The 72,089-nt window shown below is 34.2% G+C and overlaps 2 protein-coding genes across 2 annotated transcripts; both read left to right on the top strand.

Moving 5' to 3' along the window:
- The first annotated feature begins 20,313 nt into the window (after positions 1 to 20,313).
- Positions 20,314 to 21,169, top strand: LOC142235867 (uncharacterized). The gene is made up of 2 exons (XM_075307121.1): positions 20,314 to 20,388; positions 20,432 to 21,169. Exons 1-2 carry the CDS (start codon positions 20,314 to 20,316, stop codon positions 21,167 to 21,169), a joined length of 813 nt encoding a protein of 270 aa, XP_075163236.1.
- A 21,985-nt stretch (positions 21,170 to 43,154) lies between these two features.
- Positions 43,155 to 44,214, top strand: LOC142234567 (uncharacterized). Its single transcript, XM_075305735.1, has 2 exons — positions 43,155 to 43,211; positions 43,284 to 44,214. Exons 1-2 carry the CDS (start codon positions 43,209 to 43,211, stop codon positions 44,085 to 44,087), a joined length of 807 nt encoding a protein of 268 aa, XP_075161850.1. The 5' UTR covers positions 43,155 to 43,208; the 3' UTR covers positions 44,088 to 44,214.
- The last annotated feature ends 27,875 nt before the right edge of the window (positions 44,215 to 72,089 follow it).

Genomic DNA, 72,089 nt, shown 5'->3' with positions numbered 1-72,089 from the left:
TTTCAACTTACAAATTATTTTCTCAAAATTTACATTTAAAGACTTATATTACTTATATCACAGTTTTTAAACATAAATTTTAAACAAACGATATGAATATAAAATTAATATAAAATGAAAACAAAACACAGCTTAGATTTAGTATCACAGTCAATTAAGATGTTGCAACTCTGTAAGTAACGCTTAAATTGTCAGTGTCCTCTTTAACATTCATTGTTCTGTCAATCTTTTGTTGTATTCGTAAACTTTCTAAGGTTAGTCTCTTTCTCTCTTTATTTTCTCTCTCTAGTATGCGTACGTTTTACTTCTACAGATTTAAGATTTCAAATCAAGACGTTATTTTATAATTTTCTTGCACACTCACAAGAGATGTTAATGATTCCTCTAAAACTCAAACAAAAGTGGTTCTTATAAATCCAGAATCTGATATAGTCCTCATAGGTGAAATCTTTAAATTTATCTTCGGGAAGTGTCCTGAAGTCCTCAAGCACTCCTGAAATTTCAGAGGAAACCCTAATATTTGGTTCAAGATTCGGCCCGGCCGAACTTACTGCTGTATATACTTGTTGCAATTTTATTTGTTTTTTGTAATCCAAGCCTTTTAAAACGTTTAGTGACTTTCCGAGTAAATTTATGTGTTTTTTTTATACCCACCACCATAGAGTGGTGACGGGGGTATAATAAGTTTGTCATTCCGTTTGTAACACATCGAAATATCGATTTCCGACTATATAAAGTATATATACTCTTGATCAGGGAGAAATTCTAAGACGATATAACGATGTCCGTCTGTCTGTCTGTTGTAATCACGCTACAGTCTTCAATAATGAAGCAATCGTGCTGAAATTTTGCACAAACTCGTCTTTTGTCTGCAGGCAGGTCAAGTTCGAAGATGGGCTATATCGGTCCAGGTTTTGATATAGTCCCCATATAAACCGACCTCCCGATTTGGGGTTTTGGGCTTATAGAAATCGTAGTTTTTATCCAATTTGCCTGAAATTGGAAATCTAGAGGTATTGTAGGACCACAAATACGTGTGCCAAAAATTGTGAGTATCGATCCATATTTTGGTATAGCCCCCATATAGACCGATCTCCCGATTTTACTTCTTGGGCTTATAGAAATCGTAGGTTTTATCCAATTGGCCTGAAATTTGAAATCTAGAGGTATTTTATGACCATAAAGAGGTGTGCCAAAAATGGTGAGTATCGGTCCATGTTTTGGTATAGCCCCCATATAGACCGATCTCCCGATTTTAGTTCTTGGGCTTATAGAAACCGCAGTTTTTATCCAATTTATCTGAATTTGGAAATCAAAAGGTACTTTAGAACCGTAAAGAGGTGTGCCAAAAATGGTGAGCATCGGTCCATGTTTTGGTATGGTGCCCATATAAACCGACCTCCCGATTTGGGGTCTTAGGCTTATAGAAACGGTAGTTTTTATCCAATTTGCCTGAAATTGGAAATCTAGATGTATTTTAGGACCATAAATAGGTGTGCCGAAAATGGTGAGTATCGGTCCATATTTTGATATAGCCCCCATATAGACCGATTTTCCGATTTTACTTCTTGGGCTTCTAGAATCCAAAGTTTTTATCCATTTTGCCTGAAATTGGAAATCTAGAGGTATTTTCGGGCCATAAAGAGGTGTGCCGAAAACGGTGAGTATCGGTCCATATTTTAGTATAGCCCCCATAAGAACGATTTCCAGATTTAACTCCTTGGGTTTCTAGAAACCGTAGTTTTTACCTGATTTGCCTGAAATTCTAAATATTCTAGTATTTGAGGCTCAGAAAAACGTGTATCGGATTAAGTTTTTATCGGTCCATTTGGTAATGCCTCCATAAAGACCGACTTCACTTCTTGAGGGTGTAGAAGGCCAACGGATCATAAAAATTGCTTGAAACTCAATGTAAAATTTCCAAATTTTACTTCCCAGGTGAAAATCTACAGATTTAAGATTTTAAATCAAGACGTTATTTTATAATTTTCTTGCACACTTACAAGAGATGTTAATAATTCCTCTAAAACTCAAACAAAAATTGTTCTTATAAATCCAGAACCTGATATAGTCCTCATAGGTGAAATCTTTAAATTTATCTTCCGGAAGTGTCCTCAAGCCCTCCTGAAATTTCAAAGGAAACCCTAATATTTGGTTCATGGTGGTGGGTATTTAAGATTCGGCCCGGCCGAACTTACTGCTGTATATACTTGTTTTTTTTTTTTTTTAATTATGGTATTTAACCAAGAAATATATGAACCAGAGCTGAGATGCATGTGAAGTATATTGTGCACTCTTGAATCCTTACGAGCGGTACCTACTCGATCTTTTTATAACACTTTTTTCGCACACCGAAAGAATTCTCTTCGTTAATTTTAAGAGGAATTCTTCATTAACTATTCTTCGTGAATTCTTCATTACAATAACGAAATTTTCATTCATTTTCGTAAATTTTACGAAGAACATTTTACGAATATACGAAACTGCTACGAAATATTCTACATTAACTTTTTTCGTAAAAAGTTCGTACTTTTAACGAAACTTTCTTCAAATTTCATGAATTTTGTGAAGAAGTTTTTACGAAACATTCTGCGTTAAAATTTCTTCATAAAAAGTACGAAACATTTTCTTAGAAATAACGAAGGAGTTTCATTGAAGTTGTAAAATTTCCGTTCGCGGCATTAAATTGTCTTTTATAATGTGCTTGAGTGTATTCCTTTATTCTATTTTTTTTATGCAAGTCTATGCTACTTCTCATTTGGGTGATAGCGCGCTATGAATAAAAGTGAAGCAATAAAACTAAAAATTATTCAAAAACTTAAGATGTAAAGTAGTGATGTAATTTTTCACACTTGTAACTAACTATAACCAAATGCACTTTCGACTATAAATTTTTTTCTAAAAGTTCACACATTTTTGAAAAAAAAGTACGAAAGTTTTTCATTAAAAGTACGAAAATTTTTCATAAAAACTACGAAATTTTTTCATAAATAGTACGAAACATTTTCATAAAAAGAACGAAATTGTTTCATAAAAAGTACGAAAATGGTTCCTAAAAATTACGAAGATTCTTCATAAAAAGTACGAATTTTTTTCGTACAAACTACGAAAATTTTGGAAGAACTTTTCTTCGTAGAAAGTATGAAATATTTCGTACTTTTAATGAAAGGTTTCTTTGGTTGTAAAACAATGAAAAATTTCGTACTTTTAACGAAATTTTTCGTTCTTTTAACGAAGAAAATTCTTTCGGTGCACCTCATATTAATTTTCTGCAAGGAAATCTACAATTACTACTGAAACCTCGTTTATTTGAGATAAATATACTAATATTTTGTATATTGTGGCAGACATCGGGGACCATTCATATGTTCGCTTGTTTTAATGTAATGATGACGAGACTTTTGAGTACCATTTTCAAATTCCGAGGAGAAAGCAATTAACATTGAGTGTAAATGTTTTAAACACCAATATTAATACCAGTAAAAGATGCTAAAAGGTCTTTGAAAGAAAATGCTCTTCTCTCTTTGGTGCGAAAAATGCTTTTTATCACCGTTTCCAGTGCCATTTGGTTTCGACTTTTCAAAATGAAGACCCATTTTTGTTAATTTTGTGTTTTTATTTGCTGCCAAGACTATGTATGCAAAGGTCTTATTCATATCTCAAACCGTCAGACTTCAATATGTAATTCCTATAATATAATTCGAATCATTTCTCTTAATTGCCTATATAAACTCTAAGATTTTAAAATTTTTAAACCTAAGTGTTTCTGAAAAAATATCATTCATTCATTAGCAGACACAAGCAGACAGTTTTGTCATGGCACAAGACTGGGGATTTCTACAAGCAATCACATATAAACATTTCTTATTGTACTTCAAAACATTTTTGGTTTTACTCTACGAAAAAACGATAAAACTCTTCAAAATTTCACAAAAATAGTACACAAAAAAAATTAAAATAACTACGAAATACAAACATTTCACAAATTCTATTTGTATATAGTTAAACTACTCACTTTCAGTATTAGAACTCATATTTACATATATTTTTTTTATAAAAATATTGATTTAAAAAACAGTTTTTGATTTTACAAAAATTGTGCTGCTTTACTCTTGTTACGACCATAAAGAGGTGTGCCAAAAATGGTGAGTATTGGTCCATGTTTTGGTATAGCCCCCATATAGACCGATCTCCCGATTTTACTTCTTGGGCTTATAGAAACCGCAGTTTTTATTCAATTTACCTGAAATTGGAAATCTAGAGGTATTGTAGGACCACAAATACGTGTGCCAAAAATTGTGAGTATCGGTCCATATTTTGGTATAGCACCCATATAGACCGATCTCCCGATTTAGGGTCTTGGGCTTATAGAAATCGTAGTTTTTATCCAATTTGCCTGAAATTTTAAATCTATAGGTATTTTATGACCATAAAGAGGTGTGCCAAAAATGGTGAGTATCGGTCCTTGGTTTGGTATAGCCCCCATATATACCGATCTCCAGATTTTACTTCTTGGGCTTATAGAAACCGCAGTTTTTATTCAATTTAACTGAAATTGGAAATCTGGAGGTATTGTAGAACCACAACTACGTGTGCCAAAAATTGTGAGTATCGGTCCATGTTTTGGTATGGTCCCCATATAAAACGACCTCCCGATTTGGGGTCTTGGGCTTGTAGAAACCGTAGTTTTTATCCAATTTGTCTGAAATTGGAAATCTAGAGGTATTTTAGGACCATAAAGAGGTGTGCCGAAAATGGTGAGTATCGGTCCATATATTGGTATAGCCCCCATATAGACCGATTTCCCGATTTTACTCCTTGGGCTTCTAGAATCCGAAGTTTTTATCCTATTTCCCTGAAATTGGAAATCTAGAGGTATTTTCGGGTCATAAAGAGGTGTGCCGAAAACGGTGAGTATCGGTCCATACTTTAGTATAGCCCCCATAAGAACGATCTCCCGATTTAACTCCTTGGGTTTCTAGAAACCGTAGTTTTTATCCGATTTGCCTGAAATTGAAAATATTCTAGTATTTTAGGCTCACAAAAACGTGTATCGGATTAAGTTTTTATCGGTCCATTTGGTAATGCCTCCATATAGACCGACTTCACTTCTTGAGGGTGTAGAAGGCGCACTGATCATGAAAATTGCTTGAAACTCAATGTAAAATTTCCAGATTTTACTTCTACAGATTTAAGATTTCAAATCAAGACGTTATTTTATAATTTTCTTGCACACTTACAAGAGATGTTAATGATTCCTCTAAAACTCAAACAAAAATGGTTCTTATAAATCCAGAATCTGATATAGTCCTCATAGGTGAAATCTTTAAATTTATCTCTGGGAAGTATCCTCAAGCCCTCCTGAAATTTCAAAGGAAACCCTAATATTTGGTTCATGGTGGTGGGTATTTAAGATTCGGCCCGGCCGAACTTAGTGTTGTATATACTTGTTTACTATCAATATGTTCGTTAGTAAACCCCATTTAGAAAATATTAAAAATTTAAAGTTGAAAATTTGACTTTTTGCCGCTAAAATCTCGATTTCAGCCATAGTGCAATGGTTGTATAAAAAAGCTTATGACTTGTGTTTAATGGAATCGCGAATCTCCCTTAAGATGATCTCAGGTTCAAGTTTCGACAAAGTTCTGAAGTGGAACTAAGGTTTCATTTGGGAAATTGATCAAATGGTGGGATTTCAAAATGTCATAAAATGGCAATAGCGAACTGAGGTTCCATTAAGAGTGAGAAGTAAGATTTAATATCCTCTATGCAGATTCTCGGAGCTACCATAAAAATATTTACATCATAGTTCAATTTTTGTCAGTTAGCCGATTCTAATAAATATCAAAAGGCGATTGGTCGAATTTATAAATTACCAAAAGTTAACTTCGATTTTATGACTTTTTCTGACAAAACGTCGATTTTCGAAAAAGCACGAGGTAATTTAATTTGTAAAAATTCATATCAAGCTGTTAAGATAGATTAATATTAAAATCTATGTTAATTTATGGTATGCCTAATAGCATGCTATAAACTTCAGTCTATTCAAAGGAATTTTACCAATTATAACAAACTGGAAAACTAAGCATACATTTGGGCGTGTATTTAAATTAAGATTTTAAATATTATATTGTGGATCTATTCAATCAAATTGTTCTTGTTAAAATTTGATTGTAACATTTACTAAGAAAAAATTAGAAATCACAAATTGAACCCCTGTGTTGTGGGTCAGAAATAGACTTTTGAATTCTAAGTTATTTGAGGTCCACAAAGAGATGAGTGGAGTTTATGTTGGTCGATTTCGACATAGCTCCCCCAAACTCCCCTTTTTATACACTCCACCATTAGATGGTGGTATACTAACTTTGTCATTCCGTTCGTAACACATCGAAATATTGCTCTAAGATCCCATAAAGTATATATATTCTGGGTCGTGGTGAAATTCTGAGTCGATCTGAGCAAGTCCGTCCGTCCGTCCGTCTGTTGAAATCACGCTAACTTCCGAACGAAACAAGCTATCGACTTGAAACTTGGCACAAGTAGTTGCTATTGATGTAGGTCGAATGGTATTGCAAATGGGCCATATCGGTCCACTTTTACGTATAGCCCCCATATAAACGGACCCCCAAATTTGGCTTACGGGGACTCTAAGAGAAGCAAATTTCACCCGATCCGGCTGAAATTTGGTACATGGTGTCAGCATATGATCTCTAACAACCATGCAAAAATTGATCCACATCGATCCATAATTATATATAGCCCCTATATAAACCGATCCCCCTATTTGGCTTGCGGAGCCTCTAAGAGAAGCAAATTTAATCCGATCCGGCTGAAATTTGGTACATGGTGTTAGTATATGGTCTCTAATGACCATGCAAAAAATGTTCCATATCGGTCTTTAATTATATATAGCCCCCATATAAACCGTTCACCAGATTTGACCTCCGGAGCCTATTGGAAGACCAAAATTCATCTGATTTAGTTGAAATTTGGTACGTGGTGTTATTATATGGCCTCAAACACCCATGCAAAAATTGGTCGAAATCGGTCCGTATTTATATATAGCCCCCATATAAACCGATCCCCAGATTTGACCTTCGGAGCCCCTTGGAAGAGCAAAATTCATCCAATTCGCTTGAAATTTGGTACGTGGTGGTGGTAGTATATGATATTTAACAGCCATGCCAAAAGTGGTCCATATCAGTCCATACATGTATAGCCCCCATATAAACCGATCCCGAGATTTGGTTTTGGAGCCTCTTGCAGGAGCAAATTTCATCCGAGCCAGTTGAAATTTGGTACAGTGTGCTAGTATATGGCCGTTAACAACCATGCCTAACTAGGTCCATATCGGTCTATAGTTATATATAGCCCTCAGATAAATCAATCCCCAATCACAAAAAATTGGTCCATATCATGTTCATAATTGTATATAGCCCCCATATAAGAGACCCCTATATTTCCATTCTGGCTCTCTACCAAGTATGGACTAACTCACAATTTAGAAGACGATGTTAAGAAGTTTTAAGATACCACAACCCAAGTAATTCGATTATGGATGACAGTCTTTCGTAGAAGTTTCTACGCAGTCCATGGTGGAGGGTACATAAGATTCGGCCCGACCGAACTTACGGCCGTATATACTTGTTTTGTTTAATATATACCCCGTATGGGCTATCTTACAATTGATAAGACGTTGTTAAGAAGTTTTAAGATATCTTCCATCGACAAGTGTTACCGCAACCCAAGTAATTCGATTGTGGATGACAGTCTTTAGTACAAGTTTCTATGCAATCCATGTTGGGTACAAAAGATTCGGCCTGGCTGTATATACTTGTTTGAGGGTGCAACCTCCCAGCAAAAAAATTTGAAAGTTCTTCCAAATTCACAACTTTAAAAGCACTTCCAGAGGATGCACTCCCAATGATGTTCTTTATTTTAACTACCCAGGAAGTTCTTTTCATTAAATTTTTTATAACGAGCTTTTCTCATACTTTTAATGAGTAATTTTAATATTTTTGTTTCAAATAGGTTAAAAACAGAGTAAGAATTCATAAAATGGTACAAATCATTTAAATTTTGTTGAAAAATATTCTAAATCCAATCTGAAAAAATTGTGAATTTTTGAAAATATTTGATGTCAAACGTTTCAGACAAGTGTTAGAATCCATTAAAAATTATAAAAAATTATAAAAATTATTTATTTGACAAAATATTATACACTGAAAAAACAGTGAACCCACCAGAAAGAAAAATTTCGGTTAATTTTAGAAAATTTGGAATATTTTTAGAAAATTTTAACTAAACAGTATAACAAACGCTGGTATCACGCCGATGTCATAAAAATAAGTAAATATTTTTCGACAAATTCAAGAAAATTTATTAAACATAATTAAGTTTTTTCACTTGTTAAAGAAAATTTTGTAGTTTGAAGGAAAAAATTGGAGTTCAAAATTGCAAGAATGTCTTTAGTGACATGGGAAGTTCATGATGGACACATTTGTAGTAAAATGTACACTAAAAAATAAAAAAGCATGCTCGGTTTCAAAGATTTTGTCTTTACTTTAACAATTTTGGTATTGGTTCCGAGCCAAAGAAGCGGAGAATACATAAAGGATTCTTTTGAGACACAATTCTCTTTTAAATTTAGGTTTTGTGTACTTGACTCTAGGAAGCAAATTTTAATTTTTCGTTTTTTTTTTAGCTTGTTTTCTTCATATGCTATTAAAGTCCTTTAAAATCGGGTTAACGATGACTTTATTTTCCAAATTAAGATTCGACTTCCAGGAGAAATTGTGCTATGTTTCAAGTAAAAAACACCTTTAAAATAAAGTGTTGAAAAACGTGTCCTATATTTGAAGGATTTTTTGCTTTGTAGTCAAGATGCAAAAAGACAACAAATTTAAAGACAATTTCATTAATTTTAAAGAATTTATCTGAATTAATGAAGTCAAGTTGGCCTTAGCTCAAAATTTTTTCCTTTCGTTTTATGATACCCATTTGTAAGTCAAATCTCTTAATTATAAGGACAATATGACTTCATTGAAAAGTTTATCGACTTTTGGACAAGGAAAAAAACTTTATATTAGAGAAATGCGTCTTCTATGCTAAGCAAAATTTGCATTCGTATTTTAAAGACATGAAATCTTTGACCTCACGACAATATTTTTTTCAGTGTACAAATTTAAAAAAATAATGAACTATTTTGTGGAAGACACGAATTTAGTTAATCTTTATCCTTCATTTGTGTATATTTTTATCCTTTCTCCAAACATAATAATTCCATGAACTAAACGAAAATTAAATTGGGTTTAGTGAAATAGAGAGTTCACTTTTTTTTGACTGCATAATTTTTTAATTTACATCCAAAACCTTGAATTCGGATCACACCTAAAGAAGTGATGCAAATTCAGTGCAACGGCTGTTGAAATGGAGGACTTCCGTCCTATGACTAGCCCATGTTAAATTCATCGCTTCTGCGTCCTTTTTTGCACCACTTCCGGATCCAAAAAGAACATTTTCATTACATTTTTGGCGACGCAAAAAGCTGGCCTTTCTTGTCTAAAATTTCTTTCCTCACAAAAGAAAACTCTTCTTTCAGTGTATGAACGGCCATAAAATTTTCATTTCAAATATGATTCGTGGAGGTTTTAGATTTTATTTAGAGCCAAAGTTAATTTCATTCTTTAGATTTAAGCAATTGCCCTAAGAATAGACTGATGTCACATTTTTACGTTTTTATACCCTGCTCCACACTGTGGAACAGGGTATTATAAGTTAGTGCATATGTTTGCAACACCCAGAAGGAGAGGAGATAGACACATGGTGTCTTTGGCAAAAATGCTCAGGGTGGGCTCCTGAGTCGATATAACCATGTCCGTCTGTCCGTGAACACATTTTTGTAATCAAAGTCTAGGTCGCAGTTTTAGTCCAATCGACTTCAAATTTGGCACAAGTTTGTGTTTTGGCTCAGAATAGATCCCCATTGATTTTGGAAGAAATCGGTTCAGATTTAGATATAGCTCCCATATATATATTTCGCCCGATATGGACTTATATGGCCCCAGAAGCCAGAGTTTTACCCTAATTTGCTTAAAATTTTGCACAAGAAGAACAATTAGTACTATAGTCTATGTGCCAAATTTTATTGAAATCGGTTCAGATTTAGATATAGCTCCCATATATATCTTTCGCCCGATATGGACTAATACGGTCCCAGAAGCCAGAGTTTTACCCCAATTTGGTTGAAATTTTGCACAGGGAGTAGAATTAGCATTGTAGCTATGCGTGCTAAATTTGGTTGAAATCGGTTCAGATTTAGATATAGCTCCCATATATAGCTTTCGCCCGACTTACACTCATATGACCACAGAGGCCAATTTTTTGCTCCGATTTAGTTGAAATTTTGCACAGGGAGTAGAATTAGCATTGTGGTTATGCGTGCCAAATTTGGTTGAAATCGGTTCAGATTTAGATATAGCTCCAATATATAGCTTTCGGTCGATTTACACTCATATGACCACAGAGGCCAATTTTTTGGTCCGATTTAGTTGAAATTTTGCACAGGGAGTAGAATTAGCATTGTAGCTATGCGTGCCAAATTTGGTTGAAATCGGTTCAGATTTAGATATATCTCCCATATATAGCTTTCGCCCGATTTACACTCATATGACCACAGAGGCCAATTTTAAACTCCGATTTAGTTGAAATTTTGCACGGGGAGTAGAATTAGCTTTGTTGCTATGCGTGCCAAATTTGGTTGACATCGGTTCAGATTTAGACATAGCTCCCATATATATGTTTTTCTAATTTCGACAAAAATGGTCCAAATACAAACATTTTCTTTGTAAAATCGCCACTGCTGAGTCGAAAAGTTGTAAAAATGACTCTAATTTTCCTAAACTTCTAATACATATATATCGAGCGATAAATCATAAATAAACGTTTGCGAAATTTCCTTAAAATTGCTTCAGATTTAAATGTTTCCCATATATTTTTTTTTTTACTAACATTGTGTTCCACCCTAGTGCATTAGCCAACTTAAAATTTGAGTCTATAGATTTTGTATACGTCTATCAAATTCTGTCCAGGTCGAGTGATATTTAAATGTATGTATTTGGGACAAACCTTTATATATATCCCCCAACACATTTAACGGGTGTGATATGGTATCGAAAATTTAGATCTACAAAGTGGTGCAGGGTATAATATAGTCGGCCCCGCCCGACTTTAGACTTTACTTACTTGCTTCATAATGATTCTGTGCACTGAAAGAACAGTGAACCCACCAGGAAGAAAACATTTGGTTAATTTTAGAAAATTTTTAATATTTTTAGAAAATTTTAACTAAACAGTATTACAAACGCTGACATCACGCCGATATCACAAAAATAAGTAAATATTTTTCGACATATTGAAGAAAATTTATTAGACATAATTATTTTTTTCCACTTGTTAAAGAAAATTTTGTAGTTTGAAAGAAAAAATTGGAGTTCAAAATTGCAAGAATGTCTTTAGTGACATACGAAGTTCATGATGGACGAATTTGTAGTAAAATTTACAAATTTGAAGAAATAATGAACTATTTGGTGAGAAGTTCGAATTTAGTAAAACTTTTTACTTCATTTGTGTATAATTTTTTCCCGTTTTTTAGTTCAATTAACTAACGTACGCAAAAAATTATTAGAGTAAACCAAACTTTCTCCATATATAATAATTCCATGAACTAAAACAAAGTTAAATTGGCTTTAGTGAAATAGAGAGTTCACTTTTTTTGAGTGTGCCGAAAATTGTTTAAACAAAGCCATTCTTCAACAATAGCCAAATGTCTCCCGTTTGTTTTCTGCTTTAATTCATGGCATCACATTTAACAACCGAACGTCGAACAAAACAAAGTGTGGTAAATATTTTGCATCACTTATATACTGGAATACTCGTATTCAGACAATCTATCATTTTTAAGTTTGTGTGTAAATGCCTTTTTTATTATTGCCTGCAGAGACATCTGTTACGATTTACTTCATATTAAAAGACAAACTATATTTTGTAGTTGTTGGCATTTCTCAAATCTCTTTTGTGACCTCGTTGACCCAGACAAGGCCAATGAAACACCTAAGATTTTGTTGGCAGTTCGACAAGTACTAAGTTTAACAAAACAAAACTGTTTCAGTAGAAACACCATATGGCTCCAATCCGCCTGATGAGATATTGAGAACCACCCGTAATTTGAAAAAAACGTCTATCGTATGTTGTGATTAATTTAACTTAATTTTCTAATATTCCGAGGAAAATCTATAAAAATTATAATGTCCTAATTTTTTTAATCATATTTTCATAGTTTCAATAAATAAAATTCATTAAAAAATATTTTTTAGTGATTAAATATGATAGAAATCGGATATATGTAAGCATCTTAAAAATTTTGGACTTATCGTTAAAAACGGAAAGTTGCTACACGGACTGAAATAACTCCGTTTATAAAATATTTATAGTGGACTCAAATTTTAACACATGATATACAAGTGGTAGCATATAATGTTCATAAGCAAGTGTAGAATGTTTGGGGAATATATATTAATATGACGGAACATATAATAAATGTTGATAAAAAAATTTCATTTGTGTATATATTTTTTAGTTCATTTAGCTAACGTGGACAAAAAATTATTAAGTCTCTATATTGGAGAAATTATAACTAAAACATAATAATTTCCATGATCTACAATAAAGTTAAATTGGCTTTAGTGGCCGGAAAGCTTCACTCTTTTTTGAGTGTAGAAATGGCGGAGAAAAGGATGCTTAGAGCAAACGAAAATTGAATGTATCCTTCAATGCAGCCAAGATATGTTATTGGTATCCACATGTAGTCAAATGAAAGTATATTTGGACAAACAATATGTTGCAGAAGCCATTTCTTAGGGTGTACTTATACGTCGAAAACTAATTTGTTTGGTACTAATTAGTATCTAAAAAAATTTTCAAGCCATTATTTCTGGTAGACATATGCTAAACTTAGTATTGTTGGGAATAAAATCAACCCGAAATCTTAAATGCTACCATATGAATAACATATCATAAAATTAATAAATAAAAAATTAACAAACAATCCCAATTATAACTATACCGATACAGCTACTGAATATTTTGATAAATATCCAAATAATGACCTTTTCTGAGGCGGACACTGTTTATCGAGTATAGCCATATGTGCTAACGATCACTGAATTGATGAGCCTCGTGTGGTATAGACAAAACAAGCATTAAAACAAATCAGTTATCGAAGGCTATGCTACCAGTTCATATGTATTTTGAGCTGCTGAATTCGAAAAAAAAATTTATGGAACAGTTTTTGAGATATGCCGATATTTTTAGATTTTCGCTCTTTTTTCACTAAACAAACTATATCTCGAGTTAGAAATGTCCTATTATATCGTTGTTTGGATCTGTGATAAGTTAAGTGGTTCAAAACATATCAATGCGAAAAGGCCAAATTTTCAAAAAAAAAAATTATTTTACAATGGACCTTTTCCGCCATTCGAATTCAGCAGCTCAAAATACATAAGAAAAGTTGACTTTCGTCAAGTGTACATGAATTTGTTTTGTAAACTACACCCTCAAAATATCGCTTCATCGTGTGTACATTTTGAGTGTAAACTAGTGTAATCATTAAAAAATAATACGTTACAAACAGAAAAAAGTACATCTTTATACTGATTTTTTAACATTTTGCCCTAAGCTCAACAATTTTTTGAACTGGTATAAAATTCAATGACCGTCCAAATAAATTTAGTACAAACTAAAGAAAAATAGAACCTTCCCAGTAATAATGAGAAACGGTTACAATGGTTATCATTTGGCGCCATTGATTTTTTTTCTTACGTTTTAGTTCATTTTTTTTATTTATGAGAACGTTGGGAGTCGTAGTTAAACAAATACCACGTCATTACATTTTCCCACGCGTAAGTCCCTACAGTTTCATAAAATATTGTGAATTATTCAAATTCATGAATATCAAATACAGTTTTTTTTCTGTGTTTATATACTCCGTGCACACGAAAAGAAACATGATCACCTCCTAGTAACTATGTTCTTTTCTCGGATTATGTTTCTGATTTCGATAACCATTTTATGTTAGCGAGAAAACAAAATTTTTAGGTCAAAACGTTTCCTCTTCCTCACTCAAAAATATCATTTTGCTTTTGGAAGCGATCATATTACTTCTCTGCGAATGCGCACGTGTTTGCTCATCACCTTTATGGCATTTGTGTTATTGTTTCTGCTTTCTTTCTCACTCACATGTTGTAAAGTTTGTGTCTTAAGTCTTTTGTTTGTATAAACTCTTCGAATGACTTTAGTCCTATTATATGGAGATATACCATAAAGAACAAAGATGTATGTACATAAGCCAACTCCATCCATTGCAACAGGAACGGACGAACATTGGTGGGTACTTCTAGAATCTTGAAAGAAGAAACACATATTCTGAAAAGATAATTGCATTCATTTGTTGTAATATCTTGAATTTTGGTATCAATATATAGATTATTATAGTTTTGCAACTGGAACAATATGGGACATATTTTTGATATGTTTGCCCAACTGTAACAGGCTGGCTGATAAGTCCCCGGTCTGACACATAGATGGCATCGCTAGTATTAAATGCATATAATTTTTATATAGTACCAACCTTCAAATGATTCGTGTCAAAATTTGACGTCTGTAAGTCAATTAGTTTGTGAGATAGAGCGTCTTTCTTGAATCAACTTTTGTTATTGTGAAAAAAATGGAAAAAAGGAATTTCTTGTTTTGATAAAATACTGTTTTCTGAAGGGAAAAAATACGGTGGAAGCAAAAACTTGACTTGAAATCAACAATAATTGATTGGTATGCCCAATTCAAGCGTGGTGAAATGAGCACGGAGGACGGTGAACGCAGTGGACGCCCGAAAGAGGTGGTTACCGACGAAAACATCAAGAATGACCGTAAAATTAAGTTGATCGAGATAGCAGAGGCCTCGGAATTTTCCATATGTTTGCTCCAACTTTCCCGAGAATTAAATGCGGAAATTCCAGGGAAGTTTTCATCACAATATTTTATATGAAATGTTACTATGAATATTATGAAAAATAATTTTGGGTTGATTTAATCCTAGTAGAGAGGAATATATAAAATACCCAGCAAAAAATTTGGAAGTTTTTCCAAAGGCACAACTTTAAATGCCCTTCCAGAAGATGCACACCCAATGATGTTCTTTATTTTAACTTCCCAGGAAGTTATTTTAATTAATTTTTTTAAAACTTTTTTTTTCATATTTTTAATGGGTAATTTTAACTTTTTTTGTTTCAAATAGGTAATAGTAAGAATTCATAAAATGGTACAAATCATTTAAATTTTGTCGAAAAAAGTGCTATAAATATTTGAGGTCAAACGTTTCCGACAAGCGTTAGAATCTATTAAAAATTATTTATTTGATAAAATATCACAGAATTTTTTAATTTACATCCAAAACATTGAATTCGGATCACACCAAATTCAGTGCAACGGTTATTGAAATGGAGGACTTCCGACCTATGACAAGCCCGTGTTCAATTCATCGTTTCTGCGTCAATCTTCCGGATCCAAAAAGGACACCATTTCCGGATCCAAAAAGAACATTTTCATTACTTTTTTGGCGACGCTTTTTTTGCTGGGAATATTGTGAATATTGTGCTGGGAATAGTGAATATTGGTTTTTGTTGTTGTAGTTCAGATAAAAGTAGTTTTCGGTAAAAGTTTTAATATTTCATTCGAAATTTAATTCTATTACTGGAATGAATCTTGTCCAACATATAAAGCCGTTGGTATTAGCCCAGATTCTGTCAGGCTCCCAATTTTTGGAGGAACGAGATATTTCCACGAAACGACATTTCGATGAACTAGTAAATTACGTAAGCCTTTGGTCATTTTATCTTACATAACCCACGTTTGCATTTGCATAACTTCAAAGTATTTTAAAAATATCGCAAGGAAGTTTCTATGGATATAAAAATCCCATGCTTTTTGATGGCATCTTTCATTTACTTTAAAATTAGGCGACTGCTTTGCCTTTTAAGTAACATTAACTGAATACGTATAAATCTATATGACTTCCAAACAGCGTGTAACAGAAAACCGAAAACAAAACCTTCGAAACAATAGTTAATAGTAGGTTAGGTTAGGTTAGGTTAGGTGGCAGCCCGATGTATCAGGCTCACTTAGACTATTCAGTCCATTGTGATACCACAATGACAAGGGACCTCCTTTTTATAGCCGAGTCCGAACGGCTTTCCACATTGCAGTGAAACCACTTAGAGAAGCTTTGAACCCCTCAGAAATGTCACCAGCATTACTGAGGTGGGTAATCCACCGCTGAAAAACTTTTTGGTTTTCGGTCGAAGCAGGAATCGAACCCACGACCTTATGTATGCAAGGCGGGCATGCTAACCATTGCACCACGGTGGCAATGTAATAGTACATTATATCCGAAACAACAGTCTTTAAATTCTTCTTGCACGATTTTTAGCAGATACAAGAAATTCCAATATAAATCACTGTAAGGTTTCAAAATATTGCCTTAAAAGCCCCATAGGCTATTCGCCCTTAGGCTATTTGCCCTTTTCCCTTATCACTGAGTGCTGCCCGATTCCATATTAAGCTCAATGACAAGGGATCTACTTTTATTAGCCGAGTCCGAACGGCCACTTAGAGAAGCTTTGAAACACTCAGAAATGTCACCAGCATTACTGAGGTGGGACAATCAACCGCTGATAAACTTTTTGGTTTTAGGTCGAAGCAGGAATCGAACCCACGACCTTGTGTATGCAAGGCGGGCATGCTAACCATTGCACCACGGTGGCTCCCTTGTAAGAAACATAGAAAAAGATAGAGAAAAAATCTATAGCCGTACATTTTTTATGAAATTGCCCATATGCTTATTTAAGCTATGCGAAAAAAAGATTTAATTTATATAATCATAAATATATAAACATAAACATAATTCATATATTAATATATTGATAACTTTAAATTTAATATAATCGATCATATATCATATAAAAAATAATAATAGTAGTATATTAATGAGTGTATTTTTAACTCAAAGATAACAAATAAAATCTTAAAAAAAAAACATCTGGCTTAACAAGACCATACTACTACTTGCAGTTGTATAATTATAGATGAACTTCAGAAAAGTAGTAAATCGAGTTAAATTTAGTTTTGGTTCATATCGATGTCGTTCGTTTCATTGAATATTTATGAAATTATATGCAAATGTGAAAATTTTAAACTATGAATTACGCGGAGATGAGAAATAAATATATCTTTATCGATTTTTAAATGCAAACGTAGCAAGCGATAATATGGAGGATGTGCCAATAATTCATTAAGGAACGTATTTAGTAGACCATTGCGAATAAAAAACAAACAAATTGATATAATGGAGTTAATTAATAGGCAATGCCGTTATCAAGCCAATTTATTCTTAATACCGTCGACTGTTTGGTTAAGCCGAATCTGATATACCCTTCCACGTGACTTGCTTTCAAAAAATTATCCTGAAGACTATACTTAACAGGCGGGTTGTGTGGTCCAATAAGTAAGCCTACAAAACTTTTGTTTTAAAAAAAGATCCTACCGGCGATCTGGCCGTAACTACGCAAGTAGTCGCTTGCGAAAAAAATGCAAAATAGTAAATTGAACTTGCATCAGATTGAGACATGCCAGTCTGATATAGACTTGAATCTTATGAATGACATGGTTACTTACTTAAAATATTTTATATTTCAGAAGTCTAAGACGACAAATTATAAAACTGATGACAATACTGTTTTTTTATTGGTACAAATTAATATTTAAAGAAAATGAGATATACACTGAAAGAAGAGATTTTTTTCTCAGGAACGAGAGTTTTCCCAGAGTTTTTGTTCATAAAATATATACTTGGCTCTCAAAGACAATACTTAAAAAAAAAAAATAAATTTCTAGAAACATTTGTACATGACTTAGGCAACCATGTTTATATTTGTTTGGTGGGAAAGTTATATTTTTGTCATGAAAATGTTCCATGTTACACGTCCAAATATAACAATATGCCCCTGTTTGTAGTAATCGCATTCCTTCTCTGTGTGTAGGAGTAAGGAATTAAACTTTAAAATGTTTTGATCATGCCGCACCCTCACGAAAAGCACGTCTAAACCTATGTTGGCTAAAACATCACGCACTTCCTTTTGTCCCTAATGATTATAAAATGAGTTTGTTTCAATTTATTTTGAAAAATTTGTAAAATCGTTCGCCATCCCAGTGAAATTTTGGAGGAGGAGCCACCAACACAACCTATATGTACGACTAAAATGGAATAACCGACTTTTTTCTGTGTATGTAAATACAAAATAAGAGTCACCGTGGTGCAATGGTTAGCATGCCCGCCTTGCATACATGGGGTCGTGGTTTCAGCTCCAGTTCCAACCGAACACTAAAGAGTTTTTCAGCGGTATATAGAACGCCGTTTGGACTCACCTATACAAAGGAATATAGAATCGGGCAGCACTCAGTGACAAGAGAGAAGTTCATAACTGTGGTATCACAATGGATTGAATAGTCCAAGTGAGTCTGAAATATCGGGCTGAACTATACATAACCTATGCCAATCTATATACAAAATATTTATGATAGACGAATCATTGTTAGTAAAAGAATTATATTGTAAATTCATAATTAAATATACACAAAATATATTAACTTAAAATTTCACACATTTTAGATAAAATGGGATGATCACTTCTTCAGCCCATTGTGTCATAAATTTATCGTGTGAAAACGGAAACAAAATTTTACATTTCAAAGCTAACCCAAGAACTGACAAATTACAACTTGAAAGACATAGATAACGTGTCCAGGGTAGTTCCAATAATCCACAAGTCACTTAATTAATAAATAATCACCCTCCATTCAGTTTTTTTTATTCAAACGCTAGTTTGCTGCAAGATGGACGATTTATTAAATATGCTTTTTTTTCTCATGAATATAATTTAAATTTTCTGGTCTTTTAAAATTCAGTGTATATTTTCAAAAATTTAGCCAGCCTTTACGCGTTAGGTCTCATCAGCTGGCTTGTTTGTGTAACATGATTTCTTGATCACGAGAAGAGCTTAATGAATTACACTATGTAACAACTAAAAACATGAATAAAAAAAATCATAATCAATGAAGAAGTAATATGCTGAAGTCGGAAATCTAATTGAAATTTCGTAGATTCGTCGTTTCAAATATTAATAAATTAAATAGATACATAGTTTACTATGCATACTTATCAATTTTCCAAAGTTTTATTTCCACATTAACTTAACCTACATTAGTCTGAACGGATAGTGCCCATTTTTTTGGATTATGATCTACACGTAAATGTTCCCAGCAGAAGTTTTATTCATATACCACAAATAATATAAACCTTATTAACTCACAATGAGTTTCGAATTTTGAACAGAGAAGTTGTTTTTAGAACAAGAACAATTCGACTGCTATTCCATTTGATTTCAATATCTTCTCCCAAAAAAGGGGGAATGCATCGTGTAAAACTAGGGAAGTTCACACCCTAGTATAATCAACAACAACAACCAATGCACCCTCTATTCTGGGCTGTTTCCTCTTTTTCAATAGATTTCTGGTTCTGATCGCATTTGGATTAGATTTATACATATGTCGAACTTCTGGGTTAGAGAGGGTATTGGTGGTACAGCTGTGGATGGGATATTCAATGGACACCAACTCCTGTGGTGTGTGTGGACTGTAGGTTTTCCAGCAGATATTGTAGCGACTGAAAGTATTCATCGACGGGGTTAGTCTCTGAGTTGTCAATTTCAACGAATGATTTTTGTTTCACTTTTTTTAGGATCCTTGGACTTTACTGCTTCGTAATTATGAATTGATATCACCAATCCTCAATGAACTCTAAAATTTGGAATTTCATACCAATCAAAGAAATGATGTCAGTAGTTGGACCTCCATTGTTGCATGGTGTACGAATTAAGAGTGTTAAATATTTTGTTGTTACATAGTGTATAAGATGAAAACGTACTTAATTTTGTGTTCTTCAGTCAAACAATTTTTTGTGTAGCCAACACAACTTCCGCCTATAGACTATGGTAGAGTCTTTGCTTTATTATATTCGATTCTATTGATCCGGTCGAATGTTGACCAACGATGGCAATTTAAAATTATCATATAAAATAAAGCTATTGTGTGAGAAACAACAGCATTAACTTGCAAACATTCGGAGTTAAAACATAACAATCGAAAATGGTAAGAACCTTCACCGAAACAAAAAGAGTAGAATTTGCAAGAAATTTGGAGTTTAATGACAACATCCATGCTGTAGAAGATAATGACACTTCTTAATTCTATTTTTGTTTTTTAGAAATTCTTCATTGTTGCTCTTGCCTTATGCGCCAGCGTATATGCTGATGTCTCAGAATTAGGCTATAACTATCAACAGCCTGCCGCTGCTGCTCCAGCTCCTTCTTACTCTGCACCTGCTCCATCTTACTCTGCCCCAGCTCCTTCTTACTCCGCACCTGCTCCATCCTATTCTGCCCCAGCTCCTTCTTACTCCGCACCTGCTCCATCCTATTCTGCCCCAGCTCCCTCTTACTCTGCCCCAGCTCCATCCTACTCCGCACCAGCTGCTGCTCCAGCTCCTTCATACTCTGCCCCAGCTCCAGCTCCATCCTACTCTGCTCCAGCCCCATCCTACTCTGCTCCAGCTGCTGCCCCAGCTCCTTCATACTCAGCCCCAGTTGCTGCTCCTTCTCACTTGTATGATGCTCCTGCTGCCGCCCCAGCTCCATCTTACTCCGCTCCAGCACCCTCCTACTCTGCCCCAGCTCCCTCATACTCTGCCCCAGCTCCCTCTTACTCTGCTCCAGCTCCCTCATACTCCGCACCAGCTCCTTCATACTCCGCACCAGCTCAATCATACTCCGCTCCAGCTGCTGCTCCAGCTCCCTCTTACTCTGCCCCAGCTCCCTCTTACTCCGCCCCAGCTCCATCTTACTCCGCTCCAGCTGCTGCTGCTGAATCTTATGCTTCTGCTTCCAGCCAAGGTGGTTACCGGTACAAGACTGTTCGCCGTGTTGTCACCAAACACCGTGCATAAACTGTGATCATCCGTTTCCAAGCAACGATTGTTATGTTTTGTTGTTAGTTATTTGGAACATAAATAAAAAAAAACTATTATAAAATATATTAAAGTATATTATTTAATCTTATGAAAGCCATTCATAGGGAATATTTAAACTACAATCGAATCAATGAAGTTTTTGATATACTGTGGGAAAAAATAGTACGACTTTATTCATTCAGGTAAGTCTTGTTTCTGCCATTTACGAAATTGCACTTTCTCAGAAAAACATGATAAAGAAAATGGTCTGACATAATCGTATTATTACATACAACTGTAGACCAAAATTGACAATTTTCTGTGATTTCTTAAGAAAGAATGACGGAACGTATGAGAACTATGCCTTCATGGCACTAAAGATGCCAAATATGGAGTTCATTCATAATAAGGGCTATTTCTAATTATATATCGATTTGAACCAATGAATACTGAAATCAGGTAAGGATTTGAACCAGTTTTAAGTGGTTATTTCGGTACATCAGGTACCGAATTTCTGGCTGATCGGGAGAAAAATAAGCCATCAGGACACTTAAAAAACCAAATATCGAGTTGCTTAAGGGTTACTACGCTCAAGAAGTAAAATCTGGGGATCGGTCTATATGGAATTTATAACTTTTTATGTCACACTTGGAATACCCGGTTACCTACAGCAATAGAACTCTAGAAGTCAGAACCCTTTGTGCTAGATTCAAGCAAATATCTCAATTTGTTCGAAGGTTAGTGTACTTTCAACAGAGGGACATATGGACGGTCAGCTAGATTTACTAAAAATTTCAACACAAGCAAATATACATGCTTTATGAGGTTTCAGACCAATATTGCTATGCGTTCCAAACAGAATGACAAAGTTAGTGCGAAATACATTTTAAAAATTTTAAATTCCAATTTTTCCTTCAAAATATGAAAAATATATCCCATTTAAGTAATTCTGATCCAAACTAAGCTTGTCAACTCTATGCATTTAAGTGAAATTCTACTTGCACTAATGATGCAAAATTAATAAATAAACTCACTACCAAACTTCAAATAATTTAGGATCACGATTTGTTAGATTTTTACAAAAAATATGTATTATTACTCCAAAGGAAGTATTAACATAACAAAATTCGACATGACTAGAGAGTCGCAAATTTAAATTTAGGCACGGTGTCTATGAACCACACGGCGGACTGTTTTGTAGACATAGCCTTGATCGGTGAGATCAGAACCTTCATTTGCAGAAACAGCAGAGGAAGCTGAAGCAGCTTGAGAGTAAGATTCAGCTGGAGCGGCAACAGAGTGGGATTGATCGGGGCCGGAATGAGAAACTGCAGCTGTAGCATCAACATGGGCTTGAGCAGGAGCACCATAAGACTGAGCAGGAGCATGAACAGCATGAATTTGAGTGGGAGCTGGGCCAGGAACACCATAAGTTTGAGTTGGATCATGGGCGGAACCAACATGAGCTTGTGTGGGTGGTCCATATGTCTGAGCTGGAGCATGAGCTACATGCGATTCAGCTGTCGAAGCTGAGTGTGAAATTGCAGGAGCTTCATACGATTGTGAATGAGCATGAGCAGCAGCTGCTGAAGCGGGAGCAGCATGGTTTTGGGCAGGAACACCATATGACTGAGCAGGAGCATGCGCTGTTTGGGATTGAGCAGGGGCAATATGCTCATGAGCTGATGCATGAACTGCTTCAGCGGAATTGACGTGGGAAACCGCTGGAACTGGAGCAGCATGGCTTTGTACAGGGGCTCCGTAAGTTTGAGCGGCATGAGAAACAGAGGGGGATGGAGCTGCTTGAGCTTGAATAGGGGTACCATATGACTGAACTGGAGCATGGGTGACATGAGCTTGAGAGGCAATTGGGGCTGGTGCAGCATGAGTTTGAGCAGCATATGATTGAGAAGAAGCTCCAGCATGCGATTGTACTGGAGCAGATCCGGCAGGTTGTTGATAATTATATCCTAATTCCGAAACATCAGCATAAACGCTGGCACACAAGGCTAGAGCAATAATGAAAAGTTTCTGTACAGAGGAATAATAAAATAAGATGAATATTTTAATAAAAATTATGTTATTGTTCTCAAAGTTAACTTGGTATCTTACCATTTTCGTTGGACTATGTTTTTGATGAAGATGAACGCTAGTAGGTTAATACTGATACCTTCCTTGGCATGACTCTATTTTATATGTTAAACCACTATAACTGCGACACCAATATATTTCGCCAAGGCACATTTGGAAGAAGCATTCAAATGATCATAGAGGAAGTTCTACAGATGGTATCAATTTCACAAAAAGACAAGATTTAAAAGCTTTGGGCTATTTTCTGGTTATTAATGATCACAAAGGTATTATATCATTACTACACCGGTCAACATAAATCATCATAGTTTGCAGAAATATTTATGAGTTTAAAGTTCGATACTATGATCTAAGAGCCACAGTAATCCACAATTTAACTGCTACATATATACATTTATCTCAAATACTATTTAGCTCGGTTTTAAAGTCTTATGAACAGATTTAAATATAAGGTAGTCGAAAAAGTTTTTTCGTATTTGGTTCGGCATGTGGTCATGGATTGCTGACAAATTGTTTTACTTGAATATTTCGATACATCGGTGGTGATCATCTACAGTTCAAAGCTCAGAAACGCAGGTTCAAATCTCACCAGAGGTAAACTTTTTAAAAATATTTTTCTATAAAACGATTTTTTATGTCACAAATCGTTTTTATTTTGTTATTTTCGGCATACATTTTTTGTATAAATATATATTTTCCATTCAAACTCAACAAAAATTAAATTTTTCGTAATTTTCAGAATCCGTCGGTCCATAATTATTTCTAACCTCCATATAAACCGATCCCCAGACTTGATATTCGTAGCTCCCTGGAAGTGCAATTTCATCGGATCCGGTTGAAATTGGTCGAAAGTAAACAGCAGTCGACTGTATTGGTCTTTTAAGATGAGACAAATCCAACAAAAGTGCAAATAAACGCCTGTTTTTTTAATTTAACCTACGAGTATATTAGTACTAAAACTTCAGTTTCACTACTAACCTATATATGTGTATACCTTCACTTGAACCTAAATTTTTTACTCACCTTTATCTCTGCTATGGCAATAACTACACGCCAACATTAAGACCACTCTATATTAAATTTAAGTATTTATAAAATTTATAAAAATATGATTAATTATGCTCCACTATCATGATAGTGTCGTTCATTAAGAATTTGTATAGTTTCCAACCTTGCTTAAATCGTGATGATATAATTGAGCGCCCCACCATCAATTTTTCGCCAGAACACCAAAAACTAATTTATGATAATTAACTATACACGAAGCGAAATATTTGCTTCAATGCAGAATTTAAAACAGGCAAAGGTATTATTTTAAATAAAATGTATTTGTAAATCATAGTGATCTAAGACATCATAGACAAACATACCCCTATATTCTGATATTCGGAAACACAAATGTATTTTTCTTATAATAAAAAAATCGGGATACTCCTAGTATTCCTAGTTCTGGAATCCATTTTAAATTTGAATTTCTCGTTAATTGAGATTGAACCATTTACCACAAAAAAAAAAATTATTTTCACTGAAAAAATATTGTCTTGGGACCAAAGATTTCATGTCCTTAAAATACGAATGCAAATTTTGCTTAGCATAGAAGACGCATTTTTCTAACATAAAGTTTTTTTCCTTGTCCAAAAGTCGATAAACTTTTCAATGAAGTCGTATTGTCCTTATAATTAAGTGATTTGACTTAAAAATGGGTATCATAACATGAAAGAAAAAACTTTTGGGCTAAAGTCAACTTGACTTTAATAATTAATAAAAATTCTTTAAAATTAATGAAATTGTCTTTAAATTTGTTTTCTTTTTACAGCTTGACTACAAAGCAAAAATCGTTCAAAAATAGGACATGTTTTCCAACACTTTATTTTAAAGACGATTTTCACTTGAATCATAGCATAATTTCTACTGAAAGTCGAGTCTATTTTTGGAAAATAAAGTAGTCGTTAATTCGCTTTTAAAGGACTTTGATATCTTATGAAGAAAAAAAGCTGAAAAACACGAAAAATTAAAATTTGTTTCCTAGAAGCAAGTACAAAAATCCCAAATTTAAAAGAGAATTGCGTCTTAGAAGTATCCTTACTTGTATTCTCCGCTTCTTGGCCCAGACTCAATACCAAAATTGTTAAAGTAAAGACAAAATCTTTGGAACAGGACATGTTAAAACATTTACCACCAAAAAAAAATTATTTTCACTGAAAAAAATATTGTTTTGGGGCCAAAGATTTCATGTCCTTAAAATACGAATGCAAATTTTGCTTAGCATAAAGACGCATTTTTCTAATATAAAGTTTTTTCCTTGTCCAAAAGTCGATAAACTTTTCAATGATGTCGTATTGTCCTTATAATTAAGTGATTTGACTTAAAAATGGGTATCATAACATGAAAGAAAAAACTTTTGGGCTAAAGTCAACTTGACTTTAATAATTCATAAAAATTCTTTAAAATTAATGAAATTGTCTTTAAATTTGTTTTCTTTTTACAGCTTGACTACAAAGCAAAAATCGTTCAAAAATAGGACATGTTTTCCAACACTTTATTTTAAAGACGATTTTCACTTGAATCATAGCATAATTTCTACTGAAAGTCGAGTCTATATTTGGAAAATAAAGTAGTCGTTAATTCGTTTTTAAAGGACTTTAGTATCTTATGAAGAAAAAAAGCTGAAAAAACGAAAATTTAAAATTTTCTTCCTAGAAGCAAGTACAAAAATCCCAAATTTAAAAGAGAATTGTGTCTTAGAAGTATCCGTACTTGTATTCTCCGCTTCTTCGGCCCGGAATCAATACCAAATTGTTAAAGTAAAGACAAAATCTTTGGAACAGGGCATGTTTTTTTTCAGTGTTCGCAATAACAAAAATAATTTTCTAAAATTCCAATCCATTTCGTTTATATATGTTCTTTTCTGACATTAAATCTTTAATAAGACACATTTTGAAGCTTCGTAGTAAAATTGTATATGGTAGTAACCCAGCAAAAAAATTTGTAAGTTCTTCTAAAGGCACAACTTTAGAAGCACTTCCACATATGTCCTCCTAAAGATGTTTATACCCTGCGCCACACTGTGGAACAGGGTATTATTATAAGTTAGTGCATATGTTTGTAACACCCAGAAGGAGACGAGATAGACACATGGTGTCTTTGGCAATAATGCTCAGGGTGGGTCCCTAAGTCGATATAATCATGTCCGTCTGTCCGTCCGTCCGTCTGTCTGTGAACACATTTTTGTGATCAAAGTCTAGGTCGCAATTTAAGTCCAATCGCCTTCAAATTTGGCACATGTTCCTAATTTGGGTCAGAATAGAACCCTATTGATTTTGGAAGAAATCAGTTCAGAGTCAGATATAGCTCCCATACATATCTTTCGCCCGATATGCACTAATATGGACCTAGCAGCCAGAGTTTTATACCGATTTGCTTGGAATTTTGCACAAACATACAACTTAGTCGTATTGTCAAGTGTGCAACATTTGATTGAAATCGGTTCAGATTTAGATATAGCTCCCATATATATCTTTCGCCCGATATGGACTTATATGGCCCCAGAAGCCAGATTTTTGGCCGAATTTGGTTGAAATTTTGCACTAGGAGTACAATTATTAGTATAGTCAAGTGTGCAAAATTTGGTTGGAATCGGTTCAGATTTAGAGATAGCTCCCATATATATCTTTCGCCCGATATGGACTAATATGGTCCTAAAAGCCAGAGTTTTGGCCCAATTTGGTTGAAATTTTGCACTAGGAGTACAATTAGTAGTGTAGTCAAGTGTGCCAAATTTTATTGAAATCGGTTCAGATTTAGATATAGCTCCCATATATATCGTTCGCCCAATTTACACTCATATAACCGCAGTAGCCAATCTTTTACTCCGATTTAATTGAAATTTTGCACAGGGAGTAGAATTACCATTGTAGCTATGCGTGCCAAATTTGGTTGAAATCGGTTCAGATTTAGATATATCTCCCATATATAGCTTTCGCCCGATTTACACTCATATGACCACAGAGGCCAATTTTTAACTCCGATTTAGTTGAAATTTTGCACAGGGAGTAGAATTAGCATTGTAACTATGTGTGCAAAATTTGGTTGAAATCGGTTCAGATTTAGATATAGCTCCCATATATATGTTTTTCTGATTTCGACAAAAATGGTCAAAATTTTCCTTTTAAAATCGCCACTGCTTAGGCGAAAAGTTGTAAAAATGACTCTAATTTTCCTAAACTTCTAATACATATATATCGAGCGATAAATCATAAATAAACTTTTGCAAAGTTTCCTTAAAATTGCTTCAGATTTAAATGTTTCCCACCCTAGTGCATTAGCCGACCTCCCTAGAGCATTAGCTGACTTAAATTTTCAGTCTATAGATTTTGTAGAAGTCTATCAAATTCTGTCCAGATCGAGTGATATTAAATGTATGTATTTGGGACAAACCTTTATATATAGCCCCCAACACATTTGACGGATGTGATATGGTATCGAAAATTTAGATCTACAAAGTGGTGCAGGGTATAATATAGTCGGCCCCGTCCGACTTTAGACTTTCCTTACTTGTTTTATTTTAAGTCGAATTTTTATAACTTGCGTTTTTATACCCACCACCATAGAATGGTGATGGGGGTATAATAAGTTTATCATTCCGTGTGTAACTCATCGAAATATCGATTTCCGACTATACAAAGTATATAGAATTTCTCCCTGATCAAGAATATGATCAGGGAGAAATTCTGGGACGATGTAAGCATGTCCGTCTGTCTGTCTGTTGTAATCACGCTACAGCCTTCAATAATGGCGCTATCGTCCTGAAATTTAGCACAGATTCGTTTTTTGTTTGCAGGCAGGTCAAGTTCGAAGATGGGCTATATAGGTCCAAGTTTTGATATAGTCCCCATATAAACCGACTTCCCGATTTGGGGTCTTGGGCTTATAAAAACCGTAGTTTTTATCCAATTTACCTGAAATTTAAAATCTAGAGGTACTTGAGGACCATAAAAAGGTGTGCCGAAAATGGTGCCCATCGGTCCATGTTATAGCCCCCATATAGACCGATCTCCCGATTTTGCTTCTTGGCCTTCTAGAAACTGTATTTATTATCCGATTTGCCTGAAATTGGGAATCTAGAGGTATTTTGGGAACATAAAGAGGTGTGTCAAAAATGGTACATATCGGTCCATGTTGTGGTATAGCCGCCATATAGGCCGATCTCCCGATTTTTATTCTTGAGATTCTTTAAGCTGTATTTTCTATTCGATTTGCCTGAAATTGAAAATCTGGAAGTATTTTTGGACCTTAAAGAGGTGTGTCGAAAATGGTGTCTATCGGTCAATTTTTTGGTATAGCCCCCATATAGTCCTATCACCCGACTTTATTCCTGGGGCTTCTAGTATCCGTAGTTTTTATCCACTTTGCCGGAAATTAGAAATCTAGAGGTATTTTAGGACCATAAAGAGGTGTGTCGAAAATGGTCCGTATCAATCCATCTTTTGGTATAGCCCCTATATAGACTTATCTCCCGATTTTACTTCTTGGGCTTCTAGAATTCATAGTTTTCACCCAATTCGTCTGAAAGTGGAATTCTAGAGGTATTTGAGGAACATTAAGAGGTGGTGAGTATTGGTCCATGTTTTGGTATAGCCCCCATATAGACCTAACTCCCGAAATTATTTCTAGGACTTCTGGAATCCGGCTGACCCGAAATAGGTCAGCCGAATATGGTGTGTGTCGACCCATGTTTTAGTATAGCCTCCTCTTAGACCTATCACCAGATTTAACTAGAAACCGTAGTTTTTATACGATTGGCACAAAAATGTATAAATATTGGAATTTTAGACCCTAAAAAATCTGTATCGCATTTATTTTTATCGGTCCGTTTGGTAAGGCATCGATATAGACCGATTTAACTTCATGAGGGTACACCCAAAGAAAAAAATATTTTCCTCCGCAATGAAATTTTAGGCAAACGAAATTTCCTTTTGTATAAAGTATTTTCGTTTAGAGCAAACTAATCCGAATTTCTGATAAGTAATTCAACGATTGTCTCTAAAATTTGTGTCAAAAGAAAACCATGCTTGTCTAAAATTTCATTCCTCAGAAAAGAAAACACTTCTTTCAGGGTATAACAGGCGCATTGATCATGAAAATTGCTTGAAACTGAAAGTAAAATGTCCAGATTTTACTCATTCTGGACATTTACGTATTCATTTAAATAATGGCGGTAAAAATCTACACATTTAAGATTTCAAATCAAGGCCTTATTTCATCATATACACGATATGTTTATGATTTCTTTAAAACTCAAACAAAATTGGTTCTCATAAATCCAGAATCGGAAAATGTGGGTATTTTGGCCATTTTTGCCCAAATCGGAAAAACATACATATGACAGCTATATAGAAACTGAACCGATTTCAACTAAAGTTAACATGCATACTTAGTATTTTAATACTACTCCCTGTGCAAAATTTCACGTAAATAGGACTACAACTTTAAGCTCTGTGGTCATATGACGGAAAATCGGGCGAAAGAAAGTTGCTTCCATGTAGCTCGAAATCTGAACCGATTTCAATAAAATTCAATAAAATTGAGCTAAAACTCTAGCTTCTGGGGCCATAGAAGTCTATATCGAGGGAAAGATATATATGAGAGCTATAACTCAATCTGAACCGATTTCAATTAAATTTGGCACACCTGACTATAGTACTTATTGTCCTCTTGGTGCAAAATTTCAAGCAAATTAAGGTAAAACTCTGGCTTCTGGGGCCATATAAGTCCATATCGAGCGAAAGATATATATGGGAGCTTTATCTAAGTCTGAACCGATTTCTTCCAAAATCAATACGGTCTATTCTGATCAGCAGAACATGTGTCAAATTTGAAGGCGATTGGACTTAAACTGCGACCTACACTTTTATCACAAAAATGTGTTCACAGACAGACGGACATGGCTAGATCGATTCAGGGACCCACCTGAGCATTATTGCCAAAGACACCATGTGTCTATCTCATCTCCTTCTGGTTGTTGCAAACATATTCACTAACTTATAATACCCTGTTCACAGTGTGGCACAGGGTATAAAAATTATTTTTAAACCAACAACACAGTCCATTTCGTTTATATCAAGCACTGTTCTTTTCTTTGTCTATTGATGACAATAACAGCTACGTAGCTCAGTGGATTGTGTGTTGGCTTACAAATTGCATGGTCCGCGGTTCGATTCTCCGTCCAGGCGAAAGGTAAAATTTAAAAAAATTTATAAAATCGAATTCTACATTGTTTGTATTACAGAAAAAGGTGCTAAGAAATAAAAACCTCATGGAAGTGAGAAGGATGTGAGGGAAAACGCAATTAGCCCGAAAAGATTGTTTTTTGAATTAGTCATTATGAAATTGTTTTTACATCCTGGAAAAGAATAAACGTTTATCACAAAAAGTATATAATTTTCTTCCAAATAAACCAAATGAGAAAATAACTTTGTTTGTCTAAAATTTCGTTTGGAAGGAAAGAATTTTTTTTGCGTGTATTTGAGATCAAACTTTCTGACAAGCGTTTGCATTAAAAATCATAAAAAATTATTAAAATTATTTATTTGACAAAATATGACAAGTTTTTAAATTTACATCCAAATTCGGATCAAAAGACATCCGTCTTAAATTCATCGCTTCTGCGCCCAGTTTGCACTACTTCAGGATCCAAAAAGAACATTTTCGCTACATTTCTGGCGACACTCTTTTCCCCGGGAAGTAATGCCAAACATCGTTTCTACATATTGCCAACTTTTGAGGAACATATATAAAAATATATTATTTTCGTGTCCATAAGTTTATTTTTAAGAAAAATGGCAAGTAAAGGTGTGTTTCTGCCAAATAAAGTTTATTTACATCGGCTCGTGGGCGCCCAAAAATATGCTCTATAAATATAACTGCTTGACTGTATACTTTTCTAGTGCATTTTGGTAATAACGATAATTGTCTGATGATGACAATAATAATAGCTACGTAGCCAAACAAAATAAACCTTGTGGAAGATGTGAGGGAAGATGCAATAAACCAGAAAAATAAAACCATTTTTTTGAGTTAGTCTTTATGAAATTGATTTTAAGCCCTGTAAAAGAATCAACGTTTATCACATAAAATTTCATTCCAGAGAAAGAAATATTTTTTTTTATGTGGTTTGAATATGATATCTAACAACCGCGAACAACCTGTCCATAGTATCCATTTTATCCTGTATACAGGTATGTATTCCTGAATTTACAAACAATGTACTTTTCTATGGAAAGTAAGATTTATACTTGGCTATGGACTTTTCCAACAAAATTGTCCCTATATTCTTTATATGAATAAAAATATGGCATCTAATTTCAGTTGTCCGTGAGTCTATACACGAAAAAAAAATAATACATTCCTCCCAAACGAAATTTTTGAAAAACGAACGTCGCTTGCACAAATATGTATATGACACATAAATGGTGCACACAAGTCTTAAGGCTTCGCACGAATTCAGCCAAATAATCTTTCGGTAATATTTAATTATCAACCTTTTCATTTTCTAGATATATACAACTGAACTTACTGCAAACTCCATCACAACTACAGATTACTATGGGAACTCTTATTGATTCAAAAATTCTTCCAATATCTTTCTTTTCATAGAAAAAAAAATATTTTTTGAGTGTGGTGTCTAAAGAAAGTAACAAGGGATGCAGCGCCACCTAGTGCAAAGTAGACAAATCAAAAAACAATTACAAGAGCATCTTATTTTTAAAAATCATTCCCTTGCAAGTTATCTTGAATAAAACATGACCGACAAAAATTTTGCACACTGACCACGACAAACAGTCGGGTTTGGCTTTGTTTTCAACCACAAAAAATCTCTTTTTAATTGTATTATTAATTACTTATTTATATTTCCGGTATTTTTTTTTTTTTTTGTTAAATTTACAAAATTGCAAATAATACATTTGAAGCAGCTGATACACAAAATAAAAAAAATCAGCAAAAAAAATAAAAACTACAACAACAATAATATATTTCGATACCCACCATGACGATGACTAAATATAAGGAGAAAAGAACTTAACAATAAGAAGAATATGACCAATATGACAAGCAATTTAATTATTGCCTTGGAAGTGTAAGCGTGTAATACCGCAAAATGACACAGAAATATTAACATAGCAAATTTTAAAGTGTTTTGGAAATTTAAAGCCGGTTGATGAAGACTCTAAAGTACTCTATTACTCGAAGTGAGGTACGATAGACGATCGTTGTTCCACAAACATTTTTTTCTAAAGCGCATCCGGGGATCCCCCATCGAGTTTTTTCCACTTCCGATGCAATTTTTTCTTAGAAAGTATGGAATTAGGTTAAGGGAAAATTTAAGTTTTGGACAATTACATTTCGCGAAAAAGAATAGAAAATCAATAAAAAAGTAAAAAACAATAATTAAAGTAAACAATTTCATCCCCGCAGGGATTTGAACCTGTGCTGTTTGAGTTTTTCACTTCTGTGAAAGTTCTTTTGAAAAGGTTTTCAAATTACAACGATATTTTTTGATGATTTTTAATGCAAAAAATATATTTATACAAAAATATACGTCGAAAAAACAAAATAAAAACGATGTATAACATAAAAAAAACAAGTAAGGAAAGTCTAAAGTCGGGCGGGGCCGATTATACCCTGCACCACTTTGTAGATCTAAATTTTCGATTCCATATCACATCCGTCAAATGTGTTGGGTGGTGCATATATAGAGGTTTGTCCCAAATACATACATACATAGATATCACTCGATCTGGACAGAATTTAATAGACTTCTACAAATTCTATAGACTCAAAATTTAAGTCGGCTAATGCACTAGGGTGAAACACAATGATAGTAAAAAACAAGTAAAGAAAGTCTAAAGTCGGGCTGGTCCATATAAATGCATATCGGGCGAAAGATATATATGGGAGCTATATCTAAATCTGAATCCATTTCAACCAAATTTGGCACGCATAGCTACCAATGCCAAATCTACTCCCTGTGCAAAATTTCAATCAAATTGGGCCAAAACTCTGGCTTTTAGGACCATATTAGTCGATATCGGGCGAAAGATATATATGGGAGCTATATCTAAATCTGAACCGATTTCAATCGAATTTTGCACACTTGACTATACTACTAATTGTACCCCTAGTGCAAAATTTCAACCAAATTCGGCCAAAAATCTGGTTTCTGGGGCCATATAAGTCCATATCGGGCGACATATATATATGGGAGCTATATCTAAATCTGAACCGATTTCAATCAAATTTTGCACACTTTATTATACGACTAAGTGTTATGTTTGTACAAAATTTCAAGTAAATCGGTATAAAACTCTGGCTGCTGGTCCATATTAGTCCATATCGGGCGAAATATATATATCGGAGCTATATCTAAATCTGAGCCGATTTCTTCCAAAATCAATAGGGTTCTATTCTGACCCAAATTAGGAAGATGTGCCAAATTTGAAGGCGATTGGACTTAAATTGCGACCTAGACTTTGATCACAAAAATGTGTTCACAGACAGATGGACAGACGGACAGACGGACATGGTTATATCGACTCAGGGACCCACCCTGAGCATTATTGCCATAGACACCATGTGTCTATATCGTCTCCTTCTGGGTGTTACAAACATATGCACTAACTTATAATACCCTGTTCCACAGTCAAACAAAAACATCAAATTAATCTGTAGTTCAGTTTTATTATTTTTGAGAAATATGCGAAAAATTTATTTCGTTATTTATTTGTAGGGTCATTGGAATTTATACCCACGTTTATTTCGCAAAATTTATGATGGGTTTCAAACGAAATGTCAAAGTTAGTATACCAACTTTCCTATCCCAGCAAAAAAATTTCGAAGTTCTTCTAAATGCACAACTTTAAAAGCACATCCCAAAGAAGTTTTTATTTTAGTTGCACAGAAAGTTCATTTGAGTCAATTTTTTTATAACTTGCTTTCTTCATATTTTTAACGGAAAATTTTAAATTTTTTGTTTCAAATAGGTTAAAAATAGATTAAGAATTCATAAAATGATAAAAATTATTTATATTTTGCCGAAAAAATTCTAAATCCATTCTAACAAAATTGCGATTTTTTGAAAATATTTGATGTCAAACGTTCCACATAAGCGTTAGAATGCATTAAAACTCTTAAAAAAATTTTAAAATTATTTATTTGTCAAAATATCACAAAATTTCTTAATTCACACTCAAAACACTGAATTCATATGACACCTTAAGAAGTGATGCAAAGTTTGTGCAACGGCTGTTAAAATGGTGGACATCCGTCCACCATGTTAAATTCATCGCTTCTGCGCCAATTTTGCACCGCTTCCGGATCCAAAAAGAACATTTTCACTACTTTTTTGGTGACGCTTTTTTGCGGGGTATGGTATATCCTCCACCATAGGACGGGGGGTATGACAGAGAACAGTGTAACACAATTGCTAAATTCATATATAAAAGTCTAGGATGGCGCCTATTTTGTCCATTTTTTAATCCTTAATGTTTTATTGTATAAGCAATGAATTTCAAATAATATAATACATACTACACTGCAATAGATATTTTGATGTGTAGATGTAGTGATTTATATGTCTTTAGGTCAATTTCCTTATATATCATCATAATTGGATTTGCCAAAAATATGCCAAATAAATCATATTGCTTTTATTGTGAGCTCGCACTTGTAAGTTATTCGCGCGAAAAACAATTAATTTGTTGACAGCTACATCACAACATTAAGCATTATACCGCAGTGATTTGTACAACGAGTTTTATTTGAGGTTGACGACTACCTTATTATATCATCGGTGGGATTACTTGTGAATGAATAAATTTAGGAAATTCTCACCTGTTTTCGATTTTGGTGAAATTCAAAAGCACACGATTGAGCTTTCGTTGTTGAAGAAAATGTAACATTTTGTTGAAGGTAATCAAAACATTAAAATATAAATATGTACAAGATGTAAGAGAGATAAATATGTACAATATGGTACTCGTACACTGAAAAAAAGCATGTCCGGTTCCAAAGATTTTGTTTTTACTTAACAATTGTGGTATTGATTCCGAGCCAAAGAAGCGGAGAATACAAGTAAGGATACTTTTAAGACACAATTCTCTTTTAAATTTGGGTTTTGTGTACTTGCTTCTAGGAAGCAAATTTTAGTTTTTCGTTTTTTCAACTTTTTTCTTTATAAACCATCAATGTCCCTTAAAAACGAGTTAACGACAACTTTGTTTTATAAATTCAGACTCTACTTCCAGTAGAATTTTTGCTATGTTTAAAGTAAAAAACGTCTTTAAAATAAAGTGTTGAAAAACATGCCCTATATTTGAACGATTTTTTGCTTTGTAGTGAAGATTTTTGCATCTGACAACAAATTTAAAGACAATTTAATTAATTTTAAAGAATTTTTCTGAATTATTAAAGTCAAGTTGACCTTAGCACAAATTTTTTTCTTTCATGTTCATTTTTAAGTCAAATCACTTAATTATAAGGACAATACGACTTCATTGAAAAGTTTATCGACTTTTGGACAAGGAAAAAAGCAAAATTTGCATTCGTATTTTTAAGACATGAAATCTTTGACTTCACGACAATATTTATTTTTGTGTAGTTTATGGAAGAGACTACACTGAAAGAGGAGGTTTCTTTCCAGAGGAACGACATTTTAAGCAAAATATTTTTGTACTGTAGTGCGGATAATTCAGTAATACGGACAAGGGTCGAAACTGTATCTGTCCAGATTAGGGAGGTTGTACAATAATCGAATTTTGATGTTGGCCACAAACAAGCAATAAAACCCAGCAAATAAATGGGAGTTCTTCTTAAATCATTACGACCCGAAATGCTCTTCTTACGTGATTTTTTGCTTACTCCACACTCAAAAACAAGTTTACTTGGACCCAAAGGTTTTAACCTCCCTTAACGATTTTGGTATTGATACTGAGCCAAAGATGCGACTTCTTTAAAATGAAGACATTTTTAGGGACTAATGTAGAAATCAAGGATGAATGAAATTAAAATTACGATACAGATCGCATTTATGTAATTTTCATTTTCTTGTTGCGATATATCAATAAAGCTATTCACGTACAAGCAAATGCCAGTTTAAAATTCCAAATTATAATAGATACTTCAAAGTAAATAAGTATATACGGCCGTAAGTTCGACCAGGCCGAATCTTATGTACCCTCCACCATGGATTGCAGAGAAACTTCTACTAAAGACGGTCATCCACAGTTAAATTACTTGGGTTGCTGCCGATGGCAAGGCATCTTATAACTTCTTAAAATCATCTTTTAAATTGTAAGTTAGTCCATGCGGGATATATAGTAGACAAAAGAAAGGTCGACTAAATACCTATATATTCAGTTCTTGAGCGGTATATATAGGGAAGAAATAACTACGAACCGATATGAACTTTTGTGCGGTAACTATAGAGCCAGAACGATTTTTTTTAAATCAAAAATATGCATTAGTTCAGAAATATACGACTTTAATGGAGGGACGCAAATTTTCAAAATGTGTGCCCTAAATTAATAAAAAATTGAAGCAAGGGTTATAAACTTTGTTTTAATTAAATGATCATTATTCTAAAGAAATGTGTACTTAATAGTAAGAAAATTCAGGATGGCTAGATTGGATTAGATTAATACCACGAAAATATATATTTTTTTTTTCAGTGTACTAAAAAAATTTATTGTTAAACATCTTTTAGCGCTGAAGAAATGTTGCCTATTCCTCAAAATTTGAAAAATTCTTGAATATTAAAAAAAAAACAAGTATAAACGGCCGTAAGTTCGGCCAGGCCGAATCTTATGTACCCTCCACCATGGATTGCGTAAAAACTTCTACGAAAGACTGTCATCCACAATCGAAATACTTGGGTTGTGGTATCTTAAAACTTCTTAACATCGTTTTCTAAATTGTGAGTTAGTCCATACGTGGTATATATTAGACAAAAAAGTTATGTATGTTTAAGTCTACAAATAATTACGAATCGATATGAACTTTTTGCACGGTACGTAGAGAGCCAGAATTGAAATATGGCGGTCGCTTATATGGGGGCTATATACAATTATGAACTTGATATGGACCAATTTTTGTGTGATTGGAAATCGATTTATCTGAGGGATATATATAACTATAGACCGATATGGACCTATTTAGGCATGGTTGTTAACGACCATTTACTAGCACAATGTACCAAATTTCAACTCACTCGGATGAAATTTGCTCCTCCAAGAGGCACCAAAACCAAATCTCGAAATCGGTTTATATGAGGCTATATATGATTATGGACTGATATGGACCACTTTTGGCATGGTTGTTAAATATCATATACGATCACCACGTACCAAATTTCAAGCAGATCGGATGAAATTTGCTTCTCCAAAAGGCACCGGATGTCAAATGTGGGGATCGGTTTATATGGGAGCTATATATAATTATGGGCTGATAGGAACCAATTCCTGCATGGTTGTTGGATACCATATACTAACATCACGTACCAAATTTCAACCGAATGGGAAGAATTTTGCTCTTCCAAGGGGCTCTGGAGGTGAAATCTGGGGATCGGTTTAAATGGGCCTATATATAATTATGGACCGATTTCGACCAATTTTTGCATGGGAGTTTGAGGCCATATATTAACACCATGTACCAAATTTCAACTGCATCAGATGAATTTTGGTCTTCCAAGAGGCTCCGGAGGTCAAATCTGGTGATCGGTTTATATGGGGGCTATATATAATTATGGACCGATGTGGACCAATTATGGCATGGTTGTTAGAGACCATATACTAACACCATGTACCAAATTTCAGCCGGATCGGATGAAATTTGCTTCTCTTAGAGGCCTCGCAAGCCAAATCGGGGGATCGGTTTATATGGGGGCTATATATAATTATGGACCGATGTGGACCAATTTTTGCATGGTTGTTAGAGACCAAATGCTAACGCCATGTACCAAATTTCAGCCGGATCGGGTGAAATTTGCTTCTCTTAGAGTCCTCGCAAGCCAAATCGGGGGATCGGTATATATGGAGGCTATATATAATTATGGACCGATGTGAACCAATTTTTGCATGGTTGTTAGAGACCATATACTAACACCATGTACCGAATTTCAGCCGGATCGGATGAAATTTGCTTCTCTTAGAGGCCTCGCAAGCCAAATTTGGGGGTCCGTTTATATGGGGGCTATACGTAAAAGTGGACCAATATAGCCCATTTGCAATACCATTCGACCTACATCAATAACAACTACTTGTGCCAAGTTTCAAGTCGATAGCTTGTTTCTTTCGGAAGTTAGCGTGATTTCAACAGACGGACGGACGGACGGACGGACATGCTCAGATCGACTCAGAATTTCACCAAGACCCAGAATATATATACTTTATGGGTTCTTAGAGCAATATTTCGATGTGTTACAAACGAAATGACAAAGTTAATATAGCCCCCATCCTATGGTGGAGGGTATAAAAACAATAATAAGAACTATCACCTGTTTTGAATATGATAAATGATAAATAACAATTTTATTGTTATAGAGAAACCCTATTTTCTTGTGGGAGATTTTCTCCCAATGCACTAATCTATGAAACTGTCATCTATTCACAAATTAGCTTCTGTAGGGTAACTGCAAATGCACAAAGTCACAAAAAAAACAGGTGGCAAAACTAACGAAATAGAAAAAGTTGATCAAAGCAAACACCAATCAAAACAGAGACTATGATTGAGTAGATACATTAACAGATCATTGAAGGAGACAAAATACAACAAATTTGCAATTAAAGGATGACAACTACCAATTAAAATAATTAGCTTTTAGAAGGAGATTTATGAAAACATATAAATATTACAATAATAATAACAATATTCATTATGTATTGGGTGCTTGAAGGTATAGTAGAGAGCAACGAAATAGGTAATCCATAAGCGGACTGAAATATAAACTAGAGTTTGGCGATTTTTTCGGGCCAGAATATTGTGTTTGAAATGCAAAGGTTAATACATTTGAACTAGGCAACGTTATTTATCTCACATATCTTAAGAATAAAATATAAAATTAAATAAATGGTATCATTTTATAAAACTTAGATCTATAGCTGGGCTGGGTTTTTCAAATATCTTCATTTTAATGATACAGACTCTTTGGCTCGGAATCAATACACATATACTATATTGAAGTCCAACATTTTTGTATCCAAGTAAACTTTTCTTGGATACAAAGTTCCATTGTGGATTATAATGAGGGATTATATGACTGAAATTAGGTTAAAAACTGCACGGAAAAAAATATTGCCGTGAGGCTAGAGATTCATGTGCTTAAAAAACGAATGCGAATTTTGCTTAGCATAGAAGACACGTTTCTCTGATATAAAGTTTTTTTTTCCTTGTCCAAAATCGATAAGCTTTTCAATAAAGTCGTTTTGTCCTTATAGTTACATAAAATTCGGTATCCTAACATGAAAAAAATATCTTTTGACTAAGGTCAACTTGGCTTTAATAATTCAAGAAAAATCTTCAATATTAATGAAATCGTCTTTAAATTTTTTGACTTTTTGCATCTTGGTTACAAAGCTTAACACTTTTTTTAAGTTTTTTTACTTGAAACATAGCATCAATTTTACTTGTAGTCGAGTGTGAATTTGGGAATTTAAGTTTTCGTTTACGCTTTTTAATTGGCTTTTATAGCACATGAAGAAAAACATTGAAAAAATTAATAAATTAAAATTTGTTTCCTAGAATCAAGTACGTGAAACTCAAATTTAAAAGAGAATTGTGTCTTAAATGTGTCCTTACTTCAATTCTCCGCTTCTTTGCCTCGAAATCAATACCAAAATCATCAGTGTAAAGACAAAATCTTTGGAACAGAGCATGCTCCGAGCACTGTAATGGAAATAAAACACACGAATGTTAGCTCAGGCTCTCATGGTGGCTTTGAAAATCAAAAGAGTACGGATAATTAAAATAGGGTGGGAATTTTAAGAAAAATTCGAAGCAAGTGTCCACACTTTATCGAAGCAAGTTATTGCAGATTTAAGTTCCCAGCAAAAAAAATTGGAAGTTGTTCCACAAACATTTCTTTTAAAGCCCTTCCCTTTCGACGCTTTATGTTCAATGGCGTTTGTGGCTGAGTGTGCTAAGACGTTCTGTTATGGTGCCAGCAAACCCAGGTTCAACCCCTGGTCGGAGCGAAAAAGTTTTTCAAATTGTAACAAGTAAGGAAAGTCTAAAGTCGGGCGGGGCCGACTATATTATACCCTGCACCACTTTATAGATCTAAATTTTCGATACCATATCACATCCGTCAAATGAGTTGGGGGCTATATATAAAGGTTTGTCCCAAATACATACATTTAAATATCACTCGATCTGGACAGAATTTGATAGACTTCTAAAAAATCTATAAACTCAAAATTTAAGTCGGCTAATACACTAGGGTGGAACACAATGTTAGTAAAAAAATATGGGAAACATTTAAATCTGGAGCAATTTTAAGAAAACTTCGCAAAAGTTTATTTATGATTTATCGCTCGATATATATGCATTAGAAGTTTAGGAAAATTAGAGTCATTTTTATAACTTTTCGACTAAGCAGAGGCGATTTTACAAGGAAAATGTTGGTATTTTGACCATTTTTGTCGAAATCAGAAAAACATATATATATGGGAGCTATATCTAAATCTGAACCGATTTCAACCAAATTTGGCACGCATAGCTACAATGCTAATTCTACTCCCTGTGTAAAATTTCAACTAAATCGGAGTTAAAAATTGGCCTCTACGGTCATATGAGTGTAAATCGGGCGAAAGCTATATATGGGAGATATATCTAAATCTGAACCGATTTCAACCAAATTTGGCACGCATAGCTACAATGCTAGTTCTACTCCCTGTGCAAAATTTCAACTAAATCGGAGCAAAAAATTGGCCTCTGTGGTCATATGAGTGTAAATCGTTCGAAAGCTATATATGGGAGCTATATCTAAATCTGAACCGATTTCAACCAAAATTTGGCACGCATAGCTACAATGCTAATTCTACTCCCTGTGCAAAATTTCAACTAAATCGGAGCAAAACATTGGCCTCTGTCGGCAAATGAGTGTAAATCGGGCGAAAGCTATATATGGGAGCTATATCTAAATCTGAACCGATTTGGCTGATATTTTGCAAGTTTTTCGAGACTCATAAAATATTCGGATGTACGGAATTTGAGGAAGATCGGTTGATATACACGCCAATTATGACCAGATCGGTGAAAAATATATATGGCAGCTATATCTAAATCTGAACCGATTTTTTCCAAAATCAATAGGGATCGTCTTTGAGTCGAAAAAGGACCCTATACCAAATTTTAGGACAATCGGACCAAAACTGCGAGCTGTACTTTGCACACAAAAATACATCAACAGACAGACAGACGGACAGACAGACAGACAGACGGACATCGCTAAATCGACTCAGAATTTAATTCTAAGACGATCGGTATACTAAACGATGGGTCTCAGACTTTTCCTTCTTGGCGTTACATACAAATGCACAAACTTATTATACCCTGTACCACAGTAGTGGTGAAGGGTATAAAAATTAGATAATAGAAAAATAATAGTGTAATAAAACATATGGACGAAAAAAAGTGAAATTGGTTAAATTTTTTTTTTCGCTTTTTAAATTTCTTCATTCAAATTAACTTCCAGGGCACAACTTCTAAAGCAATGCAAAGGATCCAAAAAAGGGAGTACTTCCGTCCTATGACAAGCCCATGTTAAATTCATTGGACATGATCCAAGTTTGCACTACTTCCGGATCACAGATTGGGGATCCAAACTACTTTTTTGGAAGCTCTTTTTTTGCTGGGTTATTTAATATTTAATCAAATTAGTTTTTTTGGTGTAAGTAAAGCCTTATTATTAAATCCTGAATATTTCGCCTTCTTTTCAAAATGGTGGGGTGTTATTTTTTCATATCTTCAAATGGGGAGTTATTTCATTGTGGAACAATACACCATGTTTTAGGGCATTTTCTCCAGGTTATTTCGCTGTGGCGTTAATTTCTGGAGCTTTTTTTACTGCCAGGTTACCAAAAACCACAGAATTTGAAGTATACTTCATTCAGATTGAAAAATTCTTTCAAATTTATTAAAGCTAAGGAAAGTTGACCTCAGTTCAATGGAAATTAAACTCGAATTGCTGAACTTTTCAAGAAAAAATGATCAAGATTTGGTCAAGAAAAAAAATTTTAGTAAATCTGCGTTTTCTGTGCTACGCTGAAATGACATTCGTATTTAATGACATGAGAATCGTCGGGACAATATGAAAGAAAAATAAGTTAGGTCTAAATAGTTAAAATAAAATAATAATAAAAAGACACGAGATATTTTTTGCTTAAAAAATATTTTTTTTTTTTTCAACATAGCTCTACACTTAGAAAAAAACCTTATGTAAATACAAAAACTTAAGACAATTTGTAATTACTTTAGAGGCCCAACTAAAATTAAGACCCTTGCTTAGTGAGATCCGCCTCTGGCTACATGCACACATCCAAGATATATCTGTATATATTTTTTTTTCTAAATTCATATTTTTTTCTTTCATGGGATTTCATTGTTTGTCTATTTCGTCTCTTTTTCGTAGCTACAAAATATTAACTTTAAACATTAACAACAATACATCATAAAAGGAAAGATAAAAAAAAATAACTAACGCAGCTAGAGAGGGAGAGGCAAAATTACCTTATAATCATTATTGTCATCATCATCATATAGAATAGAAGAAAACAAGTACGAAGTGTATCTGGCATCCATATAAAATGTTTCAGATTTTACAAATGGAATCACATTTGGTCTTAGACCATATTTCGTATAGTTACTCAGTTCCATTTTACTCTTACAAGAAACAATGGTAAGATTTGTGAATAATAAAAGTAATTGAACAATGTGGAATACTCATTTGTTTTGTTTCTATCGTTTGTAGAAATTGTTTGTTGTCGCCTTAGCATTGGTAGCTGTTGTTGCAGCTGATGTCTCCGAATTAGGATATAACTATCCTCAACCTGGAGGTGGTGGTGGTGGCGGTGGCCATGGCGGATCTCACGGCGGTGGCTCATTTGGAGGGGCACACAACGGTGGCGGTTCATTTGGAGGATCACACGGCGGTGGCGGTTCATTTGGAGGATCTCACGGCGGTGGTTCATTTGGTGGATCTCACGGTGGTGCCACCCATGGAGGTTCGTTCGGTGGATCTCATGGTGGCGGTTCTAAAGGTGGCTCATTTGGCGGATCTCATGGCGGTAGTTCCTTTGGTGGGTCCCACGGATCTGCTACTGCTCCCTCAAGATCATATGTCCCTCCAGCTGCTCCCTCCGCTCCATCCAGATCCTACGTTCCCCCATCTGCTCCTGGCCCAGCGCCATCATTCCATTCTGGCGGTAGTTCCCATCACGGAGGTTCGGCTTCTTCTGGATCATTCTCTTCTGGTGGATCTCATCATGGTGGTGGTGCTGCCTCTGCTCCTTCTCGTTCATATGTCCCACCATCAGCTGGTCATAGTGCAGGTTCCTCATACTCTAGCGGTGGTTCTGAACCATCGACCAGTTATGGTGCTCCTGCACGTTCATATGTCCCACCTGGACCTCAAGCCCATCATGTTGCACCATCAGCTCCAGCGCCTTCTTATTCCGGATCCTTTTCATCTGGTGGACCCTCCGGTGGTTTTGGTTCTGGTGGTGGTGATAATGGTTACAACTATCCCAATCCACAACGTGCCTACCGTTTCTAACGGAAGTTCTGTTTAGTGAATGTGTTCGAACGTATTAATTTAATGAAATGTGATGGCGATATTAAAGGAAATTGTTAGTGAAAAGAAATAATTGTTTAAAGTATTAAAAATATTTACCAAAAAGTAATAGTTTTACATTTGTGTATTAAATGAGAGCTAGGAATATGTTGGTAAATTCAAGAACTGAAAACGAAATTTCATACAAATCTAATTGTGGCTTCTATACCCTCAAAAATTCAAATCGAGAGAACGGCTATTCCGATATAAAACAAATTTGACATATCCTTTTGTGAACTAAAAATATCTGTAGATTTTATATTTCAAACAAATCTGTTAAAAAATAGTGCGTTTAGATGTTGAAGAAGTCAATTTGGGGAGTCAGCTTATGTGGGGGTAATACCAACACTTGAACCGATATGACCTATCCTAGAACTTACCCCACTTGTGCTTAATTTCAGCACGATAGCTTCATTATTGAAGACTGTAAAGTGATGACTACAGACTGATGGACATCGTTAGATCGTCTTCTTTTGTATTTTACCCTGTGCAAAAATATATATTTATATGATCGGAAAGTGAATATTTGGTTGTGTTACATGTTGTGGAATGGCATACTTATTATACCTCAAACCCACGCCATACGGCGGCCCACATCGGGCCTATCGAAGGTGTTAATTTTCAACTGACCTCTTTAGCAAGTAAACCCAATCTTTTTTTGTTAAAAAACTGCTCAAATTGAAATATCTTCTTATTAGAGAAAACCAACTTCGGTAATAAATAGGAAACATGTAAGAAAATTGGGTGAGACTGAGTGATACATTGAAGATTTAAAATTTACTATATAACATTACCCAGCAAATAAATGAGAATAATGAGAGTAATATATGGTATATTTGGACAAATCAGACCACATTTAAATCTAGACCGAATTGATAGCTATTTTGCAGGTTCAAACATTGAAAAAAACAGTGAACCCAGGAAGAAAAATTTTGATTATCTTTAGAAAATTTTAACTAAAAATTACAAATGCTGACATCACGCCGAAATCACAAAAATAAGTAAATATTTTTCGACATATCATTATTAGACATTTTTTTTAATTTTGTCGCTTGAAGGAAAAGGTGGCATACTAAGTTCAAGATGGGCGCATTTATAGTACAATTTACATTTTGTGATTTATATTTTGTGAGAGGTACGAATTTAGTAAATCTTTGTGATACTGATGTAAATTTTTCCCGTTTTTTAGTTTGTTTAACTAATGTACGCAAAAAAATGTTTTTATTTTTGAACACATTTTTGTAGTTATGATAAAAAAAAGGTTTTTTTTTCGAAAGAAATGATTTATTTTTTATTTCTTTTTATCTATTATAATCTTATTAGCGACAATTTTTCGGGTGTATAAATATCCTTTGATTGTATGTATATTGAATTTTAAATGTTTCAACGATTTAAGCATGAACCAACAAGGGAAAGTTACTACTTCTATAAAAAAGCAGGGCTTGCAATGGATTTTGATAGTATGGCCGAATTTTATTTCTATAGAAAATTATGTCAACATTTTATTTCTATAGAAAATTTTGTCAAAATTTTATTTCTATAGAAAATTATGTCAACATTTTATTTCTATAGAAAATTTTGTCAAAAATTTATTTCTATAGAAATTCTTGTCAAAATTTTATTTCTATAGAAAACTATGTCAACATTTTATTTCTGTAGGAATTCATCCTGAACTGCTATTTAAGTATTCCAGCAAAAAAAGAGCTTCCAAAAAAGTAGTTTGGATCCCTAATCTGTGATCCGGAACTAGTGCAAACTTGGATCATCTCCAATGAATTTTACATGGGCTTGTCATAGGACGGAAGTACTCCCTTTTTTGGATCCTTTGCATTGCTTTAGAAGTTATGCCCTGGAAGTTAATTTGAATGAAGAAATTTAAAAAGCGAAAAAAATTTAACCAATTTCAATTCTTTTTTCATCCATATGTTTTATTACACTATTATTTTTCTATTATCTAATTTTTACAATTTGAAAAATTTTTCGCTCCGACCAGGGATTGAACCTGGGTTTTCTGGCACCATAACAGAACGCCTTAGCACAGTCAGCCACAAACGCCATTGAACGTAAAGCGTCGAAAGGTCAATACAAATGTTTGTGATATGATCGTAATACGACACCAAGGAATAACATTCTAATTGCTTCTCGAGATGTTCTTTATTAGTATGAACGAAAAAATAAGAAACGCAGGTTCAAATTTCACCAGCGGAAATTTTTTTATCAAATATTTTTCTAAAAAATATTTTTTTATGTTATGCATCGTTTTTATTTCTTATTTTCGGCATATATTTTCGTATAAATATATTTTTTCCATTAAAAATCAACAAAAAAATTAAAAATTCTCGTAATGTACAAAACCTTCTCAAAAGAACATCCATGGAAGCGAAAAAGTCAAACGGCACAGGTTCAAATCCCAGCGGGGATGAAATTTATTTTTATACCCTCCATCATAGGATGGGGGTATATTAACTTTGTCATTCCGTTTGTAACACATCGAAATATTGCTCTAAGACCCCATAAAGTATATATATTCTGGGTCGTGGTGAAATTCTGAGTCGATCTAAGCATGTCCGTCCGTCCGTCCGTCCGTCCGTCCGTCTGTTGAAATCACGCTAACTTCCGAACGAAACAAGCTATCGACTTGAAACTTGGCACAAGTAGTTGTTATCGATGTAGGTCGGATGGTATTGAAAATGGGCCATATCGGTCCACTTTTACGTATAGCCCCCATATAAAGGGACCCTCAGATTTGGCTTGTGGAGCCTCTAACAGAACCATATTTCATCCGATCCGGCTGAAATTTGGTACATGGTGTTGGTATATGGTCTCTAACAATCATGCAAAAATTGGTCCACATCGGTCCATAATTATATATAGCCCCCATATAAACCGATCCCCAGATTTGGCTTGCGGAGCCTCAAAGAGAAGCAAATTTCATCCGATCCGGCTGAAATTTGGTACATGATGTTGGTATATGGTCTCTAACAATCGTGCAAAAATTGGTCCACATCGGTCCATAATTATATATAGCCCCCATATAAACCGATCCCCAGATTTGGCTTGTGGAGCCTCTAAGAGAAGCATATTTCATCCGATCCGGCTGAAATTTGGTACATGGTGTTGGTATATGGTCTCTAACAATCATGCAAAAATTGGTCCACATCGGTCCATAATTATATATAGCCCCCATATAAACCGATCCCCTGATTTGGCTTGCGGAGCCTCAAAGAGAAGCAAATTTCATCCGATCAGGCTGAAATTTGGTACATGATGTTGGTATATGGTCTCTAACAATCGTGCAAAAATTGGTCCACATCGGTCCATAATTATATATAGTCCCCATATAAACCGATCCCCAGATTTGGCTTGTGGAGCCTCTAAGAGAAGCATATTTCATCCGATCCGGCTGAAATTTGGTACATGGTGTTGGTATATGGTCTCTAACAATCATGCAAAAATTGGTCCACATCGGTCCATAATTATATATAGCCCCCATATAAACCGATCCCCAGATTTGGCTTGCGAAGCCTCAAAGAGAAGCAAATTTCATCCGATCCGGCTGAAATTTGGTACATGATGTTGGTATATGGTCTCTAACAACCATGCAAAAATTGGTCCATATCGGTCCTTAATTATATATAGCCCCAATATAAACCGATCCCCAGATTTGGCTTGTGGAGCCTCTAAGAGAAGAATATTTCATCCGATCCGGCTGAAATTTGGTACATGGTGTTGGTATATGGTCTCTAACAATCATGCAAAAATTGGTCCACATCGGTCCATAATTATATATAGCCCCCATATAAACCGATCCCCAGATTTGGCTTGCGGAGCCTCAAAGAGAAGCAAATTTCATCCGATCAGGCTGAAATTTGGTACATGATGTTGGTATATGGTCTCTAACAATCGTGCAAAAATTGGTCCACATCGGTCCATAATTATATATAGTCCCCATATAAACCGATCCCCAGATTTGGCTTGTGGAGCCTCTAAGAGAAGCATATTTCATCCGATCCGGCTGAAATTTGGTACATGATGTTGGTATATGGTCTCTAACAATCGTGCAAAAATTGGTCCACATCGGTCCATAATTATATATAGCCCCCATATAAACCGATCCCCAGATTTGGCTTGTGGAGCCTCTAAGAGAAGCATATTTCATCCGATCCGGCTGAAATTTGGTACATGGTGTTGGTATATGGTCTCTAACAATCATGCAAAAATTGGTCCACATCGGTCCATAATTATATATAGCCCCCATATAAACCGATCCCCAGATTTGGCTTGCGGAGCCTCAAAGAGAAGCAAATTTCATCCGATCAGGCTGAAATTTGGTACATGATGTTGGTATATGGTCTCTAACAATCGTGCAAAAATTGGTCCACATCGGTCCATAATTATATATAGTCCCCATATAAACCGATCCCCAGATTTGGCTTGTGGAGCCTCTAAGAGAAGCATATTTCATCCGATCCGGCTGAAATTTGGTACATGGTGTTGGTATATGGTCTCTAACAATCATGCAAAAATTGGTCCACATCGGTTCATAATTATATATAGCCCCCATATAAGCCGATCCCCAGATTTGGCTTGCGAAGTCTCCAAGAGAAGCAAATTTCATCCGATCCGGTTGTAATTTTGAACATGGTGTTAGTATATGATCTTTAACAACCGTGCCAGAATTGGTCCATATCGGTCCATAATTATATATAGCCCCCATATAAAACGTTCTCCAGATTTGACCTCCGGAGCCTCTTGGAGGAGCAAAATTCATCCGATCCGGTTCAAATTAGGAACGTGGTGTTAGTATATGGTCGCTAACAACCATACCAAAATTGGTCCAATCACACAAAAATTGGTCCATATCGGTTCATAATCATGGTTGCCACTAGAGCCAAAAATAATCTACCAAAATTTTATTTATATAGAAAATTTTGTCAAAATTTTATTTCTATAGAAAATTTTGTCAAAATTTTGAGAAAGATTTTCAAAATTTTATTTCTATAGAAAATTTTGTTCAAATTTTATTCGGTTCATAATCATGGTTGCCAAACTGAATAATATACGTATTGGATCGATCTTTTTTGATTTAATATATACCACGTATGGACTTACATACAATTTAGAAGATGGTGTTGGGAGGTTTTAAGATACCTTGCGTTACCGCAACTTAAGTAATTCGATTTTGGATGGCAGTGTTTAGAAGAAGTTTCTACGCAATCCATGATGGAGGGTACATAAGCTTCGGCCTGGCCGAACTTACGGCCGTATATACTTGTTTATTATTATTATTTTTTTACTTTTTTATTAATTTTCTGTTTTTTTATTTTTTATTAGTTTTCTATTTTAATTGTCCAAAATTTGCACTTAAAATAGCTTGATTGCGTTTTTTCTAACACTTGTCCACAAGGACTGCATTGGAAGTAGAAAAAAGTCATTGGGGGATCCCAAGATGCGCTTTAGAAAAAATGTTTGTGCACTTGTCTAAAAGAACTGCATCAAAAGTGGAAAAAATTATTGGGCGATCCCACGATGCGCTTTAGAAGAAATGTTTGTGGACTTGTCCTGCATCGGACTGCATCGGACTGCATCGGAAGTTGAAAAAAATCGATGGGGGATTCTGGGATGGGCTTTAAAAGAAATGTTTGTGGAACAACTTCCAATTTATTTTTTGCTGGGCTATAAAACGTCAACTACTCGTAAATTAATATGCCAGACGTCACTAGTATTTGTATTTATTTTGCAGAATTCACGTCTTCGATATCATAAGTTTAATAAGAAGAAGGTCACACGTTTTGGATCCAATTCAATTTGTTATACCCACCACCATAGAATGGTGACGGGGGTATAATAAGTTTGTCATTCCGTTTGTAACACATCGAAATATCGATTTCCGACTATATAAAGTATATATATTCTTGATCAGGGAGAAATTCTAAGACGATATTACGATGTCCGTCTGTCTGTCTGTCTGTCTATCTGTTGTAATCACGCTACAGTCTTTAATAGTGAAGCAATCGTGCTATACCATGTTTTGGTATAGCCCCCATATAGACTGATCTCCCGATTTTACTTCTTGGGCTTATAGAAACCGCAGTTTTTATTCAATTTACCTGAAATTGGAAATCTAGAGGTATTGTAGGACCACAAATACGTGTGCCAAAAATTGTGAGTATCGGTCCATATTTTGGTATAGCCCCCATAAGAACGATCTCCCGATTTAACTCCTTGGGTTTCTAGAAACCGTAGTTTTTATCCGATTTGCCTGAAATTGGAAATCTAGAGGTATTGTAGGACCACAAATACGTGTGCCAAAAATTGTGAGTATCGGTCCATATTTTGGTATAGCACCCATATAGACCGATCTCCCGATTTAGGGTCTTGGGCTTATAGAAATCGTAGTTTTTATCCAATTTGCCTGAAATTTTAAATCTATAGGTATTTTATGACCATAAAGAGGTGTGCCAAAAATGGTGAGTATCGGTCCTTGGTTTGGTATAGCCCCCATATAGACCGATCTCCAGATTTTACTTCTTGGGCTTATAGAAACCGCAGTTTTTATTCATTTTACCTGAAATTGGTCATCTGGAGGTATTGTAGGACCACAACTACGTGTGCCAAAAATTGTGAGTATCGGTCCATGTTTTCGTATGGTCCCCATATAAAACGACCTCCCGATTTGGGGTCTTGGACTTATAGAAACCGTAGTTTTTATCCAATTTGTTTGAAATTGGAAATCTAGAGGTATTTTAGGACCATAAAGAGGTGTGCCGAAAATGGTGAGTATCGGTCCATATTTTAGTATAGAAGGCGCACTGATCATGAAAATTGCTTGAAACTCAATGTAAACTTTCCAGATTTTACTTCTCGGGTGAAAATCTACAGATTTAAGGTTTCAAGTCAAGACGTTATTTTATAATTTTCTTGCACACTTACAAGAGATGTTAATGATTCCTCTAAAACTCAAACAACAATGGTTCTTATAAATCCAGAATCTGATATAGTCCTCATAGGTGAAATCTTTATATTTATCTTCGGGAAGTGTCCTCAATTCCTCAAGCCCTCCTGAAATTTCAAAGGAAACCCTAATATTTAGTTCATGGTGGTGGGTATTTAAGATTCGGCCCGGCCGAACTTAGTGCTGTATATACTTGTTTAATGTATTCTTTTAACACACAACTTTATAAACAAACGTAGAAGGGCATATTGGGGGAGGGTATTAATATGTATTTAGTTTACAGAATTCATGTCTTTGGTTAAGAATTATTACCATAATCTTAAAAATAAAGGTCGCACGTTAGATCCAAAACGTTTTAGTGCCCTAGAATTTGAAAACCTATTTACTATTATTCACTGTATATGATATACTATTAAAAACACGAGCTTATCAAAACAAAGAAGCTAACGTTGAATGTATGTTACAACTCAACGGATCTGTTCGTATCACAGTTGTATTATATTCACGTTCAGTTGCACAGTGGTTCCAAATCGCAGGTTTTTGGAAATTCTGAAACTTTTGAATGTATAATAATATGAATACGAAATATTGTTTTTTTTTTTTCTTTATGAAAGGTATTTTCCTATAAGCTGGTTTATTCAGGTGGTACGAAGATCTAAATCGGTATTGAAAATCAGAGTTTTGTTTGAATTAATTAGTTTTTTTGCAATTACTTATTTAAACATTTTTTTTTGTGATATAGATATCATATCATATCATGAGTTACAATTTTCATATAGCTTCTATAGAATTTTTCCCGAATTTTTAAGTATGCCGCCATTATATCCGGAAAATTTAAAGCGATGTACCCAAAACTTGGTCCATATATAGCCCCCATATAAACCGATTCCCACATTTGACCTCCGGAGGCTCTTAGAGGAGCAAAAGTCATCCGATCCGATTGAAATTTGGTACGTGGTGTTAGTATATTGTCTCTAACAACCATGCAAGAATTGGTCCATATCGGTCCATAATTATATATAGCCCCCATGTAAATCGATCCCCAGATTTGTCCTCCGGAGCCTCTTGAAGAAGCTAAATTCATCCGATCCGGTTGAAATTTGCAACGTGGTGTTAGTATAAGGCCGCTTATAACCATGCCATAATTGGTCCATAATGGTCTATAGTTATATATAGCCGATCCCCAATCACAAAAAAAAATTGGTCCATATCGGTTCATTATCATGTTGCCACTCGAGCCAAAAATAATCTACCAAAATTTTATTTTTATAGAAAACATTGTCAAAATGTTATTTCTATAGAAAAATTTGTCAAAATTTTTTTTCTATATAAAATTTTGTCAAAATTTTATTTCTATAGAAAATTTTGTCAAAATTTTATTTCTAAAGAAAATTTTTTCCAAATTTTACTTCTATAGAAAATGTTGTCAAAATTGTATTTCCATAGAAACTTTAAACTTAATTATATACGTATTTAATCGTCCTTTTGTAGTTTAATATATACCACATATGGACTATGTGGTATATATTACGGTGTTAGGAAGGTTTAAGATACCTTGCCATCGGCAAGTGTTACCGCAACCCAAGTAATTCGATTGTGGATGACAGTCTTCAGTATAAGTTTCTACGCAATCCATGGTGGAGGGTACATAAGCTTCGGCCTGGCCGAACTTACGGCCGTATATACTTGTTTCCTATTGCCTTTATACACGAGTACAAAGCTGCTGTTGCTTTCCTCGCCCTTTCTTCAATACTAAGCTTAAAGTCCAGCTTCCTGTCCAAAATAACGCCAAGGTATTTTGCACACTCACCAAAGGGAATTTCAATACCCCCTAAGGATATAGGTTTAACCGTGGGAGTTTTGCGATCTTCACAGTACATGACTAGTTCTGTCTTTGTAGGATTTACCCCATTTCGCCCATTTCTCAGTCATCCGAAGGGCTCTCTGTATAATATCTCTGATTGTGGATGGGAATTTTCCCCTGACTTCTAGAGCAACATCGTCTGTGAATGCCACCACTTTTATCCTTTCTTTTTCTAGAGAAACTAGAAGGTTGTTTATAGACCCATTCCAAAGAAGAGGTTATAGAACTCCTCATTGGGGAGTGCCTCTGTTCACATACCTTTGTATGTTTGCTTGTCCTAGTGTGGCTGAAATACGTGTCTTCATTAGAAGTTCGTCTAACAGCCTAAGCATACTACCTGGACAAACAGTCAGATTTGCCAGTCCATTTAATATTGAGCTCGGATGGACGTTATTGACTGCCCTTTCGATGTGTATTCATTGAAAGATAGTGAGCTTTCAATAAAGCTGACTAGTTCATGCAATGCGTCGTATGCGTGCTGTCGTTTCGAGAGCAAACTTGACGCTAGTTCTAAGATATATATCTATCATCCTCTCCAGAGTCTTAAGTAGGAATGAGGATAAGCTGATTGGTCGGAAATTCTTCTTCTCAAGTGAGTGACTTTTCCCGCTTTAAGCATGAAAACGACTTTTGTTTCCCTCCACTTTTCTGGAATATATGCTAAGTTTATACATCCTTTATATATCACCGTCAACCAAGGGATAATTCTGTCAGCCATTGCTTGTAACTCCGCCGGAGTAATTCCATCAGGTCCGGGGGATTTGAATGGTCCAAAACTATTTAAAGCCCATTTTATTCTAGATTCCGATACAATTTCCTCAATAGGAAATGACCGCTGAGCCTCTGTTGCACCGCCAGAACATGGTTCAATCTCCAACGTCTCCTCACTGGACGTTGTCCAATTGCCCTCCGATGTTTTAATGAAACCTGGAGCGGAGTTTGTGGAGGCTAGTACCTTCCATAGTCTGGAACCGTCGGACGTATTTTTATATTACTTATAGGGTACCACATCCGCTCAAAAAATTGGAAGAAGTTCCACAAACATTTCTTTGAAAGTCCAAATTTAAATTCTGGGCAATGAAACAAATCAACAGAATAGTAAAAAAACTAGAAAAATAAAATTAAAAATTTCATCCCCGCAGATATTTGAACTTGTGCCTTTTGGGTTTTTCACTTTCATGAAGTTGTCATGAGGAGATTTTGCAAATTATGATAATTTTCAAATTTTTATTGAACAAAAAACCTATTTATACAAAAATATATGCCGAAATTGAAAAAATATGTGATAAAAAGTTTGGCGCTGGTGAGATTTGAAACTGTGTTCTTTATTGTTTCATTCATATCAATAAATAACAGCTCGAGAAGTAGATATATTGTTATGTCTTGGTTTTATAATACGATCATATCACAAGCATTTGAATTGGGATTCGATGCATCGTTTTCAATGTTTGTATCTGAGTGTGCACTATCAATAAAAAATATTGATAAAAATAAAAAGCGAATTGGTGAAAAAATTTTTGTTTTTGGTTTTCTAATTTTCTTTGTTCAAATGAACTTCCAAGACACAGCCTTTAAAGCAATGCAAATGATCCAATACGGAGTATGTGCGTCATATAACAAGCCCATGTAAAATTCATCGTACACTTTTGGAAGTTTTTTTTTTTTTTTTGCTTTTTTTTTTTGTCTGAGATTCTACTATATTAAGAAACCTCAAAACTGGTATTCTTTACGACATAAAGCCTGAAAAGAATAGTGCTTGATATGATCAAATTGGAATACGATTTTGGAATTTATAGAAAAAAATTATATTTTATAACAAACCATTTTTTTTTTTTTGTTTGTTAGAACTTTGAAATTGGGAATCTCAAAAAATGGGATACAATTTATTTCATTTTTTGTTTGGTTGTCATTACTGCAAATCCTTATCCAGGAAAATTATCTAGCTACGCAGAAAAATACACAGAAAAAATATCACCAAAATATTCCCAATTAAAAAGTTGATTAAAGTTGAAATTTTTCTAGTACTACCAACTTGATCAGCATATTAAGTATGTGAGTATAATCAATCAATATATAATTTTATATTATATTTAAATAGTAAATTCCACAGGAATTAAACATCCCTCTAAGGTATTTCAATACGATTGTTTTATTTTAATCATATATTTGTTAATGTGTCAATTTAACTATTTAGATGGTGTTAACATAATTGCTATTTTTGGCAAAAATTTTATTTGGAATTGCCACTTAAGAAAATAATTAAATGAAAATAATGGACTCTAAACAAAACCCATACAAATATGATTTGTCAAGAATAATGGGAATTCATACGAACAATAGCGACAAAACAAAATCGGATAATAAATAATAATTAATTCGTCGTTAAACACCAATAATATCTATGAAATTCGAGATATAATAGGATGAACCGGAGTAAATGATGTTGAAACTGATCAAGAAATATTTAATTTTTATATTGCATTTGAAGATAGTGATGAGATTTGAAAGTCAATTGAAGAAAAATCAGCATCACACGAAAAAGAAAAGTTCTATGCTTCGATGTAAAAAAAATATGTTGCAAATGCCTATCAATTTAAATATTTCGTGTAAAGATATATATGTTTAGATATGTCAGTGAGATAGAGTGTAAGACAGAACTACAGACAGAGATGGTCTGTATCAAACTTTTTTAGGTTTGCGACTGTCGCAAAGTTGTAAACGTCCTAAACGTTACATACGCGTCGTAAATGTAGAAAAAGTAACAAAAGTCGCAAACTCAAAATACTATAGTCGCGTCAGCTAAGCAGCGAATTCGATGATATCCAAGACGATGGTATGTGCGAAGAAGTTTCAATTCTTAGGAATGTTCACAATTTTCGGTTTTAGTCCCCACATTTTCCCTATTGCCTTTTGCACGGTTACAGGGTAACCGTGGATTTTCTCGTCCTTTCTTAGCTTTAAGTTCAGTCTCCTGTCCAATATAACCCCAAGGTATTTTCCACACTCACCAACGGGAATTTCGATACCACCTAAGAAAATAGGCTTGACCATGGGAAAACTTTCACAAATTTCTGCAGAAACTCACAGCGAATGCTGTCAAACTAAATTAAACAAGTATATACGGCCGTAAGTTCGGCCAGGCCGAAGCTTATGTACCCTCCATCATGGATTGCGTAGAAACTTCTTCTAAACACTGCCATCCACAATCGAATTACTTAAGTTGCGGTAACGCTTGCCGATGGCAAGGTATCTTAAAACCTCCTAACACCATCTTCTAAATTGTATGTAAGTCCATACGTAGTATATATTAAATCAAAAAAGATCGATCCAATACGTATATAATTCAGTTTGACAAAGTAGACATAAAATTTTGACAAAATTTTCTACAGAAATAAAAGTTTAACAAAATTTTCTATAGAAATAAAATTTTCACAAAATTTTCTATAGAAATAAAATCTTGGTAGATTATTTTTGGCTCGAGTGGCAACCATGATTATGAACCGAATAAAATTTGAACAAAATTTTCTATAGAAATAAAATGTTGAGAAAATTTTCTATAGAAATAAAATTTTGACTATGATGAAAATTTTATTATGAACCGAATAAAATTTTAACAAAATTTTCTCTAGAAATAAAATTTTGACAAAATTTTCTATAGAAATAAAATTTTGACAAAATTTTCTATAGAAATAAAATTTTAGTAGATTATTTTTGGCTCTACTGGCAACCATGATTATGAACCGATATGGACCAATTTTTGTGTGATTGGGGATTGGCAATATATAACTATAGACCGATATGGACCAATTATGGCATGGTTATAAGCGGCCTTATACTAACGCCACGTTGCAAATTTGAACAGGATCGGATGAATTTTGCTCCTCCAAGAGGCTCCGGAGATCAAATCTGGGGAACGGTTTATATGGGGGTTTATATATAATTATGGACCGATATGGACCAATTCTTGCGTGTTTGTTAGAGACCACATTCTAACACCATGTACCAAATTTCAACCGGATCGGATGAATTTAGCTCCTCCAAGAGGCTCCGGAAGTCAAATCTGGAGAACATTTTATATGGGGGCTATATATAATTATGGACCGATATGGACCAATTCTTGCGTGTTTGTTAGAGACCATATTCTAACACCATGTTCCAAATTTCAACCGGATCGGATGAAATTTGCTTCTCTTGGAGACTTCGCAACCCAGATCTGGGGATCGGTTTATATGGGCGCTATATATAATTATGGACCAATTTTTGCACGGTTGTTAGAGACCATATACCAACATCATGTACCAAATTTCAGCCGGATCGGATGAAATTTGCTTCTCTTTGAGGCTCCGCAAGCCAAATCTGGGGATCGGTTTATATGGGGGCTATATATCATTATGGACCGATGTGAACCAATTTTTGCATGGTTGTTAGAGACCATACACCAACACCATGTACCAAATTTCGGGCGGATCGGATGAAATTTTTTCTCTTTGAGGCTCCGCAAGCCAAATCTGGGGATCGGTTTATATGGGGGCTATATATAATTATGGACCGATGTGGACCAATTTTTGCACGGTTGTTAGAGACCATATACCAACACCATGTACCAAATTTCAGGCGGATCGGATGAAATTTGCTTCTCTTTGAGGCTCGGCAAGCCAAATCTGGGGATCGGTTTATATGGGGGCTATATATAATTATGGACCGATGTGGACCAATTTTTGCATGGTTGTTAGAGACCATATACCAACACCATGTACCAAATTTTTAGGCGGATCGGATGAAATTTTTTTCTCTTCGAGGCTCCGCAAGCCAAATCTGGGGATCGGTTTATATGGGGGCTATATATAATTATGGACCGATGTGGACCAATTTTTGCATGGTTGTTAGAGACCATATACCAACACCATGTACCAAATTTCAGGCGGATCGGGTGAAATTTACTTCTCTTTTAGGCTCCGCAAGCCAAATCTGGGGATCGGTTTATATGGGGGCTACATATAATTATGGACCGATGTGGACCAATTTTTGCATGGTTGTTAGAGACCATACACAAACACCATATACCAAATTTCAGCCGGATCGGATGAAATATGCTTCTGTTAGAGCTCCACAAGCCAAATCTGGGGGTCCCTTTATATGGGGGCTATACGTAAAAGTGGACCGATATGGCCAATTTTCAATACCTTCCGACCTACATCGATAACAACTACTTGTGCCAAGTTTCAAGTCGATATCTTGTTTCGTTCGGAAGTTAGCATGATTTCAACAGACGGACGGACATGCTTAGATCGACTCAGAATTTCACCACGACCCAGAATATATATACATTATGGGGTCTTAGAGCAATATTTCGATGTGTTACAAACGGAATGACAAAGTTAATATACCCCCATCCTATGATGGAGGGTATAAAAATGTTCAGGATTTCAATTTCAATTTGTTTCAATTTGTTTATTGTATTCATAGTAATATATAAATTGCTTACATCTAAGATTCTTAGTTTAAAGAGTTTAAGGGTATTTCCTTTTTCTGCTAAAATATTACAAAATGCGATGAAAGATTACTTAATTATTAATATTTACAATAGAAGGTAAAAATTTTCCAAAAAACCTATATGAAATGTTCAGGATTTCTTCTATTCAAAATTTGGTTTTCTACAGTAGGTTTACGACTTTTGCGACATACGTATTATACCGTCGCAAATATATGTCGCAAAAGTGACTACAGATGAAACATTGAAATTTAAACGCGAAATGCGTCTGTTTTGAATTATTAAAGCCAACTTGAATTTATTGAAAAGACTTTTGGACAACGATAACCCGTTAATTTCAGGAAAAAGTGTTTTCTGTGCTAAGAAAAAATTCGCAATAGTATTTTAAGGACAGGAGATCTTTGGCCTTACCACAATATTTTTTGAAAGTTATGTTAACACTGCGTTTGGAGCTGTCTCATTTCCTCTTATTGCATTGGGGACGTTATTTCATGGAAACGTTACTACCGCATTTAAATTGACTTTACGTCATGGTATATTTTACCCAATTTCACATTTAATCAAATTACAATAAAACAAATTGAAGTGTATCAGAGTATAACTGTTGATTTATATGTCATGTTTGTATTAAGAATATTAATGATATTCTGGTAAAATGAGGAAAATCGATTGATGATAATATTTTATTGTGTATTATATTAATATCACATTTTATTTTTAGGAATTGGAGTACCATATTATACGTTTATACGTTTGTTCTGGTTTCACGAACACATATTTACAGAAAAAACACAGAGAAACATCTGCTAATTAAGTTAAAGGTGCCAGTTATAAGATGGTAATAATCTTTCGTCTCGGGAGTAAACAAAAAAATTCCTGCCGATCCTACCCTCTCCCCTACAAATTTTAAAGATTATCACTTTCAATTTTTAAGATGTAATTTTTTACTCATTACTCTTTTATAATTTGTTATGCGAAATGCTAGAGCTATTCAGTAACACACATGCAATTTATTTTTTTTTTTTTGTTGATTCGAAAAGCTTTTTTCATTGAATAACGAACAGATGTTAATAAAGAGAAGGCTATTGATTTTAATACACACACATATCTTGATTAAATAAATTCACATTGACAATTCCAAAGAAAAGAAGCATAAACAACAAAACACTAAAGTATCATAAGAAATTCTCACCGAAATTCTTTTCGATTAATCACAATGGTGTTTGAAGTGATTAAAGTGTATGTCGACCTTGGAAGTACCTTATATGGAGATATAGAAAAAAAAAGTTATTTTCTATTTTCGAATGAAAAGGGAACTATATTTCTATAAAATTTAAACCATTTTAAAAAACGATGAACTTTTAAACAAAAAAAAAAAAAACAATTTAATATTAACAAAAAACCAAACCAACCAGCTTAAACCACCTCAAAATGAACAAGTTGTGTAGCACACGAGTAATCGTTATAACGATACTAGTAGCCTACCCAAAAACTGCAACAACTTTTGGAATGGTTCACCAGGTGAAGGCTTTGAATTAGGGTCAGATCTCATACAAAGAAATTTCCATTTATTTGCGATATGTTAACTACTAACAATCAAATAATGCCAAAAGTACTCCATACATAATAATATACTTTTAATTTCAATAAAACTTTAAATCAAGAGTGTGACATCTTCAACATAAATCCTAGTCTATATTTGAATATTTTATGATTAATCCAGTCTCAGTAACTCAATTATAAATTAGTTCTTCAAATCAAAAATATTATTTTTGGACATATTAAGGAAAATTTGCCATACGTAAAATGTTTACGATTTCAACGGAGCGAAATAAAATTCAGGGATACGCCACCCTAAATATAATGAATTAAATTTTTTGAAACAAAGATTGTGCATTTTCGTCTATTTCTTTTTTTTGGTTTTAAAAAAATTTTCGTTAATAAATTTCCATATATGGTCAATACTTTTTTGTTGTACAAACAAAAAATGTTTGCTTGGTTCCAAGGATTTTGACCTTCCTTTATGGATTTTGACACAGATTCAGGGCTTCTGTATAAGTGAGAATACAGATTTAATCAAAATTTCTTAAAATGAAACCTTAAATTAAAACAAGTATATACGGCCGTAAGATCGGCCAGGCCGAAGATTATGTACTCTCCACCATGGATTGCGTAGAAGCTTCTTCTAAACACTGCCATCCACAATCGAATTGAACCAGATCGGATGAATTTTGCTTATATGGGGGCTATATATAATTATGTACCGATATGTACCAATTCTGGCACGGTTGTTAGAGACAATATACTAACACCATGTTCCAAATTACAACCGGATCGGATGAAATTTGCTCCTCTTAGAGGCTCCGCAAGCCAAATCTGGGGATCGGTTTATATGGGGCCTATATATAATTGTGAACCGATGTGGATGAATTTTTGCATGGATGTTAGAGACCATATACTAACACCACGTTCCACATTTGAACCGGATCGGATAAATTTTGCTCCTCCAAGAGGCTCCGGAGGTCAAATCTGGAAAAAGGTTAATATGGAGGATATATACAATTATGGACCGATATGGACCAATTTTTGCATGGTTGATAGAGACCATATACCAACACCATGTACCAAATTTCAGCTGGATCGGATGAAATTTGCTTCTCTTTGAGGCTCCGCAAACCAAATCTGAGGATCGGTTTATATGGGGGCTATATATAATTATGGACCAATTTTTGCATGGTTGTTAGAGACCATATACCAACACCATGTACCAAATTTCAGCAAGATGAAATTTGCTTCTCTTTGAGGCTCCGTAAGTCAAATCTGGGGATCGGTTTATTAGAGGTGTGCACGTGACACGAAATTGTCGTGATAGACGAAAATTTTCGTGACTCACGCGTGAGTCACGCTGATGGTGACGGCGTGAGTGTGCGTGAGCGTGATTAACCAACCAAATGTCGTGCGTGAGCATGAGTCACGAAAATAATATCTTCGTGAGTGTGCGTGAGTAACGAATTTCGGAAAAACACGCTCACGAAAATAATCCAGCTTACGAACATTAAATATTTACGAGTTGAATTTATTTATAATTTTAATGACATCCTAAGTGTTAAGAGTTTTATAACAGTCTCGATTTTAATCATACTCATATTTTCAGTCAGGTTCTATAGGTAAATTACTCATAAAATTATTCGTGAGTCACGAGGTTTCTCGTGAATCACGACATTTAACAAGTTTTTGAGTACAAATTGTCTTTTCGTGAACGTGCGTGAGCTTGAGTTCTACCAAAAAATATCGTGCGTGATTGTGCGTGAGCTTGAGTAAAATATTACTCACGTGCACACCTCTACGGTGTATATGGGGGCTATATATAATTATGGACCGATGTGGACCAATTTTTGCATGGTTGTTAGAGACCATATACCAACGTCATGTACCAAATTTCAGCCGGATCGGATGAAATTTTCTTCTCTTTGAGGCTCCGCCCAAAAAAAAAAGTGAACCCACCGTGGAAGAAAATGTAGGTTTATTTTAGAAAAATTTACCTAAAATAGTTTTCTAATTGCAACATGTTACAAATAAGTTAATACTTTTTGTCAAATTGAAGAAAATTTTTTAAAAGTAATTAATTTTTTTTCTGTTGTTTAAGAAAATTTCATATGTTGGAAGAAAAAAATGCATTTAAAAATTGTTAAAATGTCTTTAGCGCTGTACGAAGTTCGAGACAGGTACTATTTTAGTAAAATTTACTCATTTGAGAGACTTATGAACTCAATTTACGCAAACTTCTGCCATTTTAGGAAAATATGAACTATTTTATTTTTTAGTAAAATTTTGCACTATATTTGTATAAACTTTTTTTCTTATTTCGAGTTCACGTCATTGGAGTTAGAAAAAATTATTCAAATATTGTGCAAAATTTTACTAAAATCAACTAATCTTCATGAACTAAAATAAAGTTCAGTTGGCATTAGAGCCCCTTTTTTCTGGGTGTAGAGACCATATACTAACACCATGTACCACCAAATTTCCGATCTACGTCAATAACAACTACTTGTATCAAGTTTCAAGTCGATAGCTTGTTTCGTTCGGAAGTTAGACGGACGGACATGCTTATATCGACTCAAAATTTCACCACGACCCAGAATATATGTTACACGCAAAAAAATAATTCTTTCCTCCCAAACGAAATTTTAGACAAACAAAGTTCGTTTCTCATTTGCTTTTCGCTGTAAGGAAGTGTATTTGGAAGGAAAGTATATAATTTTTGTGATAAACGTTTATTCTTTTCCAGGATGTAAAAACAATTTCATAAAGACTAAATCAAAAACAAAAATTGTTTTCTTGCTAATTGCATTTGCCCTCACATCTTTCTCTCATCCTCGAGGTTCTTTAGTTCTTAACACCATTTCCTGTAATACCAACAATGTAGAAGAAATTGTACGATTTTATAAATTTTTAAAATTTTTTACCTTTCGCCTGGACGGAGAATCGAACCGCGGACCATGCACTTTGTAAGCCACCACACTAACCACTGAGCTATGTACATGTTATGGTCATCAATAGATAAATATCCATATAAGTTATATTTATATAGCATAGCTTGCGGCGCCCACGAACTGAATAAACAAAGTTTATTTAACAGAAACAAACATTTAGTTTGGCACCGTGGAGCAGTGGTTGCTACGTCCGACTTGCATGCCAAGGGTCGTGGGTTCGATCCCTGCTTCGACCAAAGTTTTTTTTTGTTTTTTTTTTTACATATATTCCAGATATGTTCGGAAGATTCCGAAAAAATGTTCAACATTACATTGTAGTATATTAAATTTTGAACTGTAAAGTGTGTCTTGTTAAAGACCTAAAGTCAGAAAAGAACAGTGTTTGACATAAACGAAATGGACTGTGTTGTTGTTTCAAAAATAACTTTTTTTATTGAAAAAATAAAAATTTTGTAACAAACGAATTTTTTTGGTGATAAAAGTTTAAATTTTTCGAAGCAATTCAAAAAACTCTAACAAAAGAAAAACGTTTTCGGTACACGTTTTCCAAACGTTTTTTTTTCTTTGCGTGTATATACTCTATGGGGTCTTATAGCAGTATTTCGATGTGTTACAAACGGAATGACAAAGTTAATATAACCCCCATCTTATGGTGGAGGGTATAAAAATAAAGCAAAGATTAAAAATCCTCAAAATAAATTTTAGTCTATGCACCCAATGAAAAAATACTTTCCTCCGGAACGAAATTTTAGACAAATAAAATGCCCCTTTCTTATAAAGTATTTTCTTTTGGGCAAATAAACCCAAAATTTGTGATAAGCGATTCAACGATTGTCTCTGATATTTTTTATTTGCCGTGAAAGAATTTGTTTTTGCGTCAGAAGAACACTGTGCTAAAATTTCGTTCCTCATAAAAGTAAACTCTTCTTTTATTATTCAGCGAATATTTCTTTAAATCAAAAAATAATTTTCTTTTCTTTAAGGAAATTGACATTACTGCAAAGACATATAACATTAACGGAGGGAGGCCCGTTTAAACTACTATGGTAGTATTTTTTTTTTTTTTTGGAAAAAGTGGAAGTGAAGTTTACTTCCACTTATTTTTAACAAAAAGCAAAAATGCAAAATCAGTCGTTTTTACCACCAGTAGGGTGCATCTTTGAGAAAAAGTTTTTTTGTTGTTTTTTTTTTTTGTTCTTCGTTCACCACAAATTGCATTTACTGACAGCACATCGACGATGAGCGTATCGAAATGAGTACAGGAAAGAAAACAAAACAACGTTTTTTGAATGATCCCAATTTTTTTGTAAATAAAAAATGAAGAAAACGGAATTTTAGGGAACATTTCGAAATTAGCTGCGCAACCGTAAAGAATTTTAAAACGAAAGTGATGGTGAGTTGTGCAATATTTTAAATAAACAGGTTACAAAAAAACGAATAAAAATAATGTAAAATATAAATTTTCAGAATTTGTTCTTTACCCTTGGATTACTGGTGATTGTGGCAATTTTGAAACCTGTGAAATCAGATGTACGCGAGTTAGTGAAAACGAAAGAAGGTGCAAATGGTTTAACTGGACCATATTCCTATCCAAAACCCAGTGAATCGAAATATGTCAATCATTACTCACCATTGTATAGGCACTCTAAACCCAAGGCTATCGATGATCCTTTGCCGGCGAAAGTGAATTATGTACATCCGGTTGTTTTAGATTTCCAACAGGAAGAAGAACAACAATGGAAACCAATATTTGCACCAGTATTTGCTCCCAGCTATTTAACACCCAAGGAAGAGGTTTTACCTCCTGTGGATAAATATCGTCATAAATTGGATAATAAAAGACATACTACAACCAGGAAACCTTACTCTTCAGCTGATAGTTGGAATAATTACAAGAGTGTTGGAAAAACGGAGGCTATAAGAAATGAGAATACAACAACAAAAAGGTATACTACAACACCAACAACTACAACCCGCAAACCTACAACTTCAAGGTCTACGACCAAAAGTTCCAAATTATCAACAACAACCAAAAGAGTAACCACAACTAAAAAATCTAAATCCATTACCACCAAGCCACCAACTTCTCATAGTTTATCTTCCACCACAAATTCACTACATACAAAAACTTCAAGCAGTACTACCAAAACGATGAGTGCCTCCACTGTAATTTCGTCTAAAACTCCCGCTGAACATAAACCCAATTACTTTGAACCTCAATCTATGGAAGATGAATATAAACCACAAATGGAATATCCCGCCAAGTTCCATGCCTTCCATACCCCCGAAGAGGATATGGTATATATCAATCATCATCATGGACCCAAAACCAATTTCGAACTATTCAATGTCCATGATCAAATCCCATTGCTTTCATCTCCACCGGAGGTTATCTACAAACCTGGAGATGATACCTCATTTGCCGATGATCTCACCGTGATCGATGATTACGAGCACACTTTCCGTCCACAAATTATAGTTGTAGCAGGATCAGACGAGGAAGTGCAAAGTTTGATTTCAAAACTTTCTGATGCAACCACAAAAACCACAACGGAAAGTTCACTGCCTAAATCTGAAGATGCTGCAAATGGAAATGAAATGGCTAATTCCATGCACGGGTATGTGTACGAGAAACCTGCCGTGTCATTTGATACATAGGTCAATGCTGGAATTAAGCTGTCATTCATTTGCTTCATGTTTTTTATGTGGCAATTTAGCAATAAATTTATATTTAAATAAATCACCTCCAATGGGCAAACATAACTCGAATAAATGCTTTGAGCGAAGCAAGCTTCATTTAATGTCTACACTAAAACACCAACGGAAAACAGAGCTCAGGAAAAAAACTGCACCTTGATTTTGAAGCAAAGGTCTTATAATGCCTAGGGGCACAACACTTGAAGTACAATTGCTAAATAATTAGGTTTTTATTTAGCAACTGGCTAGTAGAATAAACTAACAAACAAATTAAGATATAATGTATAAAACTGAATTTTTGTTTTGTTTATTTTGCTTTTGTAATGGGGAATTTTAAGAATGAATACGAAAGAATAGCAATAATGAGGGCTGTGGAATCGAGTCTGTTTTGCTCGACCCCGACTCCAACTCCGATTCCGGGGTCGAATCCGAGTAATTTAACTAAATCCCATATTAATTCATTTGTAATTCTATGGTGGAGGGCACTAAAAATCGACCGGTGTTATTTATTTAATTTGCCAAATTTATTTATGTGTACAAAAAATAAAAAAATTTAAATTTGGTTTCATCAAAATATAGGCAGAAATCTGCAGCATATGTATTTACAAAACACATCAAATATCAAGCTAATAACTTGACGTCTAACAGTCAAGATGTATAATAGTGGTATGTGTCTATATCGGTGTTATATAACAGTGATACGAGGGCGGTTCGGAAACTTCTTAGCCTAGCAATGAAAGAGAATAGGTAGATTTTCAAAAATATTTTTATTTTTCAATATAATCTCCTGAAAGTTCAATACACTTAGTCCAATGCTTTTCTATCCCTTGATTAAATAGTTTTCCTCAAGGTCATTAAAATAGTGTAATTGCATCTTTATTTGAGGTAAAACGCTTGCCTGTAAGGAATTTTTTTAGATTTGGGAACAAGTTAAAGTCAATGGGAGCTAAATCAGGAGGATAAGGTGGGTGGTCAAGCAACTCGTACTTTAATTCGTTGAATTTAGCCATTGTTAAAACACTCTTGTGCGCTGGTGCGTTGTCTTGATGAAAAATTATTTTTTTGTGTTGTAAGCCAGGACGTTTTTCTCGAATTTGTACATTCAATTGATCCAAAAGGTTGCAATAGTACTCTGAATTTATTGTTTTACCCTCTTGCAGAGAGTCAATCAATAAAATACCTTTGAAGTCCCAAAAAACCGTTGCCATAACCTTACCAGCCGATTGAATTGGTTTTGCCTTCTTTGGGGCACTTCCTCCAGCTTCAGTCCATTGTTTGGATTGTTCTTTTGTCTCTGGAGTATAGTGGTGGATCCATGTCTCATCAACAGTTATGAAACGACGCTTAAAATCCATTTCATTTCGCTTAAAACGATCCAAACAAGCTTGAGAAATGTTCATTCTTATGCGTTTTTGATCGACTGTTAACAAATGAGGCACCCAACTTGCAGAAAACTTTTTCATCTGTAGTTCTTCATGCAAAATTAAATGGACTCGATCATTTGAGATGCCCATGATATTAGCAATTTCACGCACTTTTATTCGTCGATAATTTAATAACATATCATGACTTTGGCTACAATTTCTGTTGGTGTTGCTGTTTTGGACGTCCATTACGGTTCATCTTCAATGCTTGTATGACCACGTTTAAATTCAGTAACCCAATTTTTTACTGTTGCATATGAAGGAGCACTTTCACCTAACACATTCACCATATCATTATGAATTTCTAGTCCCGTTAAATCTTTTTTATGTAAATATTTAATATAAAATTGCGGATGCGTCTTTTTTGAACATATGTTTCTATATGAAGGCGTTGCCAGATAGAAACAAAATTTAACATGTGTTCATAACAGAGATGGAAGTTTCCAAAACACTTAACTTTTTTCTGTTTATACCGCGCTTTTTGTGCTAAGCTAAGAAGTTTCTGAACTGCCCTCGTATATACGGCTAAAATTTCGGCCGGGCCATGGAACGCATACCATACTATCCTTTGAAAACATTTTCTCGTAATGGATTGTTATAAATATGGTATATGTAGCATAATATGACGACATTCGGTTAATAGCTGGCCTGTACACTGAAATAAAAGCATGTCCGGTTCCAAAGATTTTGTCTTTACTTTAAACAATTTGGTATTGATTCCGAGCTAAAGAAGCAAAGAATACAAGTAAGGATACTTTTAAGACACAATTCTCTTTTAAATTTGGGTTTTGTGTACTTGCTTCTAGGAACCAAATTTTAATTTTTCGTTTTTCAGCTTATTTTCTTCATATGCTATCAAAGTCCTTTAAAAACGAGTTAACGACAACTTTATTTTCCAAATTAAGACTCGACTTCCAGTATAAATTATGCTATGTTTCAAGAAAAAACTTCTTTAAAATAAAGTTTTCAAAAACATGTCCTATATTTGAACGATTTTTTGCTTTGTAGTTAAGATGCAAAAAGACAACCAATTTAAAGACAATTTCATTAAATTTAAAGAATTTTTCTGAATTATTAAAGTTAAGTTGACCTTAGCCCAAACGTGTTTTCTTTCATGTTATGATACCCACTTTTAAGTCAAATCACTTAACTATAAGGACAATACGACTTAATTGAAAAGTTTATGGACTTTTGGACAAGAAAAAAACTTTATATTAGAGAAATGCGTCTTCTATGCTAAGCAAAATTTGCATTCTTATATTAAGGACATGAAATCTTTGATCACACTATGATATTTTTTATTGCACATTCCAAATTTGGCTTAGGAAACCGATTGTCTTTAGAGAGTGGTATGCTCCATTCAAATTCATTTGAAATTCCATTATTACTTACTAGGAGTACAATTAGTAGTGTAGTCAAGTGTGGCAAATTGTATTAAAATCGGTTCAGATTTAGATATAGCTCCCATATGTATCGTTCGCCCGATTTACACTCATATGACCACAGTGGCCAATCTTTTACTCCGATTTAATTGAAATTTTGCACAGGGAGTAGAATTAGCACTGTAGCTACGCGTGCCAAATTTGATTGAAATCGGTTCAGATTTAGATATATCTCCCTTATATAGCTTTCGTTCGATTTACACTCATATGACCAGAGAGGCGAATTTTTAACTCCGATTTAGTTGCAATTTTGCACAGGGAGTAGAATTAGCATTATAGCTATGCGTTTCAAATATAGCTCCCATATATATGATTTTCTGATTTCGACAAAAATGGTCAAAATACCAACATTTTCCTTGTAAAATCGCCACTGCTTAGTCGAAAAGTTGTAAAAATGACTCTAATTTTCCTAAACTTATAATACATATATATCGAGCGATAAATCATAAATAAACTTTTGCGAAGTTTTTTTTACTAACATTGTGTTCCACCCTAGTGCATTAGCCGACTTAAATTTTGAGTCTATAGATTTTGTAGAAGTCTATCAAATTCTGTCCAGATCGAGTGATATTCAAATGTATGTATTTGGGACAAACCTTTATATATAGCCCCCAACACATTTGACGGATGTGATATGGTATCGAAAATTTAGATCTACAAAGTGGTGCAGGGTATAATATAGTCGGCCCCGCCCGACTTTAGACTTTCCTTACTTGTTTATACATATATATATATATATAGATTTTGTAGAAGTCTATCAAATTCTGTCCAGATCGAGTGATATTCAAATGTATGTATTTGGGACAAACCTTTATATATAGCCCCCAACACATTTGACGGATGTGATATGGTATCGAAAATTTAGATCTACAAAGTGGTGCAGGGTATAATATAGTCGGCCCCGCCCGACTTTAGACTTTCCTTACTTGTTTATACATATATATATATATATATATATATATATATATATATATATATATATATATATATATATATATATATATATATATATATATATATATATATATATATATATATATATATATATATATATATATATATATATATATATATATATATATATATATATATATATATATATATATATATATATATATATATTTTTTTTTTTTTTTTTTTTTTTTTAATTTCCCCATAAAAACGACAATTAACGTTTATTTGCTCTTTTATTTATGAATTTCTTATTGTTACTTGTTTAAATTTCTTAATTTCACCATTAGCACCAAAATTAATGTTTATTTGTAGCGAAGAGATTTGTCTTCCCCTAATAATTTCAATTGCCTTCTTAGCGTAATTCTCCAATGAGCTGATAACCAAAGACGTAAACCAGTTTATTAGAAAGCTTCGTTATTTTAAATGATGAACAATCATATGAAAAAGCGAAAACAGAAAAGCTTCATATAAAAGCTAGAAAAAAAATTTGCTTGGCCATAAAGTGAATATGAAAGGTATCTCCGCACACAATATAGAGATATTTATTGCAGCATTTGGAAACCGTTTGTAGACTATTTGTATGTGAATGTGGTTACAGATACATTAAGCCTGGACCCCATCTTATATATAGGAATTATTGAACAAATCTGTTTGTTGTATTGAAAAATGACGTATAAATCCAGTTCTATTTTGGATCCACAAATTGGTGAACTAAGAATGGTCCATAGGGGTCCATATTATGATAGCGTCCACATAGACCAGATATTATTCTTAGTCAACCTAATAGAAATTTTGTTTACCCAAACAAAAAATTATTAGCAAAAACAATTTTTTTTTTTACTTCATGTTAAAAAAATATAAAATTTCTCGATTAGTGGAAAATTCGCCAATTTTTCTGTTCATGAACTAGTTTTTTTTTTTAATATTTGGTACTATTACTGATAAAGTAAATCTCAAAGCAGATACTTCCAAGTAAAAAGTGTTTTGTTAAGTCAAAAAAAAAACTTTAAGCCAATGATGGTACACGCAAAAAAATAATTCTTTCCTCCCAAACGAAATTTTAGACAAACAAAGTTTGTTTCTCATTTGCCTTTCGCTGTAACGAAGTGTATTTGGAAGAAAAGTATATACTTTTTGTGATAAACGTTTATTCTTTTCCAGGATGTAAAAACAATTTCATAAAGACAAACTCAAAAAAAAAACATTGTTTTCTTGCTAATTGCATTTTCCCTCACATCTTTCTCACATCCACGAGGTTTTTTAGTTCTTAACACCTTTTCCTGTAATACCAACAATGTAGAAGAAATTATACGATTTTATAAATTTTTTTACCTTTCGCCTGGACGGAGAATCGAACCGCGGACCATGCACTTTGTAAGCCAACACACTAACCACTGAGCTATGTACCTGTTATGGTCCTCAATAGATAAACATCCATATAAGTTATATTTATATAGCATAGCTTGCGGCGCCCACGAACTGAATGAACAAAGTTTATTTAACAGAAACAAACATTTAGTTTGGCACCGTGGAGCAGTGGTTGCTACGTCCAACTTGCATGCCAAGGGTCGTGGGTTCGATCCCCGCTTCGACCAAAGTTTTTTTTTTTTTTTATTTTTACATATATTCCAGATATGTTCGGAAGATTCCGAAAAAATGTTCAACACTACATTGTAGTATATTAAATTTTGAACTGTAAAATGTGTCTTATTAAAGACCTAAAGTCAGAAAAGAACAGTGTTTGATATAAACGAAATGGACTGTGTTGTTGTTTCAAAAATAACTTTTTTTATTGAAAAAATAATAATTTTGTAACAAACGAATTTTTTTGGTGATAAAAGTTTAAAATTTTCGAATCAATTCAAAAAACTCTAACAAAAGAAAAACGTTTTCCAAACGTTGTTTTTTTTCTTTGCGTGTAGTAATGTTATGGTAGTAAAATTACATACTTTTGGACATGAGACCTAAAGAAAAAGGTAAGACAAAGGTAAGGTAAAACAATGATTGAGAACAATCGGCCTTCTTGACAACATACTGATGGATTAGTTTCAGCTAGAATATTGGTGCTTTGTAATACTTTGTTTTTTTTTTTTTTTTTAGACTGCTAGTTAAAATGGCATGGGCCTAAAACACAAAAAAAACAACAAAACATCTTCGTAAATTACGCGTGATTCACGCGACGCCGTGAATGAAATTTAAATAAAATCTCGTAAATGTGCGTTAATGACACCATACAACAATTTGCCGTGCGTGAGCATTGGTGAAAATCAAATTGTGTTCGGGATTTTGCTTGAGTAAAATTTCTTCGAAATCACGCTCACGATAAATTTTACGTTTACAATAAAATTCATGTTCACAATGAAATTCACACTCAAAGCAGATACACAAAAATATCACACTCACGAACAAATTCAAGTTCATGAATAAATTCAATCTCACCAATTCCAATCACCTTCACGATTTTGATCACGCTTATGTTTTCAATATCGTTCATTACTTGTTGGTGAACCATATTTTAATATTGCTAATGGTTCTGTCGTGACCTATGAATTTTACTTACGAATCAGTAATTACAGCGAGTCATGAGATTTGTCGTGAATCACGAGAATTATTGTGTCACGA

Source organism: Haematobia irritans, chromosome 4 (genome assembly GCF_050003625.1).
Source record: "Haematobia irritans isolate KBUSLIRL chromosome 4, ASM5000362v1, whole genome shotgun sequence".
Classification (NCBI taxonomy): domain Eukaryota; kingdom Metazoa; phylum Arthropoda; class Insecta; order Diptera; family Muscidae; genus Haematobia; species Haematobia irritans.
This window is presented reverse-complemented; position numbering and strand designations above follow the sequence as displayed.

Coding starts and splice junctions, on each gene's coding strand:
- LOC142235867 (XM_075307121.1), top strand. CDS start 20,314: ATGGTAAGAACCTTCACCGAAACAAAAAGAGTAGAATTTGCAAGAAAT. Junction 20,389..20,431: donor TTAATGACAACATCCATGCT/GTAGAAGATAAT, acceptor TTTGTTTTTTAG/AAATTCTTCATTGTTGCTCT.